Genomic DNA, 55,054 nt, shown 5'->3' with positions numbered 1-55,054 from the left:
TCATAAGTCATTAATTATAAAAATAGTAATAAAGTGAACTAGAAAAACATCAATTAAAAGTTCAGAGCAGCAATAACAACAGAGCAGAAGCAGTAACAGTGCTGATAAACCAGAGAGGTAAGAATCGCCTGAGAAGAGGGCGTCATATTCTTCATTCATTGTTTATAAGATATATTAAATCTATGTGCAATAAAAACATATTTATAGGCGTATATGTAGTCACATACTTTTTTTAAAAGTGTTTCCTTCAAATTGCATAGGTGATCATTGCCCGATGACCCCACCATGGGTTCCTGAGCCCCCCATTTCTTCTCACTCTATGACAGCATGAGGAGGAGTATGACAGGAGCAGTAGTCCTTCCACTTCCTCTCCACTCACTGCCTATGGGACTGATGGAAACAGCTTGATGCTGTACCCGGCTGTCTCCAGAGCGACAGCGCGCATGCTGCATTCAAACGCAACTGCAGTGATGAGGGGCTGGGGCTCCATTCCAGTGATGGGTGCGGTCCCAGCGGTGGGGCCCCCATCCTGTGGATAAGTAAACATCATCATTGTGATTATTTTGCACACATCGATAGGAAGGCAATGACTTGCAGTTTAGATGGATTGAGACAACTTTGGCGCCATATCCAATAGTCGTGCTCCAATAGAAGTGAAAGCGGCTCCATGAAGTTGTGTAACTTTCTGCATTTACTTCTATTAGGGTCCATTTTGGTACAGATTCCACAACAAAGCGGCCACCGGGAATCCGACTCCCATTGGTTTCAATCAGAGACCGCGCTTCCGTTGAGGGTTGAGGGTCTCAGGTCCAGTCTGCCCACTTGCCTCTGGTGTAGCTGATGCCTAGAGGCATATGTCGCACCACAGAGCCGTGCAGTGGCGCATTGATCCTGCAGGGAAATTTCCCAGTGGGCTGATACCCAGGGGCCCGCCCGAACCTTTCTCACAGCAACAAATTGAACAAATTGATCTGAAGCTCAACCGCCTCAGGTGCCCTCCTGAACTCAACTGTATCACCATCCTCAGAAGGGAGGCAGTATATTGTGCTGTACGGTGGTATCTGGTTCTGCTGGGGCAGTATATTGTTCTGCACTGTGGTATCTGGTTCTGCGGGGGCAGTATATTGTGCTGCACTGTGGTATCTGGTTCTGCTGGGGCAGTATATTGTGCTGCACTGTGGTATTTGGTTCTGCTGGGGCGGTATATTGTGCTGCACTGTGGTATTTGGTTCTGCTGGGGCAGTATATTGTGCTGCACTGCGGTATCTGGTTCTGCGGGGGCAGTATATTGTGCTGCACTGTGGTATCTGTTTCTGCGGGGGCAGTATATTGTGCTGCACTGCGGTATCTGGTTCTGCTGGGGCAGTATATTGTGCTGCACTGCGGTATCTGGTTCTGCTGGGGCAGTATATTGTGCTGCACTGTGGTATCTGTTTCTGCGGGGGCAGTATATTGTGCTGCACTGCGGTATCTGGTTCTGCGGGGGCAGTATATTGTGCTGCACTGCGGTATCTGGTTCTGCTGGGGCAGTATATTGTGCTGCACTGTGGTATCTGGTTCTGCGGGGGCAGTATATTGTGCTGCACTGTGGTATTTGGTTCTGCTGGGGCAGTATATTGTGCTGCACTGCGGTATCTGGTTCTGCTGGGGCAGTATATTGTGCTGCACTGCGGTATCTGGTTCTGCGGGGGCAGTATATTGTGCTGCACTGTGGTATTTGGTTCTGCTGGGGCAGTATATTGTACTGCACTGTGGTATCTGGTTCTGCGGGGGCAGTATATTGTGCTGCACTGTGGTATTTGGTTCTGCTGGGGCAGTATATTGTGCTGCACTGCGGTATCTGGTTCTGCAGGGGCAGTATATTGTGCTGCACTGCGGTATCTGGTTCTGCTGGGGCAGTATATTGTGCTGCACTGTGGTATCTGGTTCTGCTGGGGCAGTATATTGTTCTGCACTGCGGTATTTAGTTCTGCTGGGGCAGTATATTGTGCTGCACTGCGGTATCTGGTTCTGCTGGGGCAGTATATTGTGCTGCACTGCGGTATCTGGTTCTGCTGGGGCAGTATATTGTGCCGCACTGTGGTATCTGGTTCTGCTGGGGCAGTATATTGTGCTGCACTGCGGTATCTGGTTCTGCGGGGGCAGTATATTGTGCTGCACTGCGGTATTTGGTTCTGCTGGGGCAGTATATTGTGCTGCACTGCGGTATCTGGTTCTGCGGGGGCAGTATATTGTGCTGCACTGCGGTATTTGGTTCTGCTGGGGCAGTATATTGTGCTGCACTGTGGTATCTGGTTCTGCGGGGGCAGTATATTGTGCTGCACTGCGGTATCTGGTTCTGCTGGGGCAGTATATTGTGCTGCACTGCGGCATTGCAGCTGTTGTCTCCGCCTACTTGTGTCTTCTGTCATTTTGGTCCCGCCTACAACATGGGGCAGTCTGTCAGTATTCACTTTCTAAGGGCTCGTGCACATGAATGTATTTATTTTCCGTGTCCGTTCCGGGTTTTTCATGTGCAGAACCATTCACTTTGATGGGGCCACAAAAAAAACAAAACAGAAATGACTCTGCATTCCGTGTATTCTGTTTCCGTATTTCCGTTTCCCCAAAAAACAGAACATCCTATTATTGTCTGCATTACAGACGAGGATAGGACTGTCCTATTAAGGGCCGGCCCTTCCGTTCTGCAAAATACGGAATGCACACGGCCGGTATCCGTGTTTTGCGAATCAGCAATTTATGGACCGCAAAACATCCAACGTGTGCGTGAGTCCTCAGCTGCATGCATTAGATTCAGTAACCCTGCACTCCATGGTGATGATTGGTGAGCCTTGCCAGCGGATAAGTGGCTGTACTTTTGCGCTATTTTCTTAGGGTTCAATGCTTAGCAAATATGACTTACAAAACTGATGCCATTGCATTGATTACCATGCCTCATGGTCCAGCCCTGGCCTTTTCTTAGTACATGTGTTGCTCTCCATGACATAATATCTTTATATCCCATTTATTATAAGCTGCATCCTCTCCCCTGGAGCAGCAGCTGCAGCACAGGCCTGTGGTGTGTGAGGGGTTAAGCCAGGGCTCTGCAGCTGGAGACCTGGCAGTAAGCCCCGCCCCTCGCAGTGAGAACTAGCTCCGCCCGTCCGTGACGTCACAGCAGTCTGAAAGAAGATACAATAACAATCAGCGGTGATCGCAGAGATACATTGTAGCGCTGATCTGGAGGGATCCCAGGGAAGAAGGGATCGACTAGGAGGGGATCCAGCACCGCAGCCATGGTGTCACCGGTTACTGTGGTGAGTGTGCTGGCAGAGCAGGAGATGCCATGTCCTCCTCCTTCTGCCGGGTGGACATGTCTGCACAGTCTTTAGGATTAGTGTGGTGATGATGCCGCCTGCGGGGTCGTGTTGTCACCAGGGTCCCTGTCACCCTGCGGGGCCACATCTGCTGTGTTTACAGGAGGAGCAGGTTGTGGTGAAATCCTCCCACTGTTGTGTATTGTGTCACAAGATGAAAACACAGGACACGTGACTCCGGGTCATGTGTGGTGCTGCTGCATCTGTAGTGGGGGGGGGAGGGGAAGGGGGGGTCGTCTGACACCCCAAAACCATAGCCACTGCCACCAGTGTATACTGTAATGTAATGCTGCTCCATCTGTAGTGGGGGGAGGGGGGTCTGACACCCCCAAAACCATAGCCACTGCCACCTGTGTATACTGCTATACTAATGTAATGCTGCTCCATCTGTAGAGGGGGGTCTGACACCCCCAAAACCATAGCCACCGGCACCAGTGTATACTGCAATGGTAATGTAATGCTGCTCCATCTGTAGAGGGGGGTCTGACACCCCCAAAACCATAGCCACCGGCACCAGTGTATACTGTAATGTAATGCTGCTCCATCTGTAGTGGGGGGAGGGGGGTCTGACACCCCAAAACCATAGCCACTGCCACCTGTGTATACTGCTATACTAATGTAATGCTGCTCCATCTGTAGTGGGGGGAGGGGAAGGGGGGGTCGTCTGACACCCCAAAACCATAGCCACTGACACCAGTGTATACTGTAATGTAATGCTGCTCCATCTGTAGTGGGGGGAGGGGGAGGGGGGGTCGTCTGACACCCCAAAACCATAGCCACTGACACCAGTGTATACTGTAATGTAATGCTGCTCCATCTGTAGTGGGGGGAGGGGGGTCTGACACCCCCAAAACCATAGCCACTGCCACCTGTGTATACTGTAATGTAATGCTGCTCCATCTGTAGTGGGGGGAGGGGAAGGGGGGGGTCGTCTGACACCCCAAAACCATAGCCACTGCCACCTGTGTATACTGTAATGTAATGCTGCTCCATCTGTAGTGGGGGGAGGGGAAGGGGGGGGGGGGTCTGACACCCCCAAAACCATAGCCACTGCCACCAGTGTATACTGTAATGTAATGCTGCTCCATCTGTAGTGGGGGAGGGGGGTCTGACACCCCCAAAACCATAGCCACTGCCACCTGTGTATACTGCTATACTAATGTAATGCTGCTCCATCTGTAGAGGGGGGTCTGACACCCCCAAAACCATAGCCACTGCCACCTGTGTATACTGTAATGTAATGCTGCTCCATCTGTAGCGGGGGGTCTGACACCCCCAAAATCATATCCACTGCCACCAGTGTATACTGCTATACTAATGTAATGCTGCTCCATCTGTAGTGGGGGGTCTGACACCCCCAAAACCATAGCCACCGCCACCAGTGTATACTGTAATGTAATGCTGCTCCATCTTTAGTGGGGGGAGGGGGGGGGGGGTCTGACACCCCCCAAATCATAGCCACTGCCACCAGTGTATACTGTAATGTAATGCTGCTCCATCTGTAGAGGGGGGTCTGACACCCCCAAATCATAGCCACTGCCACCTGTGTATACTGCAATGTAATGCTGCTCCATCTGTAGAGGGGGGTCTGACACCCCCAAAATCATAGCCACTGCCACCAGTGTATACTGTAATGGTAATGTAATGCTGCTCCATCTGTAGAGGGGGGTCTGACACCCCCAAAACCATAGCCACTGCCACCAGTGTATACTGTAATGGTAATGTATTCTTCCCCATCTGTAGTGGGGGGAGGGGGTCTGACACCCCCAAAATCATCTGACACCCCCAAAATCATAGCCACTGCCACCTGTGTATACTGCAATGGTAATGTAATGCTGCTCCATCTGTAGAGGGGGGTCTGACACCCCCAAAACCATAGCCACTGCCACCAGTGTATACTGTAATGGTAATGTATTCTTCCCCATCTGTAGTGGGGGGAGGGGGTCTGACACCCCCAAAATCATAGCCACTGCCACCTGTGTATACTGCAATGGTAATGTAATGCTGCTTCATCTGTAGAGGGGGGTCTGACACCCCCAAAACCATAGCCACTGCCACCAGTGTATACTGTAATGGTAATGTAATGCTGCTTCATCTGTAGAGGGGGGTCTGACACCCCCAAAACCATAGCCACTGCCACCAGTGTATACTGTAATGGTAATGTAATGCTTCCCCATCTGTAGAGGGGGGTCTGACACCCCCAAAACCACTGCCACCTGTGTATACTGCAATGGTAATGTAATGCTGCTCCATCTGTGCTGGGGGCTCTGGCACCCCATAAGATATACTCTAATGATAATGCAATGCTCCGACACCCTCTAAAATGATGTGGTGTTGCTATAATGGCGGTGTGGTCCTTCCTGTGTGACTTGGCGCAGTAGTAACCATTAAAATCATGATCAGAGTGTCTCTCTACATTGCTGATGCCGCCCCCCCATCCCCCAAACCCCCAGCGATTCCCATTCGGTGGGGCGGCTCCGGTACATGACAATCACTAGCATTACTTACTATGATCCTCACTAGTTATCTGTGCAGTGGGTGCTGCTCCCTATCTGGGCGGCCGTGGTGCCCACCACTATATACTTCAGTGATAATATGGTGTTTACCCTCAGAACCTACCTCCATGCAGATCAGCTACCTACCCTCTGCTGTCACCCACTGCCAAACGGCCCGCACATGGAGAGCACAACAACGCTCTGCCCCCCGGGGCACGACACATGTATATTATTGGTTGATATAGTTATATTGAGAGCCTGGCACCCAAACTCGATGATCAGCACCCATAGATTGCGTAATGTTTCTGAGCGAGGCTTGTTTGCTGCCTGTCACCTGATATACCGGGACACGTTCAGAGGCGTAGCTACACGCTCAGGGGCCCGGTGTTAGCTTGGGTCACCTCCCTACGTGTATATATACAACTGTGTGTTAATCATAAGTACTCAGGCACATGGGCGAGTCAGCCATAACTAATACGGCCACAGAGTAAATAATGGTGCCATATGACATGCAAATAATCCCACGATACCAGGACCAGATATTACCTCCATACTGTTAATGGGCACTACACAGTACACAAAGACCAGTATTAAAGGGCTATTCCTTTAATAAAGGATGGATAGGGGATAACTATCAGATCGGTGTGAGTCCTACCACTGGGACCCCCAGCGAGTTAATTTGCGCCTTTTTTTTCTTGACGTGTTTCTTGCGACCCTGTTGACCATTTGCAACAAATGGTTTGATGGCTCTGTAATCGCGCCCCAATATCTTAGCAATTTCAAGAGTGCTGCATCCCCCTAATAATAATAATAATGTGCCTAATAATTATGCACACCTTGATATAGGCTCTTGATCTCCTCAATACACAAACACACCTGCTTAAATCCAATAAGTATTCAACGTTATAAAGCTTAGATTTGGAACATATGCACAAAAATGATGATACGGTCAAAATGCTGACTTGGCTAATAATGGTGCACACAGTGTGTAGTCGTAGATACCGTTTCTACCCAGGCTATATAGGTGATTACAGTACGGTCAAATCCACTGACTCACAGGTCGGGCCTTCTCTGACCGGGGTCATTTACATTTCCTATGTTTTCCTCCCGGCCCAGACCACCATGGTGATTTCTTCCAGCATCGTCTCGTGTCTGAAAGGTTTGCTGAAAAGTTTGCTGCCCTGACTTTTCCAGCACATTTTCTACCGACCCACAATTCTTTGCAAGTTCTTGCCCCACCTTCCTCTATTACCGTACACGTTGTGTTGCATAATGCCCCCAAATAGTATACTACAGAAATAAGGGTAACTATAATTACCCCTAAAAACAGTGCCAGACAGATGGTGGCCCTGAACACAATAGTGCCGCATAGGTAGTGTCCTTAAATAATAGTGCCAAACAGTGCTCTTAATATGCCCCAGACAGTAATAGTGAATTACACAGTAAAAGTTTCCCCCTTTTTTGCGCTCTACAAAGAAATTGTGAAGTCTTTTGTACCTGGCACAGTGCCTCCAAATAATAGTAATGGCCTTTAGGCCCCTGTGCTCCTACATGCGCCTTCCAGAAAGTAATAATGCTCCCTTCTGCCCCATAGCAGTAATAAATAACCCCTGTGTGACCCAAACGTGGTGCCACTCAATAGGTAACAGTGCCCCCAGAAAATAAAAAGACTGATCCCCAAATCACTATGAGTGGAGCAGCTGAGACTCTTCTGGCCTGTGCAGGCGGTGCAGTGTGGTGACATGCCGCCTGCGCTGGGATGCTGATGTTCCTTGTGTGGTCCTGGAAGGCTGAAAGGTGCCTGTGGGGTACAGGAAAGGGGTGTCAGGTCCAAGAGGCTATGGCCACTGCAGATGTGGTGTTGGGGCCCCTAGGCGCACTGTTCGACCCCTTTATCTTCACCACTGGACATGGTAGTGAATGCTATAATATAGGGCTGCAGCTATCGATTATTTTAGTAATCAAGTAATCTATTGATTAATCCAATGATTATTCGAGTACTCTAATAAGAAAACAACTAATAAAAAACGTTTTTCTTTATAAAATGTCATCAGACCCCCCTCAGTGTCATCAGTCTTCTGTGCCATCAGCCCCCCCGTGCCATCAATCCTCTATGCCATCAGCTCCCCCCAGTGCCATCAGCTCCCCCAATGCCATCAGTCCTCTGTGCCATCAGACCCCCTGTGCCATCATCAGACCCCCGTGCCATCAGCTCCCCCCAGTGCCATCAGTCCTTTGTGCCATAAGCTCGCCCCATGCCATCAGCTCAATTCCCCCCCCCCCCCCCCGGTTGCCATCAGCTCCCTCCATGCCATCAGTCCCCCAGTGCCATCAGTCCTCTGTGCCATCAGTCCCTTAGTGCCATCAGCTCCCTCCATGCCATCACTCCTCCAGTGCCATCAGCTCTATGTGCCATCAGTCCTCTGTGTCATTCATTTGTCCCCAATGCCATGAGTTCTCTGTGCCATCAGTCCCCCAGTGCCATCAGCCCCCCCTCAGTGCCATCAGCCCCCCCTCTGTGCCATCAGTCCCTTAGTGCCATCAGCTCCCTCCATGCCATCACTCCTCCAGTGCCATCAGCTCTATGTGCCATCAGTCCTCTGTGTCATTCATTTGTCCCCAATGCCATGAGTTCTCTGTGCCATCAGTCCCCCAGTGCCATCAGCCCCCCCTCAGTGCCATCAGTCCCCCAATGCCATGAGTCCTCTGTGCCATCATCCCCTCCGAGGCCATCTTCCCCTTTAGCTCCCCCAGTGCCACTATCTCCGCTCCTAGTCTCCAGCAGCCCTCTAATACTTACCTCTCCTGTAGGGGCAGCGCTCCAGAATCCTCTGTCTTCTTCTCCGCTCACTGGACTGTCGTCCTGACGTCATGCAGCATCAGGTCATAGTGCGCGTATACGTGCACTGTGTCCTGACGATGTGTCAGTAGGACAGTGCAGCGCGCGGGCCGGCGGGTGACCACAGAGCGGTGAGTAATAGCAAGCGCTTCACTCCCGCTCCGTGGTCACATGACACAAACAAATCCATCAAGGATTTTTTTTGTGTCTAATTATTCGATTCAATCGAGTAATCGTTTCGGCCGTAGTATAATATCATTTAGCATTGTGCCTAGGGGAGAAAACCAATGACCCTTAATGGCTGTCTGCCAACAACAGTTTCTACCAGCTCCCACAGGCACACTGGGCTTGGCTGAGCATGCATGTACTCCATGGAGAGAGGAGAATAAGCTGCTGCAAGCCGCCTCTAGCGGAGGTTTACCTCCTGAGAACAAGGATCTGATCTGCCCGACCCTTCTTCTGCCATCGTGGGGTCATGAGATTATTGGCTCTCCACGTCCATAAGCTGCTTTGGTGGCTGAGAGAATGGATTACAGGTGATAAAAATGGAAGAAATATGGATATTATTACAATTTATGGTCTTTGTATTATTCCTTCTTTTTAAATAATAAGGCAAGTTTCAGACGAGCGTATTGGAAGTGCATAGATCCTTCTCAGGTCAGTGGACAGCATCCAGGCCGGGATCTGTGGCTGTAGCACATGAAATGAGATCTAGGGGGGTTTTGCCGTGACTGGCTGATCTAAAATGCTTTGTGATATTATCGATCTGGCGGAGCGGAGCAGATCCATATGTAGGTTTGTGGAGAAAGCGTGTCATTTTTTTAAAATTGAAAATCTGGCTTACGCTATTCTTAGGAGTCCAGAAGGCGGAGTAACTAATTGAATTACTCCGCCCACTGGACTCCTAAATTCAGAAGGATCTGGATTTTCAATGAATAACTTGCCGCACTTTTCCCACAAACCTGTATGTCAATCCGCTCTGCTCTTCCCGCTCTGTACAATGATGATAACGTAATGTGCTGTGGAAAACTAGATTCTTATGGAAACTATGAGAAAGAATCCTGTGTGTTCTATAGGCACCTTACGGATCTCTACCACCAGTATACATAGTGCGCATAGTGCAAAGTGGGTGTGGCTTCTGTAAACCCACCCAGAAGTTGGAGATCCGGGCAGGTTTGGGGCTTAACCCTGGGTTCACACCTGAGCGTTCTGAAAGGAGCGCTCTGTATGCGCGATTGTACGGGCGTTTACAAGCGTGCATACAGAGACAAGCGAACGTCCATTGTCGCGCGTTCCCGAAAGTCTATGAACGGGAACGCGCGACAAAATGCCCCAAAGAAGCTCGAATACTTGTTTGAGCGTCGGGCGTTTTACAGCGCGATCGTACGCGCTGTAAAACGCCCAGGTGAGAACCATTCCCATAGGGAAGCATTGGTTTCTCCTTGTTGTGCGTTTTACAGCGCGTAGGAACGCGCTGTAAAATGCTCAGCTGTGCACTTAGGGTAAATGTTTCAAATTGGGTACAGTTGTGCATGAGGCCGGACCAAGGTCCTATGCACATGGCCATGTTGCACCAGCAGTAATATGCACCCATAGAGGCGTATGGCGCCATATTGTGCTTCTATATGCTTTACTAATAAAAAGATTGCCATAGTCTGTTAGGGCTCATGCACATGAACGTATTTTCTATCCCTGTCCGTTCCATTTTTATTTTTGGACCGTATGCGGAACCATTTATTTCAATGGGTCTGCAAAAAAAACGGAAGTTACTCCGTGTGCATTCCTTTTCCGTATGTCCGTTCCGCAAAAGGATAGACCATGTCCTATTATTGTCCGCATTACGGACAAGGATAGGACTGTTCTATTAGGGGGTCAGCTGTTCCGTTCTGTAAAATACGGAATGCACATGGACATCATCCGTATTTTTTGCAGATCATTTTTTTGCAGACCGCAAAATACATACGGTCGTGTGCATGATGCATTTAGATTATGGAACGTATTCTCCACGAGAAGCACTGCTCCTTACGGCACATGTAGTGTGTACATGAGGGCCACGAGGCTCACACCTTGAAAAACAGCCCCAGACCCTCATCCGTCTTGCACCAAACATGGGCAGTAAAACTGGACCGTGGACTGATCTTTTTGCCCCCCCCTTCCCCCCACAAGAGCTTACAAGATGGTCAAGTTCCGACCAAAGACATCCTGTGGACAGTCTTTGATTTTATGGCTTGTCTACGGCTGCTGTCAGTCGCGGGGGGCGCGTGCGTCAGCTCAGCGCTCGCCTGTGACACAAAGACAAGGACAAAAATTCCGACCATGTTAGAATTCATGTTATTTTTTTTATTTATTTTTTAGCAACTTTTCTTTTTTAATTACCCCCCTTGGGGGACATTGAGGTCGTAAGTGAAGCTGAACGTCGCCGCGGAGCTCCAGACCTACGCTTTCAATTAAGAAAAGTCTCTCCACAAACAAGTGGCCCATTTTCCCGGCCATTTTAAATAGATCCTCGCAACGGGACGCATTAACTTAATGACAGTAAAGCGCTCGGAGCTGGCTCCTGACACAGATCCTGCAGAGCTGCGCTCGCCCCTCATCCCTACCTATCGCCCTGAAGCTTTTTCCGTGCTGCGCTGAAGACTGGAGACAAGGACAGAGAGCGACTTCGTCATGTGCCGTGCGCTCAGTCCGTGACAGTGTGCCAAACCGAGCATGCGGCAAAGCTGCGGCGAGCAATAATAGCCAGAGGAGCTTATCCTGCCCCTCCGCCGCTAATCTCCCCCAGTGCAGATGGGGCAATCTGAGGAGCGGCCTGGATCATCGTGCCAATATTAATTTCCCCGGATCAATCCTGCTCTACATTAGCGTGAATTAATATCTGTGTCTGATGTGGGGTCGGGGCGCTCATTAAATTCCTGCCTGTCATTAGTTAGAGAACATTCACAGGAAGAAAGAAAAGCTCTTACATTTATGGATCGCGTCATGTGCTTGCGGTTTATGCCACGGAGGAAGCTCCTGCATTATTCATCTCGTCCTTGTTATTTATAGCGCCAACATATTCCGCAGCACTGCACATCGCAGCAGGAGCTCGCAATCTAATCCCATTATCTCAGGGGGTACTCCAGACGAGAAGCGTTTATCCCCTGTCCACTAGATTGGTGGGGATCCAGGGATCCCTACTGATCGCCACATTTACCCCAAAAGACCGCGCCTAAAACGACGCAGAGTTCGTCCGTTTCTGTCAGCGCCATCAACATTGAAGATGTTTGACCCATGCTCTGTTCAACTGTGATCTTGCACTGGGGGGGGGGGGACCCTATTCTGGTCCTCACTGATCAGACCCCCACAGGTCAAGTAACACTTATCCAGTGGATGCTTCTGGGTAGAGTACCCCTTTAAGGCGAGTTTACCAGGAAGCCAATTAAAGGGGTTCTCTGAGACCATTTTGATATGTGCAGGCTGGGTGCAAAAGAAAAAGACTCCCAGTGGTCCGGGTCCAGTGATGAGCTCCACTTCTGGTCCCTGGTGGTCCAGAAGGGAGGAGTGCGGTCTGCAGGCCCGTCAGTGGCCCCAGTGGCGATGTGTGCAGTGTCCAAGAGAAGGGGGCTCAGTGCTGGAACTGGAGCACCGGTGACAGGTGGGTCTTTGTTTTTTTTTTTTGTTTTTTAACCCTTGCACCCAGTCCCAGAGAACCCCTTTAAACCACTGACTGGTATGTTTTTGGACCATGGGGCAAAGCCGGGAAACTGTGTGTACATTAGGAGGGCGTACAAGCTACAGGGAGATATCTTCCACAGCAGCGCGGTGCACGGGATGCGGACGGTCATCGGATTTAATACAGATTTTTGGCACAGAATCCGCGCTAAAATTCATGCAGATCAGACTGGTGTGACTGGACACCAAGTAAGGCACAATGCAGGGGTGCACAACCTTTCCTGGTTGGGGGCCACATTGTCGGCCTGAACCAATTCCAGGGGTTGAAAATAAAACATAAAGGGGTATTACCAACTGAAATACTGTATTTCTGGCATAATAAACACACAGTATATATCATAAATGTCTACACTTCCAGGACTCCCATCTAATGGGAGAATACATGAAAGATACATGTGAGCAGCCACAAGACATAGACATACATGTCTGTTACCAGATGGTTGGGGGCCGCACAGAATGGTATCGAGGGCCGCAGGTTGTGCGGCATAATGGTTGTATAATGGAAAGTTCTGCAACTTCGCATTTCAGTTCCTCACCATTGCTTGCTGTTAGTGAACGGAAACACTCTTGTTTAAATCCGCCCTCCAGGCTCCCCCTTACTAAGGCCTCCAGCACACGACCGTTTTTTCCCCCCGTTTACTGGCCATTTTTTGCGTTCCGTATACGGAACCATTCATTTCAATGGTTCCGCCAAAAAAAACGGAATGTAGTCCGTATGCATTCCGTTTCCGTATTTCCGTTTTTCCGTTCCGTTTAAAGATAGAACATGTCCTATTATTGCCCGCAGATCACGTTCCGTGGCTCCGTTCAAGTCAATGGGTCCGCAAAAAAACGGAACACATGCGGGTTTTAACCTCCTGACTGGCCGACGCCTTTATTAAACCCTAATAAATTGGGTCACGTGTCTCGGTCTTAGGCTTTGGGCACGTTATAACTTGATAATCATTCATTGAACCTGCTGATGCAGAGAAGACAGAAGAAAAAAGCCGCCGCTTTATATCATTTAGGTGGAAATTCCTCTCTGACTCGTGACGGCGTCCATTCTCCCCGGATTAACATTCACATGAAAATTAAATTCTTAGTTTTTCCCCTCTTCTGTGAAGTTATTAAAAATTCTTCCCTGCGACTTCATAGTTGGGAAAGTTGCATACATAGGGGCGGGCGCTCTTCGCAGTTCTGACCGCTTTTCGAAACGGGCACTGTGTAGGCGTGTACTGACATGTTATGTGCGCCGATGCACAACATGTCCCGGACGCGGTGTCTGGCGCACATTACATGTCAGTACACTGCGCATGTAATTCAGTGCAAGCGCAAGAGGTCCGGGAAGCTCAGACCAGTGGCTCATGCACACGGCCGTAGCTGTTTTTGCGGTTTCACAAAACACGGATTGTGTGTTTTGCATTTTTTGCGGAACGGAACATCCCGCCCTCCGTAGAATCTCCTATCCTTGTCCGTAGGACATGTTCTGTTTTTTTTTGCAGGGCCGCAGAACGGACGTACAGATACGGACAGCACACGTGTTGCAGCATCTTTTGCAGCCCTATTGATCTTAATGGTTCCGCATCCGATCTGCATGGTGCGGTTGTCAAAAACCACAGTTGTGTGCATGAGGCCTAAGAGCGGGGACTCTGGTGAGCAAAAGCCGTGTTCGCTGCTCACTCCCTGGCCTGGGCCTCATTACATGGCGTGGGGCCCTAAGAAGACCTTACTATAATGTATGGGGGCTACAAGGGGACTTTATACTGTATTTTGAGTATTTATCGCAAAAAAATTTCTTAATATTGTTATCTTGGGATATTTTCTATATTTCCAGCCCGCTAGGGTCACCCAGCAAGACGACAAGTGTGTCTAGTCACTCCACTATACTTAGGTTCGGGATGCATCCCCGGATGTGCCTGGCAGCCCCTTATCTCCTTCTGCTGTACTGAAAGAACTTGCATGTTCGGCTCAGTGCATGGGAGTCCGATATTTCCGCCTGCCACAAAACTCTAATCTAACACGGCACACAATGAGCCGCCCGGGGAACGCCGATTGTGGAGTTGATTTCAGGGTTAAAATTTTCCAGTCTTTTTGACCCTCTTTTTTTTTTTTGTTTCAACTAAAATAAAAATAGGATTTTTTTTTTTAGAGGTCTGTCGCCATTTTTAGAACAAAAATCCATTATTCTTTTTAAAGGGACACAACCCGGAAATAAGCCAAAAATGAAATCAGGGTCCCAAGCCTCTCCATTTTGATTTAGGAGGTCTGTGTGCAGACCGCAAAATACATACGGTCGTGTGCATGAGCCCTTAGCTTTGGGGGGAAAAAGTAAAGCATTAAAAAACTATACCTAATGGCGCAAACTAGAACATCATGATATGTAACCCACACAGTGAATGCTGTAAGAAAGAATTTTAGTAATTGCCGGTATTGCTGTTTTTTTTTTTTTATCATCCTGCCAACCACAAAAGCGAAATAAAAAGGGATTACAAAGTAATATATACCGGGAAACAGTGGTGGAGAAATTGTCAACTCATGATGTAAAAAAATAAAAAGTTATGGCAGCACAGAAACATTTTTTTTTATTGTGCAAAAGTAATAAAACAAACAATGATGCATTTTTCAGTACATGTTCTAATGCAGGGATGCCCAACCCGGTGCTCTTCAGCTGTTGCAAAACTACAACTCCCAGCATGCCCAGACAGCCTACGGCTACCAGGGTAGTAGTTTTGCAACAGCTGGAAGGACGCAGGTTGGGCATCCCTCTTCTAATGTGAGTGCACCTAGACGTTGTTATACATTTAGCTCAAATTGACACATTTTTGGCACATTTACTTAGGGATTTGTGACTATTTTAGGCCTCTTTCACACTTGCGTTGTCCGGATCCGGCGTGCACTCCATTTTCCGGAAGTGCCCGCCGGATCCGTAACAACGCAAGTGATCTGAAAGCATTTGAAGACGGATCCGTCTTCAAAATGCATTCAGTGTTACTATGGCAGCCAGGACGCTATTAAAGTCCTGGTTGCCATAGTAGTAGTGGGGAGCGGGGGAGCAGTATACTTACAGTCCGTGCGGCTCCCGGGGCGCTCCAGAATGACGTCAGAGCGCCCCATGCGCATGGATGACGTGTCCATGCAATCACGTCATCCATGCGCGTGGGGCGCCCAGACGTCACTCTGAAGCGCCCGGGGAGCCGCACGGACGGTAAGTATACTGCTCCCCCGCTCCCCGCTACACTTTACCATGGCTGCCAGGACTTTAGTGTCCTGGAAGCCATGGTAACCATTCAGAAAAAGCTAAACGTAATGCGCCGAAACGACGTTTAGCGTAAGGCCGGATCCGGATCAATGCCTTCCAATGGGCATTAATTCCGGATCCGGCCTTGCGGCAAGTGTTCAGGATTTTTGACCGGAGCAAAAAGCGCAGCATGCTGCGGTATTTTCTCCGGCCAAAAAACGTTCCGTTCCGGAACTGAAGACATCCTGAACGGATTTCTCTCCATTCAGAATGCATTAGGATAAAACTGATCAGGATTCTTCCTGCATAGAGCCCCGACGACGGAACTCTATGCCGGAACAGAACAACGCAAGTGTGAAAGGGCCCTTAAGCGTAAAAAATTCGCAAGTCCCCTTTTCTAACCAGCCACACGACAATATTTAGTCACACAGCCGGTTTTATGGTGTGTCGGGGGCCGCGTCGGGACTCCAGCCCCAGTAAATTTACTAACAGTTGTAAATGTTAGCGAAAAACTTCGCCAGCCGCTGGCGACTAAATCCGGCGTAGTAAATGTGCCCGATGGTATAGAATTAGAGAAAGGTGTCTGCACCCGCTTCATCATCCAGCCTCAGCCTCTGTGAAAAATCTGGTGCAGGTCTAGACACCCTGGGGGTCATTTACTAATACAGGCTTTTTACATTACCATTAGGCCTCTTTCACACGGGCGTGTCCGGATTAGGTCCGGATGCGTCCCGGTGCATTGCGGCAAAACCCGTGCGAGTAGGAACGCAATTGCAGTCAGTTTTGACTGCGATTGCGTTCCGATGTTCAGTTTTTATCGCGCGGGTGCAATGTGTTTTGCACGCGCGTGATAAAAAACCGACTGTGGTACCCAGACCCGAACTTCTTCACAGAAGTTCAGGTTTGGGTTAGGTGTTCTGTAGATTGTATTATTTTCCCTTATAACATGGTTATAAGGGAAAATAATAGCATTCTGAATACAGAGCATAGTACAATAGCGCTGGAGGGGTTAAAAAAATAATAATAATAATTTAACTCACCTTAATCCACTTGTTCGCGCAGCCGGTATCTCTTCTGTCTTCATCTGTGAGGAAAAGGACCTGTGATGACGTCACTGCGTTTATCACATGGTCCATCACATGATCTTTTACCATGGTGATGGATCATGTGATGAGCGTAGTGACGTCATCAAAGGTCCTATTGCTCACAGATGAAGACAGAAGAGATGCCGTCTGCGCGAACAAGTGGATTAAGGTGAGTTAAATTATTATTTATTTATTTTTTAACCCCTCCAGCGCTATTGTACTATGCAGTCTGTATTCAGAATGCTATTATTTTCCCTTATAACCATGTTATAAGAGGAAATAATGATGATCGGGTCCCCATCCCGATAGTCTCCTAGCAACCGTGCGTGAAAATCGCACCGCAACCCCATTCATTTCTATGGGGCCTGCGTTACGTGAAAAACGCACAAAGAGGAGCTTGCTGCGATTTTCACGCAAACGCACAAGTGATGCGTGAAAATCACCGCTCATGTGCACAGCCCCATAGAAATGAATGGGTCGGTATTCAGTGCGGGTGCAATGCGTTCAACTCACGCATCGCATCCGCGCGGAATACTCGCCCGTGTGAACTCAGCCTTAGACCTCATTCACAAGAACGTTGTTTGTTTCCGTGTCCGTTCCGGTTTTTTTTTGCGGATAGGATGCGGACCCATTCATTTCAATGGGTCCGCAAAAAATGCGGACAGCACACCGTGTGCTGTCCGCATCAGTATGTCCGTTCCGTAGCCCCGCAAAAAAAATAGAACATCTCCTATTCTTGTCCGTTTTAGGCATTGTTACAATGGATCTGCAAAAAAAATAAAAAAAACGGATGGCATACATGAACACATATGGTCGTGTGCATGTAGCCTTATTCAGTTTTTTTTTTCCTTTTCCCGCACTAATCTCTATTTGCCTCTCATTGGTGTGACCCCTTCAAGGCTCCATCCACACATCCGTAATAATGGGTCCGCATCCGTTCCGCAAATTGCAAATGGGTGCGGACCCATTCATTCTCTATGGGGACAGAACGGATGCGGAGAGCACACTATGTGATCGGTGGGGGTCCCAGTGGTAGGACCCCCACCAATCTGATAGTTTTCCTCTATCCTTTAACCAACAGGGATACCCCTTAACGGGGTTGTCTAGTCCTTTTATATTGATGTCCTGACATAAGGAGAGTCCATCAGTATTAGGGTCTATTCACACATCCGTATGTGTTTTGCAGATTTGCAAAACACGGACACCTGCAATGTGCGTTCAGCATTTTGCGGACCGCACATCACCGGCACTATCATAGAAAATGCCTTTTCTTGTCCACAATTGCGGACAAGAATAGGACATGTTCTATTTTTTGCGGAGCGGAAGTGCAAATCCGCAAATGCGGACGCGGGCAGCACATTCCGGCCCCATTGAAAATGAGTGGGTCCGCACCTGTTCCGCAAAATTGCGGAAAGGATGCGGACCCATTTTGCGGACGTGTGAATGGACCCTTAGATAGGCAGCGGTCCAACACCCCACCACCAATCAGCTGTCTGTAATAGCGCCAGAGCTGCAGCTACATCCACTCTCACTTCACTACTCCATTGTTTCCACTGCGTCTCATGACATGGATGCACTTTACTCCTCCGCATTGCAGCCGCTTTATAACGGATGTGCCTCTTACAGTAATGGCGGACTGTAAGGTGCCATCACATTTCGTACATTACTTTCTATTTACCGGACATTTTTGTATCACGAGGCTCCTAATTATTGTGCTCAGACAATTACGTGCTTCAGCTTCTGCATGAAGAGGATGTAGACCACGGGATGTTGTGCAACAGCGATTTCCTGCACTTTTCTATTAATTGACACTGAAAGGCTGATAATCGCAGTTTGGGCCAAAAGTTCTGCTGGGCACGAGCGTCTGGTCCGTCTGACTCTCTGAATACCGTAGATATTTGGGACACTGGGTAAAGTGCCTGATGGTTTCATAATGCAACTTGTTTGCCCTGTGCGGGAGATGCACCGGATTGATAGAAAGTAGTGTTGATCGAGCACCAAAGTGTTCGGGGGCTTGGGTCGAACACCTCGGGATGGTCGGGTTCTCTACCGAGCACAATAAAATTCAATGGGAGAACCCGAGCATTAAACCAGGCACCGTCTGCTCTGAAGAGGGGAGGGTGTCTGGTTCACAGGAAAAGGTCAGAAATTGATGGAAACACCACCAAAATGGTTCGGGAACAGCAGGGGGAGGATGTCTGGATGCATCTTGGACTCCCAGGTCGCTGCTGGGAACCATGTTGTCCGAGTAGTACGCGACTTTTACAGACTGACACTAATGCACACAAAACCGAAGATAAAATCGGTTTTAGAGGAAAAATTGTTCTGAAACATTCTTTCCTGTATATTTACTTGTATATAAAGTGCAAGTGCTGCCAAAAATTACAAGGAAGAGGCACTCCAATACAACCTGTATATCACATAAAGGAGGGCATCATACACATTGTGGTACAATTGTTCAGGTAGTGGGACTCCTACACTCATAAAGCCTATGCACTAAGGGAAAGGGCAGCCAAAAATTACAAGGAACCAGCACTCCAATACACCCTTTATTACACATAACACCCTTGAAAAATTATGATTGATGGCCTGCTGGTGACCCTCAAAAACATTAGGAGCACGGGCCTGCTGATCTGACCATCTAAAACATTACGGACGAGGGCCTGCTGCTGAGCTGACCATCTAAAACATTAGGGGTGAGGGTCTGCTGCAGAGCTGACCATTGAAAACATTATGGGCGAGTGCCTGCTGCTTAGCTAACCATTGAAAAACTTATGGGCGAGGGCCTGCTGGTGAGCTGACCCTCAAAAACATTATATGCAAGGGCCTGCAGGTGAGTTGACCCTCAAAAACATTATATGCAAGGGCCTGCAGGTGAGCTGACCCTCTAAAAGATTGTAGGTTAGGGCCTGCTGGTGAGCTGACCCTCTAAAAGATTGTAGGTGAGGGCCTGCTACTGAGCTGACCCTCTAAAAAATTATATGTGAGGTCCTGCAGGTGAGCTGACCCTCTACAACATGTAAAGTGCCTTTATGTTCAGCCGCTTTCCTCTGGTGGAGTAGAGAAGTCAGGGGCAATCCAGGCCTTGTTCATTTTTATAAGAGTCAAGCTGTCAGCATTTTCAGTTGAAAGGCGGATACGCTTATCAGTCATTATGCCCCCAGCAGCACTAAATACCCGCTCTGACAAAACACTGGCGGCAGGGCAGACCAGCACCTCCAAGGCGTAGAGCGCCAGTTCGTGCCACGTGTCCAGCTTGGACACCCAGTAGTTGTTAGGCACAGAGGGATCATTGAGGACGCTGACATGGTCTGCTACGTACTCCTTCACCATCTTCCAAAATGTTTCACACTAGGCCGCGCATCAGGGTGAGGGTGCTGGCGGGGTGTCATGAAACTGTCCCAGGCCTTGGAGAGTGTTCCCTGCCTCTGCTGGAACTTCTGTGTGTTCCCCTCGTCTCCCCTCCTCGGTTGGCCAAGGAATTACGTACTCTGCTGCCAGCGTTGTCAGCTGGACATTTTTGGAGCAATTTTTCCACAAGGACCTTCTGGTATTGCATAATTTTGCTCGTCCTCTCCACTAGAGGAATGAGAGAAGTTCTCTTTGTAGCGGGGGTCGAGAAGGGTGAACAACCAGTAATCTGTGTTGTCCAAAATGCGTACAACGCGTGGGTCACGGAAAAGGCAGCATAACATAAAGTCAGCCATGTGTGCCAGAGTCCCAACAGACAAGACTTCGCTGTCCTCATCAGGAGGATGACTCTCAATCTCCTCATCCTCTTCCTCCTCTTCGGCCCATCCACGCTGAACAGATGGAATTAATCTTCCATGGGTACTACCCTCTGTAGCGGAGGCAACCGTCTCCTGCTCCTCCTCCTCCTCATCATCCAATTTGCGCTGAGAAGATGAACGGAGGGTGGTCTGGCTATCACCCTGTGTACTGTCTTCCCCCATTTCCTCCTCTTCCATATGCAAAACGTCGGCCTTAATTGTGAGCAGCGAGCGTTTCAGTAGACACAGAAGTGGGATGGTTACGCTGATAATAGCGTTTATCGCCGCTCACCATCTGTGTTGATTCCTCAAAGTTGCGTAAAACCTCAGAGGTCAGACATCCATGCCCACTCCTCGCTTGTGAAGAGCGGAAGCTGACTGGAAAGGCGACGACCATGTTGCAGCTGGTATTCCACTACTGCCCTCACAAAGCCTGGCCAACATGTGGAACGTCGAGTTCCAGCGCGTGCTCACGTCGCACAACAGTCGGTGAGCTGGCAATTGTAATCGTTGCTGCAGTGTAGTCATTGACAGCGAAACTGTCAATGACTTGCGGAAATGGGAACACACGCGGCGCACCTTCACCAGTAGCTCAGGCAAATTGGGGTAGGTTTTGAGAAACCGCTGAACCACTAAGTTGAAGACGTGGGCTAGGCATGGTATGTGTGTGAGCTTGCCGAGCTCCAAAGCCGCCACCAAGTTACGTGCCATTATCAGACACAACCATGCCTGGTTCTAGGTTGAGTAGTGAGAGCCACAGCTCCGTCTGGTCCCTTATCCCCTGCCACAGCTCTGTTTGTCACCTAAGCAGATCAGTTTAGGCAGGCCAATTGGCGCTTCCCCACTTCAGTGCTACACTGCTTCCAGCTACCGGCTGACTGGTGCTGCAAGAGGATAATTGTGAGGTAGAAGTGGAGGAGGAGAATTGGGGGGTTAGAGCCACTAACGTAGGTGGTGGCGGAAACCCTGATGCAATTAGGGCCCACAATCCTTGGCGTCGGTAGCACCTGTGCTCCCGGCCTCCACAACGTTCACCCAGTGTGCCATCAGGGAAATGTAGCATCCCTGGCCGAAAGCACTTGTCCATGTGTCAGTGGCTAAGTGGACCTTCTCAGTAACTGCGTTGGTCAGGGCACGGGTGATGATACGGGACACATGCTGGTTTAAGGCAGGCACGACATACCGTGGAAAATAGTGGCGGCTGGGGACTGCGTAATAGGGGACGGCTGCCGACATCAGGCTGCGGAAGGCCTCAGTGACCTAAGCCTAAATGGCAACATTTCCAGGGCCAGCAATTTGGAAAGTTGCGCATATAGTGCTAGGGCCTGTGGGTGGGTGGCTGGGTATTTGCACTTGCGTTCAAATGCCTGGGGTAAGGACATCTGTACGCTGCGCTGGGACATGGAAGTGGATGTGGTCTCTGATTTTGCTTGCGAAGGTCCAGGTGCAGGGTAGGAGGCATCCGGGCCTGCGCCTTAAACATGGGATTGGCCAGCACGTAACACAGGGGAAGAGGAGGCAGTGGTGTGACCCGCAGACACAGATTCGGCCCCCCTATTACGGTGCTTTGATGCCATGTGGCGGATCATGCTGGTGGTCGTGAGGGTGCTAGTGTTCACGCCCCGGCTCTTTTTGGTACGGCACAGGTTGCAAATTACAATTCTTTTGTCGTCCTCACTTTAATCAAAAAAGAGCCCGACTGCGGAACACCTACCCCTTGGCAAGGGAGATTTCCGCAAGGGGGTGCTCCGGGGAACAGTTGCGGGCCTGTTTGGTGTGGTCCGCCTTCTCCCTTTTGCCTCTTCCAGCCTGTTGCGGTGCTGCGGATCCCTCCCCCTCTGTACTGCTGTCCTCGCTCAGCTTGCCACCTTCTCATGTTGGGTCAGTGACTTCATCATCCACCACCTCCTCTTTAACTTCCTCACTCTGGTCATCCTCCTGACTTGACCTTACAACAACCTCAGTTATTGACAACTGTATCTCATCCTCTTCATCAACCTCTTAAAACACTAATTGTGGTTGACTTATTGGCAACTGTGTCTCATCATCATCATCCACCTCCATGAAACACTAATTGCCGTTCCCCACCGTCATCTTCTTGTGACTGTGGATGCTCAAGAGTTTGGGAATCAGGGCACAAGATCTCCTCATGTCTCTCTTCAAGCGGGCTTGTTGAGAGGCCCAAATCAAGGAATGGCGCTGAAAAGAGCTCCTCGGAATATCCAAGTGTGGGATCACTTGTTTGTCAAGACTCTCCATGGTGGGAGGAAGGAGGATCAGGGTGAGGATTCTGTTGACCAGACTCTTGGCTACTGAGACTGGACTTTGTGGAAGACAGGGTGGTGCTTAACCGACTGGAAGCATTATCTGCTGCAATCCAACCAACCACCTGGTCGCACTGGTCTGACTTCGAGAGCGGTGTCCTGCGCCACCCTGCAAACTGGGACATGAAGCTAGGTATCGTGGATGAGTGTGTTTCTTGTGCTCTGGCAGCAGGCACAGTTTCACCGTGCCCAGGGCCACGGCCTCTGCGTGCACCCTGTCACTTACTGCTCGCCTTCTTCATATAAAATTTTATATATGCTTGAAAGTATGTCACACGTACAGTAGTGTAGGATTTGTAAGTGTATGCGCAAAAAAATAAAAAAGGTATTTGGGATGTGGAAACGTTACACAGGAGATATCCCGCAGATAATGTTATTGATGTCAGCAGCGGCTAATAAAAAATTACAGGGAATGTCACAGGTATTTGGGATGTGGAAACGTTACACAGGAGATGTACCCCAGGTAATTTTGCTGTCCGCAGCGGACACCGTCTACGGAGAAAGTACACTGGATGTCACTGATATTTTTTGGATGTGCACACATTACACAGGAGATGTAGTGCAGCTAATGTCACTGTCTGCAGCAGACACTGTCTACGGAAAAAGTATACTGGATGTCCCTGATATTTTTGGGATGTGCACACGTTACACAGGAGAAATACCGCAGATAATGTCGCTGATGTCACCAGCGGCTAATAAAAAATTACAGGGAATGTCACAGGTATTTGGGATGTGGAAACATTACACAGGAGATGCAGCGAAGCTAATGTAACTGTCCGCAGCGGACACCGTCTACGGAAAAAGTACACTGGGTGTCACTGATTTTCTTGGGATGCGCACACGTTACACAGATGTAGCGCAGATAATGTCGCTGTCTGCAGCGGCCTAACTATTGCATGCTATTTAGCGCAGGATGCGCTAAAAATAGATATTGCTGCCACACACAATAGTCCTTAAAAGGACTTTTGGGTCTCTGACAAGTTTTCCAACTTACAAAAAAAAAAATTCACTCCCTACACTATCTTTCCCTTCTTCAGCACAGCTCTCTCTGACTAACACTGAGCCAAACACGTGTCATCGGGTGCTATTTAGCACCCTATGACGTGTTCCGGCCAGTCAATCGCTGTAATGCCAGTAACCAACATGGCTACGGCATTACAGTGATGGCAGTACTTACCTGCACGTTTATTGGCTGTGTAGCAGCTAACAAACGTGCGGGGAGGAGACTCGAGCATTGCGTTCGAGCACATGCGGTATTCGGCCGAATACCGCCATGTGCCGAGCAGCGAGATGCTCGAGCCGAAATAGTGTTTGGCCGAGCATGCTCGATCAACACTATTAGAAAGGCAGCGGTGGCGTGTGTTCCCTGCACTGTCATCAAAGCTGATTTTACAAAAGTAAAAACTCATTAAAGTGATTCTTCAGTAGATGAGGTTCTGCTTGGGTATTTATTATGTGATGTAGCATCACACTGAGTATGTATTATGGTTCTATGTATAGTGTGGGTGTAAGCAGCAGCTGAGGTGTGTATAATTAGGTTCTGCAGCAGCTGAGGTGTGTATAATTAGGTTCTGCAGCAGCTGAGTTGTGTATTTTGAGGTTCTGCAGCAGCTGAGTCGTGTAGTATGAGGTTCTGCAGCAGCTTAGGTGTCTATTATGAGGTTCTGCAGCAGCTGAGTTGTGTATTTTGAGGTTCTGCAGCAGCTGAGTCGTGTATTATGAGGTTCTGCAGCAGCTGAGCTCTGTATTATGAGGTTCTGCAGCAGCTGAGGTGTGTATTAGGTGGTTTTGCAGTAGCTGAGCTCTGAATTATTAGGTTCTGCAGCAGCTGAGGTGTGTAATAGGTGGTTTTGCAGTAGGTGAGCTCTGTATTATGAGGTTCTGCAGCAGCTGAGGTGTGTATTATGAGGTTCTGCAGTAGCTGAGCTCTGTATTATGAGGTTCTGCAACAGCTGAGATGTGTATTATGAGGTTCTGCAGTAGCTGAGCTCTGTATTATGAGGTTCTGCAGCAGCTGAGGTGTGTATTAGGTGGTTTTGCAGTAGGTGAGCTCTGTATTATGAGGTTCTGCAGCAGCTGAGGTTTGTATTATGAGGTTCTGCAGCAGCTGAGGTGTGTATTATGAGGTTCTGCAGTAGCTGAGCTCTGTATTATGAGGTTCTGAAGCAGCTGAGGTGTGTATTATGAGGTTCTGCAGTAGCTGAGCTCTGTATTATGAGGTTCTGCAGCAGCTGAGGTGTGTATTAGGTGGTTTTGCAGTAGGTGAGCTCTGTATTATGAGGTTCTGCAGCAGCTGAGGTTTGTATTATGAGGTTCTGCAGTAGCTGAGCTCTGTATTATGAGGTTCTGCAGCAGCTGAGGTGTGTATTAGGTGGTTTTGCAGTAGGTGAGCTCTGTATTATGAGGTTCTGCAGCAGCTGGGGTGTGTATTATGAGGTTCTGCAGCAGCTGAGGTGTGTATTATGAGGTTCTGCAGTAGCTGAGCTCTGTATTATGAGGTTCTGCAGCAGCTGAGGTGTGTATTATGAGGTTCTGCAGTAGCTGAGCTCTGTATTATGAGGTTCTGCAGCAGCTGAGGTGTGTATTATTAGGTTCTGCAGTAGCTGAGCTCTGTATTATTAGGTTCTGCAGTAGCTTAGCTCTGTATTATGAGGTTCTGCAGAAGCTGAGGTGTGTAATAGGTGGTTTTGCAGTAGGTGAGCTCTGTATTATGAGGTTCTGCAGCAGCTGAGGTTTGTATTATGAGGTTCTGCAGCAGCTGAGGTGTGTATTATGAGGTTCTGCAGTAGCTGAGCTCTGTATTATGAGGTTCTGCAGTAGCTGAGCTCTGTATTATGAGGTTCTGCAGCAGCTGAGGTGTGTATTATGAGGTTCTGCAGTAGCTGAGCTCTGTATTATGAGGTTCGGCAGCAATTAACAGGCTCAGCTGATGCAGAACCTCTGTCCGAAGAATAGGTGAGGTCTTCGTCAATATATTACATACCACATTGGCCCAGCTGCTGCAGAATGTCCTTTTTGAACCCAATCTGGAAGCTTCATATGGTCCTTGACATGAAGAAGGATGGTGAAGGAGATGGGAGGCTGCTGTACAGGAAGTAAGGGCTGGAGGGCAGGGGGCGCTTTGCCGTCAGGCCCTGCAGAAGGTCCGTTTTTTCCACAAATTCTCCATTGACGTGTATTCTATTCTGTTTGTCAGAGCTGGAATAATAGAAATCATTATACTTATCCCGTCCTGTGGTGATAAAGCCTCCCGACCGGTGACGTGATTATGACTAAGGCCATTATATAGATAACCGCGCTCCGCAGAGCAGGATTATAACATAAAGGGCCATCGCGGCCTCGCCCGCTGCCGTTGTAGGTTATGAGCCGGCGTGACGAGTCTACTCCTTCAAGAAGCCTTATACAACCTTATAAATCCATCAGTCATCCTATGACGGGACGAGATTATGGGTATCAGGCGGGGGATGATGTCTGCGACCTGTGGCCCCTTAATACGCTCTCCAGTGATGTAAGTGATGCTAATGACTCATCCCATCCTCGGGGGGGATCATGGTGGAACCAGATGTGGAAGCGTCTTCAAATCACAGGGATGTCTGGTGCACGGGCAGAGCTGGCGCGTGCCACGTCGTGGAGCGCCCGCCGTGAGATGTTCAGAGAGTTGGATCAACCGGGATACAATGTAACAAACCTTCAGCGGTGAGAATTATCCGGTACTTTGGGACTCCTGGGAGGTCTCTGGCTTGGAAATCTATGGCGATCCTCCATATTGTATTGAGATCTCCAGTAAGTATCTGAGCTGTGCTTCAGGGGGTCTCAGCTCACATACCCCACCAAACTCTCCAGAGCGGATATGGGGCAAGACTACCACAAGGAAAGGGGTGTCGTGACCCCCTGCCCTCCCAGAATTACAAATTAGCCTTGCAGCTGCACCGGCTCTGACGCAGGCTCTGTGCCCATCAGGGGCCTGGATTGTGTCCAGATACTGCTGGGTTCAACTGTTCAGATTAGTAAAGCATTAGACAATTAGCCATTGATGTCGGGCGTCTGCCCCTTTATTAGCTCCCCTTGCCCCCCCCCCCCCCTTTTTGGCGATTTAGCTTTTTTCGTGCAGCTAAAGGGAAGTCTCACAGCAGCACAGAGTATGTACATAAAGTGTAATCAATGTACAATAAGAAGTTCTAAAACTTTCTAATATTCTTTGTCCAATTTCTCGCCATTTTCCAAATCTCTGCTTGCTGCCAGTGAATGGGAACGTCGTTGTTTACATTCACACGGCTAATTAGAGTTGTTGCGATACCAAATCTTTGATTCGGTTTCGATACCATAAAAAGTATTGCGATACTCGATACCATTCAATACCACTCGGAAAAAATAAACCAAAAAAGCCACGTGCATTCCGCATTTTAAAAAATGGCTAATCGCACAGTTTTTATTTATTTTTTCTGTTCCGGCGTTCACCGCATATTTCTTTTTTATATTTTAATAGTTTGGACTTTTCTGACGTGGCGATATGTAATATGTTTATTTATTGTTTATACATTTAATATGTGAAAATGGGAAAGGGGGTGATTCATACTTAACATTTTGGTGGTTTTTTTTTTTTACGTTTAATTTTTTTTACACTTTTTATTTAATAACTATTTCCCCCCTTAAGGGCCAGAACCTGGGATTTTTTTTGATCCCTTGTCCTATTCACCCTGATAGATCTCCATCAGGGTGAATAGGACCTCGCACTGTCCCTGTGCTCTGTACACACAGCATCAGGGATCTTACCATGGCAGCAAGGGCTTCAGTAGCATCCTGGCTGCCATGGTAACCGATCGGAGCCCCAGGCTTACACTGCTGGGGCTCCGAACAGAAGCTGCCACTGCCACCAATGAGGGGGAGGGGAGAGGACCCTGTGGCCACTGCCACCAATGAGGGGGAGGGGAGAGGACCCTGTGGCCACTACCACCAATGATTTTAACACTGAGAGGGGCCGGCGCACTGTGCCATGATTTTAATGGGGTGGGGGGGGGTGCACCGCGCCACCAATGATTATTACCCCTTAATACAGGAGGTGGGTACTGGCAGATCAGCGGCAGTTAACCCCTCAGGTGCCGCACCTGAGGGGTTAACTGCCGCTGATCGCAGCTCCCTGTCAGGGGCAGGGTGCCGGCAATGCGATTCTGCTGCCGGCACCCGCCTCCTGTATTATGTGTTAAATATTTCTTTATATGAGTCCAGACTAAGTATTAGACTACACAGAGCGGCGCCCAGAGATGTCCCAGCACTTACCATTATTCCTGGGCGCCGCTCCGTGCCCCATTACTGTCTCCTGCTCCATATGCCAATTACTATCGGAGCAATGGGGAGGAGACATCAGCTTCTCTAGTGGGCGTTCCTTCTCCCTGGCTGTAGCGCTGTCCAATCTCAGCGCAGAGAGAAGGAACGCCCACTAGAGAAACTGATGTCTCCTCCCCATTGCTCCAATAGTAATTAGCATATGGAGCTGGAGAGGAAACAGTAATGGGGGCACAGCGGGCGAACGGAGCGGCGCCCAGGAATAATGGTGAGTGCTGGGACATCTCTGGGCGCCGCTCTGTGTAGGAAAAGTCCTATCATTGGTGGCGCAGTGTGCCCGCCCCTCCTCCGCCCCTCTCCCCGTTCATTGGTGGCAGCGGCAGCACAGGGGGGAGGGAGACACTGCTTCCCTCTCCCCTGTGCTGCTGAGGGAACATGAGCGCGCTGACAGCAGCGCTCTCATGTTCAGAGATACTAGACTGTGCAGCAGCTCTCTCATGTTTAGAGATACTACAAGAGAATTATTAGGCAAATTAATATTTTGACCACATCATCCTCTTTATGCATGTTGTCTTACTCCAAGCTGTATAGGCTCGAAAGCCTACTACCAATTAAGCATATTAGGTGATGTGCATCTCTGTAATGAGAAGGGGTGTGGTCTAATGACATCAACACCCTATATCAGGTGTGCATAATTATTAGGCAACTTCCTTTCCTTTGGCAAAATGGGTCAAAAGAAGGACTTGACAGGCTCAGAAAAGTCAAAAATAGTGAGATATCTTGCAGAGGGATGCAGCACTCTTAAAATTGCAAAGCTTCTGAAGCGTGATCATCGAACAATCAAGCATTTCATTCAAAATAGTCAACAGGGTTGCAAGAAGCGTGTGGAAAAACCAAGGCGCAAAATAACTGCCCATGAACTGAGAAAAGTCAAGCGTGCAGCTGCCAAGATGCCACTTGCCACCAGTTTGGCCATATTTCCGAGCTTCAACATCACTGGAGTGCCCAAAAGCACAAGGTGTGCAATACTCAGAGACATGGCCAAGGTAAGAAAGGCTGAAAGACGACCACCACTGAACAAGACACACAAGCTGAAACGTCAAGACTGGGCCAAGAAATATCTCAAGACTGATTTTTCTAAGGTTTTATGGACTGATGAAATGAGAGTGAGTCTTGATGGGCCAGATGGATGGGCCCGTGGCTGGATTGGTAAAGGGCAGAGAGCTCCAGTCCGACTCAGACGCCAGCAAGGTGGAGGTGGAGTACTGGTTTGGGCTGGTATCATCAAAGATGAGCTTGTGGGGCCTTTTCGGGTTGAGGATGGAGTCAAGCTCAACTCCCAGTCCTACTGCCAGTTTCTGGAAGACACCTTCTTCAAGCAGTGGTACAGGAAGAAGTCTGCATCCTTCAAGAAAAACATGATTTTCATGCAGGACAATGCTCCATCACACGCGTCCAAGTACTCCACAGCGTGGCTGGCAAGAAAGGGTATAAAAGAAGAAAATCTAATGACATGGCCTCCTTGTTCACCTGATCTGAACCCCATTGAGAAGCTGTGGTCCATCGTCAAATGTGAGATTTACAAGGAGGGAAAACAGTACACCTCTCTGAACAGTGTCTGGGAGGCTGTGGTTGCTGCTGCACGCAATGTTGATGGGGAACAGATCAAAACACTGACAGAATCCATGGATGGCAGGCTTTTGAGTGTCCTTGCAAAGAAAGGTGGCTATATTGGTTACTGATTTGTTTTTGTTTTGTTTTTGAATGTCAGAAATGTATATTTGTGAATATTGAGATGTTATATTGGTTTCACTGGTAAAAATAAATAATTGAAATGGGTATATATTTGTTTTTTGTTAAGTTGCCTAATAATTATGCACAGTAATAGTCACCTGCACACACAGATATCCCCCTAAAATAGCTAAAACTAAAAACTACTTCCAAAAATATTCAGCTTTGATATTAATGAGTTTTTTGGGTTCATTGAGAACATGGTTGTTGTTCAATAATAAAATTAATCCTCAAAAATACAACTTGCCTAATAATTCTGCACTCCCTGTAGACTGTGCAGCAGCGCTCTCATGTTCAGAGATACTAGACTGTGCAGCAGCGCTCTCATGTTCAGAGATACTAGACTGTGCAGCAGCGCTCTCATGTTCAGAGATACTAGACTGTGCAGCAGCGCTCTCATGTTCAGAGATACTAGACTGTGCAGCAGCGCTCTCATGTTCAAAGATACTAGACTGTGCAGCAGCGCTCTCATGTTCAGAGATACTAGACTGTGCAGCAGCGCTCATGTTCAGAGATACTAGACTGTGCAGCAGCGCTCTCATGTTCAGAGATACTAGACTGTGCAGCAGCGCTCTCAAGTTCAGAGATACTAGACTGTGCAGCAGCGCTCTCATGTTCAGAGATACTAGACTGTGCAGCAGCGCTCTCATGTTCACAGATACTAGACTGTGCAGCAGCGCTCTCATGTTCACAGATACTAGACTGTGCAGCAGCGCTCTCATGTTCAGAGATACTAGACTGTGCAGCAGCACTCTCATGTTCACAGATACTAGACTGTGCAGCAGCGCTCTCATGTTCAGAGATACTAGACTGTGCAGCAGCGCTCTCATGTTCAGAGATACTAGACTGTGCAGCAGCGCTCTCATGTTTAGAGATACTAGACTGTGCAGCAGCGCTCTCATGTTCAGAGATACTAGACTGTGCAGCAGCGCTCTCATGTTCAGAGATACTAGACTGTGCAGCAGCGCTCTCAAGTTCAGAGATACTAGACTGTGCAGCAGCGCTCTCATGTTCACAGATACTAGACTGTGCAGCAGCGCTCTCATGTTCACAGATACTAGACTGTGCAGCAGCGCTCTCATGTTCACAGATACTAGACTGTGCAGCAGCGCTCTCATGTTCACAGATACTAGACTGTGCAGCAGCGCTCTCATGTTCACAGATACTAGACTGTGCAGCAGCGCAGCCCAAGCCCAGTATCGAAAAAATGGAAATCGGGGGTATCGTATCGGTACCGGGACAAAAGTATCGATTGGGTATCGAAATTTCGAAACCCGCAACAACCCTACGACTAAGCACTTGCTACGGTTGCAGACGGATACATTTTACCTGCACTGATACATTGTAACGATGAGTGCTGCGCATGTGTTTAACTCGCAGACTGTTGTCTAGACTGGCTGCAGTTGTAACGAACCCTCCATACAGAGGCTTTTGTCCGCAGAATTCGGGATGGATTCTGCGCCAAAAACCATGGGGCGGCCGCATGAAGACCGTCTCCATTGTTTTCAATGGGAGGCCACGCCGTCGGTTATCTTCCATGACTGGAACGTGGCCTTTCTTGACTCCACGTCTGCACAGATGCAGCTGGAAGATGCAACCTGCAGTTAGGGGTCATTCAGTGAGGCTCGCCCAAAACTAGGTCCGCATCAAAATCCAGCATGTGAACTAGCCCTTAGGTCTGTACAGATTTTCAGTTACCAGAGGGAAGAAAGAATATTTCCATTTGCTGAAAGCTAGCAGAGATCTCAAGACTGGCGAGTCATTGAAACACAATGGGGGTCATTCACAAGTCAGTCTTAGAAGAAAAGCTCTTAATAAGGCCTCATGCACACGGCCTTGTGCAAACAGCAGGTCCGCAATATGCGTGCTCACCGCACCACAATTGAATGGGTCCGCAATCCGGAGCTGCGGTGCGGAACAGAGGCACTCTGTAGTGCGGATCACGGACCCATTCAAGTTAAATGAGGTCTGGATCCGTTGCGGCAGCCGCCTGGTTGGTGCCCGTGCATTGGGGAAATTTGAGACATGACCCTGCCCCTTCTGATAAGCTCCACCCACTTTTCAAGGAATACTGAAACCGATGTAAAAACTCAAAGATGTCGCAAATGTTTAGGTGGTCACATTTAGTAAATGACCCCCCAAAGCCTATTAAAAAGTAAAAAAAAAAACTTTTCATTGCATGATAACTTGCAGCACGTTGCCTTGTCATGATTTGTGAACCAGTACTATACCAGGTCTCTCCAAACCCCTCCCCTGCGCTCATAAGCCCCTCCCTTTCCACGGTCTGAGAATATCGCTGGGGCGGCTTATTGAGGCAGAAATGTCTTGTGGGAGCCGCTAGTTGACTCTGAAGATGAGCGTCGGGGATTAGAGCGAATGGAATATTAAGTCTCAGCGTCCAGGAGCGAAGAACGCAAAAAAAAAAATAAGCGCTTCATTAAACCGGATGCCGAGGGTCTAAGAATAGAAAGAGGCAGAGGGGACAGTCATTACCACAGCAGAGGGTGACGTGACCCCAAATAGCAAAGGTGTCTGCAGTCTCAGGCTCTGCCAGGTGCAGGAGGTGGTATGGCGGCACATGAAGTCCCTGCGGCGCCCTGCTGACATATGTGCTGCCATATGGCGATGCTTCTAGGGAGGAATATCCGCAGTAAGGCTGGAATCACACATGCAGTTTTTGGTGCAGGAGCTCAAGTTAATGCATTTTAAAGTCGCTGCACCTGTTTTTCTAGGCACAGTATGACTGTAGTTAAAGGGCATGTAGACTTTTGAAGCCCATTTTTATTGCCCCAGTGCTCCTAAAATAAAATGAAGCAGCATTACAAATAGTCTTGTTTAACCACTTCATTGCCGGAGTCTTTCCTTACTAGGCCAATTTTTCAGTTTTACTGCAAATAACTACCATTTTTCAGAGTAAAGTGGCAGTGCGTCTTATAGTCCAAATGCTAATGACCACTTTCATTATGGAAGCGGTCATTAACGTGCAGGAGGCGTGGGGAGCTCCGCTGTATTCACTGTCCCTGGTCTTCTTCTGGGCCCAACTCTGCTCTGTGTCCTGATGGCATACAGAGTCAGAACTTAATGCACGTAGGCACACACAATGACCTGACGCTGTGTAACGTCAGGTCAAAGTGCAGCGCAGGCCAGAATAAGAGCGGGGAGTCCTGGATCTGCAGAGTTGGCAGCGCTGCCTGGAGCAAGCAAGGCAAGTTTTCTTTACATTTCTGATCTGAGATCTGATGGGGGTTTTGATCTGAGGCTGACGGAGCTTAGGGGTTTTGATCTGAGGCTGATGGGGGTCTGATCTGAAGTCTGATGAAAAAAAAAATTTCATTATTTTTCTCCTCTAAATCCAGGGTGCGTCTTATAGTCCGGTGCATTTTATAATCTGAAAAATACGGTAATTCATTTCTGAGCCAGAGAACATGTATTTGACATTATTTTTCACAGGAGATAGACTTTTCTTTTGTGCCGTTAGATGAGAGATCTATTTGAAAACAAATAAAGAAAATGTATATTTTTCCTTTGTTATCTTTTTTTTTGTAACTGTTACAAAAGATTTCAAGACAAAATATTAGTATTTTTTAAATTCTTTAAGAAAGCAAAAAGGAAAAAAAAATGTGTGTACATTTGTATATTTTACACATAGAAAGTCCACTATACAATTGATAAAACGAATATATTTTTTATTTCATATGTTCAGGAACAAAAAAAAGGGGGGGGGATGTGTTTACATAGTCCGCTATACTTTTGGTAAAGCTAGTAACTATAGCTATAACTTTTTCATTTTTTTTACTTTATGTTTTTAACTTTTTTTGTTATTAATTTAGAATTAATTTATTTTAAATTTTCCCCCCTTTTTTTTAAAAAAAAAAGGAAAAAAAGTGAATTAACCCCTTCCTGGGCAGGAAGGGATAATTCACACCCTGCAGGCTCACAGTTAATTTTACAGCCAGCAGGGGGCACTGTCACATCAAAAAGAGCGCTCCCCTGACAGCTCGTTTGCATTACAGTGCCGCGGATCGCTTTCCACAGCAATGCCACTTTGCCTGGTCTCAGGGATCCTAGATGTGACCGCAGCTTTCTATTGAGAGTCGGGTTACAGTTAAGAGCCTACAGCCACGATGTACTCTATATAGTCATGTGGCAGTAAGCAAAAGGTTACAAATTGCCTACTGTTATTATTTATTGAATGCACTTATATATCACTACTATATTCTGCGGCGCTTTGCAAACATTAGCATCCAACTGTCCCCAGTGGGGCTCACAATCTAAGGTCCCGATCAGTAGGTCTTTGGAATGTGGGAGGAAACCCGAGAACCCGGAGGAAACCCCCGCAAACACGGGGAGAACATACAAACTCCATGCAGATGTTGTCCTTGGTCGTATTCAAACCCGAGACCCCAGCGCTGCAAGGCACCAGTGCTAACCACTGAGCCACCGTGCTGCAACTGTTCTTTGTTTACTGTTTATAGACTGTGTCACCATGGTTACAGACTACAAACAAACCCTGAGTAGTCTGACCCTGCAGTCACGTGCCTCCTCTTTGATAATCTGCAGACAGTAGAAGGGAATGAAGATGGAAGAGAGGGACACATGCCAGCAGGATCAGACTACACACAGTCTGTTTGTGGCTTGTTCTGTATAGCAGGCGTATACACAAAATTGTAGGAGGTTTTTTTAATCAAACTATTTGTAATGTTGCTTAGTTTTTTATTTTAGAAGCATTGGAGCAATAAAATGATGGTTTGCAAAGGTCTACACCCCCCTAATTATACCTGGAGATTAATATTTTTCTGGTTTACAGTAAAATTGCTGTTAAAGTATGAGATGGATTATTTAGTTTGATCTTAATCTCGGGATTAATGGTATTGATGAGAGTCACTATGATTGGATGCGGCTCTCGGGTAGACAGCAGCCATTGATTTCAGTAAGTGCGAGTGAGATGCATCATGACATCTGTGCCTATAATCAATTATTATTCGTGTCACAGGAATCACCCGAGTGCACAGGGCGTCCACATCCCGCCAGCAAAGAAGCCGCTCGTAGGGGAACGCGCCGCTTTGTCTGACTCCTCTAGCTGAACTTTATTGATGTGGTTTGCAGCATGGGCAGACTAGGGGCTTTTTCGATTTTTTTTTTTTTTTTTTGTGCTCCCTTGTGCCAGCAATGGAAAAAGAAGCAACTTTGTAAATTTCATTAAAAATATCTTATTTTCTTGTGTCTAAAGCTGCTGTTCGCCTGTGCATCTCCATGGTAACAGACTACAAACAAGCCCTGTGCAGTCCTGCTGGCATACTCCCTTCTCTCTGTCCCCTACGTCCTCCAAATATAATTAAAAGGGGTATTCTAGTTAGATTCAGTTATAAGGATAGGGGATAACTACTAGAATGCTGGGAACCCTACCGATCATGAGAACGGGGCCCTGTACCCCCTGCAGCCTCCCTGAAATGAAAGTAGCGGAAGGTCCGGCATGCGTGCAGTTGGTAACTGCTGTCTGTTACCATAGACATGCAAAAGTCTGCAGAGCAGCTGTAGACACAAAACGGAAGGAAGACTGTTTGCAAAGTTGATTTGATTGATGTATGTTGGATGCAGCATATGCAGAGCACACTGGACATAAAAAAAAAAAATAGGGCTCATGTACTAACATTTTTAGTCAGTTTTTGGCATAAAAAAGTTTCAAGACCCGGTCTTTGTAAATGACTCGAATGTGTGGCCCTCAAAATAAAGTGCCGCTGAGGCCTCCATAATGACCAGAAGTTGCATAGAGGAAGGAGCAGCACAGAGTGTTTCAGGAAAGGTGTTTGGTTGTGGGGGTATTCATGTGATGATGTCAGAGACTTCGCAGAGGCAGTGTCATCATGTGAAGAATAGAGTAGAGGCAAGGGGGGAGGTCACAGGACTACACAGCGGAAGGAGCATTGTCTTACAGTAACACACAGCCTGAAAGATACGTGGTGGAAGGAGCAGAGCCCCAGCAGCACAGAGTATTTCAGAAGAGGAGGAGTGCGCTGATCTTCTGGGAGGGTGGACGGAGCAGGTCTGGGGAAGTGTGGTCCTTTCATGTATGTCCTATCTTATACTATTCTGTAGAATCACAGGAGCTTTTCTTCTCCCACAGGTCAAGTGTGAAGGCCCGAAGCTGGTCCCGTTCTTCAAGGCCACTTGCGTCTACTTTGTCCTGTGGTTGCCGACCTCCAGCCCGTCCTGGTTCAGTGCCCTCATCAAGTGTCTGCCTATATTCTGCCTGTGGGTTTTCCTTCTGGCCCACGGGGTGAACTTCCTCGTCAGCCATGGCAGTGCCAAGAGGATCTTTGCAGGACTAATCTTCTCGGCAGTGGGCGATGCCTTCCTGATTTGGCAGGAACAGGGATACTTTGTTCATGGTGAGTGAAGCACATCAAACGCCTATTGTACATGGGGCGTGCTCCTCCGCCAGTGGGAACTCAACCCGGCGTTGGCTTTCAGCTCTGGCGACCTGTGGCTCTCAGGCTGCAGCATCTGACTCCATGCAGAATGTAAAGTTCACATCCCTCCACACATCAGTGTTTTACATTTCCCGGATAGATTTGTTGCCGCCATAACTTTCTGTTATCAGCCAGTAAAGGGCGACAGGACGGAGGTTGTCGCTTCATTTCCAGATGACTTTTAGGCCTCATGCGCACGACCGTTTTTTTCTGGTCCGCATCCGAGCCGCAGTTTTTGCGGCTCGGGTGCGGACCCATTCACTTCCATGGGGCCGCAAAAGATGCGGACAGCACTCCGTGTGCTGTCCGCGTCCGTTGCTCCGTTCCGAGGCCCCCGCAAAAAAAAAAATAGCATGTCCTATTCTTGTCCGTTTGGCGGACAAGAATAGGCATGTCTACAATGGGCCGCCCGTTCCGTTCCGCAAATTGCGGAAGGCACACAGGCGGCTTCTGTTTTTTGCAGACCGCAAAAAACGGAACGGTCGTGTGCACGAGGCTTTAGTCTCAGCTCAATCTGTGGCAGTTCTGGTGCAATCACTTCCAGCCACTGCAGCAAATTCAAATGTCCTATGGTTGCTCCTCCTGGCATTATAGATGAATATAGTTATTTTTTAACGTGTCCCCCCCAATATGAAGGGCTGATGCTCTCCAGAACTTTGCCTCAGCCCCTTTTTGATTTTGCCATTAACAGGATACAGGCTCTGTGCATTGCGTCTGTATTCTGCTGACAGTGCCAGGAGGAGTAGCCTGAGGGTCTTGAATTCCCAACAGCTGCACTGGAATTATCTCAATCCCTCCTGCTGTTAGGATTTAATTACACATCCATGTCAATCTTGAATCATTTGTTTCGGTATTTTTTCATGCAGTTAACTTTTTTTTTGCGTCCGTGACATAACGCCCATCTGACATCTACATACTGCTGCGTCCGCCTTGATTGGCTACTCTGGTCACATGACATCATATAGATATCATGTCACTATGACCATGCACACACAGACACATTCTTCTGATGGGACATGTACCTACCTTCCCTATTCTTCTGCAGTGTCAGCCCTCATACTGTCATATGGCGGTAGTATATAGGCAAGGACAAGGCGGCATTGACTTTTAAAGGGGTTTTAAAGTATTAAAAAACACGGCTGCTTTCTTTAGGAAAGAGCGCCACATCTGTTCACAGGCTTTGCATGGTATTGCAGCTGAGCGCCATTCACTTTTATGGAGCTGCATTATGGGTACGTGTGCTGTCCGCGGAGAACACCTAAAGCAGACGTACGTGGAACACTGACGTGTGAATGAGGCTTTACTCTAGAAAGTATCTATGAAATATTGGGGATTTAAAGGGATCATCCAACCCCTATAATGACCCCCCCCTAATACCTGGGCACCTCATATAGGTTATACTTACTCCAGTCCCCGTCACCCGCGTCGCTCCTAGGGAGGCTCGCCGTCGCGGACTGCTATTGGCAACACCCCCTCCCCCTTTGCCGGATGATTTGCGCGACGGGGAGATGCAGTGGAGCAGGAGCGACACGGGGAGCGGGGTAAGTATAATCTATATGAGGGGCCTGGGCATTGGTGGATCATTATAGGGATTGGATAGCCCCTTTAATTCTGCATGCCAACCTCCTCCTGGCGAGCTCGCCATCACTCTGCGCGGTGCTGGGAGATTTGCATTGCACACAGCTCTATAGTCTGGGAGCCACAAAGGCCTCATTCACTGGCCTCAGACAGTAAATCCCTTTCTCACGTTTTTTCCCCCCTGCAGCCATTTATCGCTGTGAATGGACGATGGGAAATATAATTGCTGGCAGAGTGATGGCTGCTCGCCCTGTATGTAGACCCCCCCCATTTGACATTTTATCATTGTATCTCAGATAATGGTTTCTCTCTGTATAATTAGTATCAGATAACTGGATACAAAAAATGTACATTCCAGGTGAGAATGTATATAAAGAATCATCATTTAATCATCCGCTTCATGGGCGAGAGCCCCAAGCCCGTGCAAGATGAAATACGTGGTTACTAATTGTGGCCACGTGGGTCAGTAAATAGTTAATTTGCAGACTTGGGGCTTTTGGTCGCCCCATGCAGCAGACACCACGCGGAGTGCAACCCTTAGTGAAGATACAGATTAGAGAGATTATCCAGGTTTATGTAAATGAAGCATAATATTAGTATAACGAACAGTTCTGCAACTTTCTATTGTACTGTTTTTAAGATCTCTGCTTGCTGTCTGTGAATGGAAACATACTGAGACAAGAACAGGGCTCATGACAAGAGAGATCTGTACCTGTCCCTATTTCTTTTAGTGCTGGGATCGGCATCCTTGGCCCCCCAGCTGTGGTGTCTACGACTCCCAGTATGCACACTTGTTTAGCTGTTCCTGGAACTCCCATAGAAGTGACTGGAGCATGCTGGGAGTTGTAGCTTCACCACAGCTGGAGTGCCAGACGTTGCATATAGACCACCCTCCATTAGGACTGAGTGCACATGTTGAGTTGCCAAATTAGTTCGATTGGGGTTTATCATCGTTCACGTGACCACTGCTGCCAATCACTGGCCTCAGTGGCCCCATCTGGAAGGTTTAGCAGAACTGTGTATTACATGGTCACCAGTTCATTTGAATAAGCGGCATGTAGTACCACGTTTCTCCTGCAGTGGCCGCTGAACCGTGCAGCCCACCTTTTTAGCTGCCTGATCGGCGGCAATCACCAGGATTACCAGCTGGTTCTCATTTAGAGGAGTTATATTCTGTAAAGTCACATTTTACTGATGTGTGCTTCGGGCTTTATGTGTAATTTTAACCCTTTCTTCCCTTCCCTAGGTTTGCTGATGTTTGCCATCACGCACATCCTGTATTCTTCTGCATTCGGGATGAAACCATTGGACCTCCGGACCGGTGCCGTGATGGGCTTTATATCCAGCATTTTATACTCTTTCTTGTACTCTTATCTCTCAGGTCCATTCACCTACTTGGTGGCCGTCTACACCGCTCTCATTGCCTTCATGGGCTGGCGCGCCGTTGCCGGGGTGCAGCTGTGCAATGACCTATGGACATGGACAAAACTGTCAGCATGCATCGGTGCTGTGCTCTTCATAGTGTCTGACCTGACTATCGCGGTCAATAAATTCTGCTTCCCCGTCCCATGCTCCAGAACCATCATAATGGCCACCTATTACACGGCCCAGATGTTGATCTCCTTGTCAGCCGTGGAGTGCAGGGACGAAGATGATTATAGGAAGAAGAAGTGAATTCTTGACTAGTTTGGAAACTTGGGAACATTTCTCCTGGTGAGATATTTATCTCCAGTGCATTGATCGTGATTTTGCTTCTTTGAAGCAGTGACGTCTGCTTCGCCGGTGCCCTTTAAATATGGTTTTATGGTCAGTGTGGCTGCAATGACAGATGCCAGCAATGGTCATCGAGAAGGTCCCCGCTCTTCCTTTGCATTGCTTGAGGCTGGGTCTATGTGAAGCTTCTCAACACTATGTCCTGTATTTCATGCACATCCTATAACTTATGTATTCCAGAGGGCTCTGTTCAGCATCATGGTCCACATCCAGGACACCCTCTCAATGTGCAGGACTTAACCGCTGTATATCTATAGTCCTCAGGCAACGGCATGGACTGAACTTCTGAGACATCCTGGATAAGTATTGATCAGAGCCCTACGGTCAGTCCTAGCCTGGGACTTCTCTGTAATATGACCACTACATACAACAATCTGGTGCTGCTTTTGGCCAGTTCAGGAGGCTGTGAGATGTAGCTCATACTGTATGCCCATGAGTCTGACTCTCCTGTTATGGGGGTTGTCCTACAACGTTCATTAGAAGATGCAGATTTGACCCGGAAGTGGTGATGACGTGACTACAATGTACATGAATATGTTATATGGCTCCTCAGGGGCGGTGCCAGCTAGAGAAGTTGCTCAGTCCAGAAACCATGCAATGATGATGTCCCTCACACTCTGCTGACACTTTAATGGCAGCAATTTGGCCTTGACTTTCTAGCATGTCTTGATTCTGCCTCCCAAAATCTATGAAGACAATGCGTGGGGTATTAGGCAGTGCAGGTGTAGAAGAGCCCATCCTGAGAGCCTCATACACTCTCCTGCACCTGGGATGACGCCTCCTGGATGAGACTTCTACCAACCCCATCACTCCCTTTTAAAAGCAATTTCAGTCAAAGGAAATGTGCCTGTCTTCAGGTCTATATTTTTGGCATAAGAAGACATAATTCCAGCTAGATTCTTGTCCGTAGGGGGCAGTTATGGCACTAACACTGGTTTCGTAATGACGTTCAGGTAGTCAGGACAGTGACTCCCACACTACTGTTGTCACCATATGGATCAGTCAGCAGGGGGCGACAATGGACACACGAAAAAGCTCTACCCGTAGTATTGAGAATGTGAATCTGAGCTCCCTCGTTAAGCTGGGGAGACCATGTACAATAAAATGACGGTATTTATAGAACCATTTCATTTAAGAATATTTATTGCATCATTGATGTTAATATCTGGTAAAGGGTTTCTACGGAATTAGAATAACATGGCAGCTTTCTTTTGGAAACAGTGCCGCACCTGTCAGCAGGTGGTGTGTGGTATTGCAGCTCTGATCCTTTGATGTGAATGGGGCTGTGTTACAATACTACGCACAGCCTGTTGACATGTGTTGCACTGTCTGTGGAAGAGAGCAGCCATGTTTTTCCATTCTTGGACTGGAGATGCTCTTTACAGGAACGCTCCCATCTCAAGGATATGCCATAAATGTCCGTGTCCCACCTGCCACTTGCTCTTGTCTTACACAGACTTCAGTGGAGAGGGTGAAACTGCTCTTCTCCCAATAAGTGAGGGTCCCAAAGGTCCCTTCACCTATCAGGCATGTATGTCAGATCCTTAAAGGGGACTTGTCAAATTGAACACGCTGTCTCATCTGCCAGGCCCATTTCATAGAACAGGAGGAGCTGAACAGATTGATATATAGTTTTATAGGAAAAGATTCAGTAGAACTTGTCATATATTCATTGTAACCTTTGCTCTTTCTATGCAGTGGGCGGTCCTGGCTGGGCGGTCCTAGTTGTCACTGAATAGGACCGCCCACTGCACAGAAAGAGCAAAGGTTACAATGAATATATGACAAGTTCTACTTAAGATTTTCCCATAAAACTATATATCAGTCTGCTCAGCTCCTCCTGCTCTATAACAAGATGCTGGCAGATCAGACTCCATATTCATACTGTCAGGTTCCCTTTAAGATAGGAATACCCCTTAATTACTTAAATTACTAGAGTTTAATGCTTCTTTTGACTTCTCCACCCATGTGTTGAGCTTACAAACGGTTGGACCAGATGGACTTTTCAACCTCATTATTTTTCTTTTTTTTTTATCCATAATTTACATTGTTTAAAAAAAAAAAAAAACATAAAAAAATTCAGGATAGACCTGACTTTTTTTTTTTTTTTTATATATATTATATTATGTTTACCCAGTATATCAGTTCTAGATTATAGTGTTGATTCTAGAACTTAGGTGCAATCATCTATTTTGTTTTTCTGTGTTCGGAGAATTTTTTCTTTTATGTTTTTAGTAGATCATTTTTTAGGTGTGCCTCTGTAGATCTGTGAAAAGGCAAACACTTTAATGTCTGGCCTATTGATAGGACTGGAGACTTCTGACATAGGTGTATGAAGCAAGAGGTCTACAGCGTTAACCCATATTCAGCTCTTATTTTATTATAAACTTGTGTTTGGTGATTTTTTTTAATTTTTTCTATGTGCAGGGTAATTAATAGCGCAATTCCACTTCAAAAAATGTTTTCAAGGTATAAATCTGCATAAAAAGTTGTGTAACTTTGCAAATACATTGCTTTATTGTTTTTGCATCATTTTTCAATTATTTCAGGTCGTTTTATCCATTCCTGCATAGAGCTGTCTTCAAAATTCTGCTGGTTGCCCTTGGATACAGACATTGGTTTAGCTCCACCCCACTGTCAGACATGTGACCTGCTTAGAGCTCCCACAATGCACTGCTCTCTGGTCACAGGACACCAGCAGATTTGAATTTTGCTTTAGAAGTGACTGGAGAATGCAGAATTTTGCGTTAGTATTGAATGGAGAAGAAGAAAAAAAACACAGTGTAACGCAAGATTGGGACAAGATTAGTAAAGCAAAGAGTTTACAACCTCTATGAACATTTTATGTCACTTGTATCTCTTGTCCACTTTGTTTCTAAATAAAGTTTATTGAAACAAGCTCTCCATGTGGACTTACTATGTATTTTATTATGCTCTGTGTGCCGATTCCGTCCTGAAGAAGATAACACCGCTGAACGGACTGTCCGCTAGAAGGACTGATACATGGGCGACTGTTTGGACTCCTGTCTGCTTGTTTCAATAAACTTTATTAACAAGGAAATTGACAATGATGTCTTTTTGATTCCCTGGGGTGACAGGTATTTACTGATAAGCCAAAAATAATGTATGTGTTGGTGTTAGACAACCGGCATTGTACCACCGCCATCTTATAATTTACGTCTTGCATCTGGGCTGTTTTTGGTTTGTGGTGAAAACCTGCCAAAATTCAGCTGGATTTATGTACGAATCCTCAAATTCTATTCATGGCCCCGTGACAAGTGCCCATAGGAATGCAGGAGCGACCGTTCGTCACGCCAGCGTTGGACTTAAAGGGGTTTTCCAGAATTAGTCAAGCATAGGCGCTTTCTTCCCCAGAACAGCACCACACCTGTCTTCAATATGTGAGATGCAGTACCAGGCACAACCCGTGGTCAGGGGTGGCGCTGTTTATGGAGAAAGCAGCCATATTTTCCCAATACAAATACTTAAAAAATAGTTATTTTTATGTTTCTTTGTATGTTTCTAGCTAAGCAAATATAAGGGGTTTTCAATTCACTTCCTTCATTTCCAGTGCCCCGTTTTCCTAGTTCGCTGAGCGTCACGTGACCCGCTCTGATGGAGCAGGTCTGCCTCTGTGCACGAAACGTGACTGTGGGCTGTGCGGGTTGGAGTGATAAGCCACGCCCCTGCACTGCTGGTCACGCCCCTGCACTGCCGATCTGCTGGCTGAGTGGTCTGCCCTGTGTTTCCCTCCCACTGGATTCTTCAGCACAGTTTAACCCCTTCTACCATCAGCAGCACAGACGCAGGTACAGGGTTTCCTCTTCTCCAGGCAGTGAGGAGACAAATGCTGTGCACAGGATCCTACCTCACTCCTCACTCTGAAACACGGAGCTGACAAAATCCTCTGTACTCCTATGCTGGCTGTGAGGAAGTGTCTGCAACAAGAACAGGTAGGGGGAGATCCTGTGTGTATCAGCAATGTTATTGTACTGTACAGCTGGGACTTGTAGTCCCACACATACAACATGAGTTTCCCAGCAGACAAGGCAGCAATTTTATTCACTCCCTTTGCAGAGCAGGGCGAGGGGAAAGGCAGTCTTTGTTGACACCTTCAGAGATTGTTGTTACACGCCCCCACAGCTCTGCAACTGCATGTAAACAAAAGGGCCAGAACAGAACTAGGTACAAATGAGTTAATTATTATTTTTTTTGCCTAAAACTTGCTGACCATCAGATTACAGTGCTTTTATTTTTTTCACATAACTTGTACAACCCCTTTAAGGGCAACGCAATGATGAGCTATACAGAAGGGCATTGATGCAGAGATCACTTATTCATTTATTTTTTTGGCCTCTCACCCATATCTGGGTTCTCACATGATGATGATCTCCACAACCACACCGTGAACCATCACCCATTCCACACCTATAGGTGCTCTTTCAGCTCACGGTGCAAACCAGTCATGTAGTCTACCGATCTGTGGCCGTACTGCCAAAAATGGCGGAGTCTTTTCCCGACTGCTCTTCCAATATCTGTGCGTTATTTATTGATGGAAACAACATGGTGGTGCATATGCCGTGATCATGTGACTAGCTAGCCCCGTCCTCCTTTTAGTTTACAGCTTTTTTTTATGGTAAATTTTATAAATAACCAACATTCTTGTAGGTAAATTAGGGTCATTTAAGCCAGGAATGGTCCAAAACCTGCATGGGAATGCAATTTCTGGGTGGGGCTTACAAAAACGCCTCCCATTGTCAGTTCAGGACAGCCCAAATTTGTCAAAATTGTCTCAGAAAATTAGGCACAGACACTTCAAATTCAGGACTGTTGGCAACTATGGTGTTTCTCTGTAGAATTGGTAACCATATTATCCTGGACATGGTCCTCCTGTTGTTGTTCCTGTCACTGGTGAGCTGTCATAGATCAGTGTGATGTCATCAGGTGGAATTGGTGATGTCACTTCATGATGGGACAGGATCAGTTAGCTGTATACTGGTAGATGTGAGCTCTCCAGTATAGACATCTGGGAGTTTCCCAGTGAGGACTGGTTCCCATTGGCTGCTCGGTGGTCTGTCTCGGTGGGAGACGTTCTGGATGCTAAGGTTTCAGCGAGGAGCAGATATAAACTATATAAAGCCGCTATAAATCCCCTGACTTAGGGAAAGAGCGCCGCGTCCTCTCGCCTCTGATTAGATTACCCCCGGAGTTCTTGGTTTCACTAGCAGCTGGTGTCACGGAATTCTGCATCATAGGCTACAACTGCCCCATTCTCCTCATTTACCCTCATCATCCTCTCTGCAGCATCCTTATTACACCCCAGGTCATCTCCCTCTAATCCGTTGGGGGTAGCTCCTGGCTGGGCCCTAAAGCACACTCTGTAATAGGGCCCCCAACTATCCTATGTAACTAACAGTACTGGACTCTTCCTAAGGAGTACATTGCGGCTTTGAGTTGAACATCATCCCTGACAGTTTGGTTGCTATGGCTATACTGCCTGACAACCAAAGCCTTTATGTTGAGATTGTCAGGCTTCTCATCCCTAGGGGCCAGTCTGTTCTAGATCAGCCAGTATTAGAGCAAAACCGGAGATATAGTAGGGCCTGGTGGTACTCCCTTCACTTCTTCCTGTCTCTATTTGCCTTAATAATCAGATTTTCTTATAGAAATCACATTAGAAAGCCTGGTTTTTGGGCGTGGTGTCTTTTCTACATGGCGCAGTGTGCCGAGGTGTTCAGTCCGTGATGCATTCTTCTGATTCATACTATAGACCTTCTCAGGTGTACTGTGCTCGGGCCCCTAGGTCCGTCCAGCCATCAGCCTGCTGGGACCAAAAGATTTTGAGTTTAGCTCTGTCCATTTATATCTATGCGACTCTTTGAAGAGTAAACTTTCAAGCCCTCACTCCATTGCATACATGTGTCAGAGTGTTATCTGTGCCCCCCCCCCCCTCTCCAGCAACTTCAGGTTTCCTAGCAACCACTTGACTTCCTGTCTCAGTGACCACCGTTCCAGTACATGCAAGTGGAGACAGGAAGTTCTATAGAACCGACTGCCTTGATTGCTGTGCAGACTTGTTTTAGGCTTCTCCTATTCAGGCAACAGGATGACGGAAAAAGAATGACACAAGAAATCATATGTGTACCTACTTGGGGTGGGGGTGGGGCGCTAAACTGAGGGGCACAGTGCACTATATGACCCCTCAGAGTGAGTGAAACAAGACTAGGGTTGCCACCCGGCCAGTATTTTTTTTGTACCGGCAATTGGTATTTTCCTATTCCATTGTGGAGCGCTCATTAGTGCAGCCTTTACCTCCCCCCCGGCACTGAAGCACTCACCTCCTCCATTTGCTTGCGCTGCTCACTGGAAGCTCAGGACAGGATCTACGAGACGTCATCACGCTGGAGCGCAGGTGCTGTCCTGAGCTTCCAGTCAGCAGTGAGCGTTCACAGCGGTGCGAGCAAATGGAGGTGGTGGTTTTTTTTTGCAGAGAAGGGGGCACTAATGGGGGGCATTCTTCTAACTGGGGGCACTAATGGGGGCATTCTTCTAACTGGGGGCACTAATGGGTGCATTATTCTAACTGGGGGCACTAATGGGGGTATTATTCTAACTGGGGGCACTAATGGGGGTATTATTCTTACTAGGGGCACTAATGGGGGTATTATTCTTCCTGGGGGCACAAATGGGGGGCATTATTCTTACTGGGGCGCACTAATGGGGGGCATTAATTCTGGGGTGCACTAATGGGGCCATTACCCTTACTGGGGGTCACTAATGAGGGACATTACTTCTAGGGTGCACTAATGGCGGCATTACTATTACTGGGGGCACTAATGTGGACAGTATTAATTCTGGGGGGCGCTAATGCGGCATTACTATTACAGGGGGCATTATTAATTCTGTGCGGCACTAATGGGGGCATAAATATTATTGGGAGCCAGTCTGATAGCTACTTAACACCCTGTGTTAAGCGGCCATGCCCCCCCCCCCCCCCCCTTCAGGCTGGTATTTTTTGTTGGGAAAGGTGGCAACCGGCCGGCTCCCCCATAGAAATGCCTATTCTTGTCCGCAATTGCGGATCCGGACAGCACACTGTGTGTTGTCCGCATCCATGCCGTCCTCATAGAGAATGAATGGGTCCGCACCCGTTCCGCAAAATTGCAGACCCATTTGCGGACATGTAAATGGAGCCTAAACAAGACCATTCTAGTATTTACTGAGTCAGGGCTGCAAGTAAGGCTACTTTCACACTAGCGTTTTTGTTTTCCGGTATTGAGTTCCGTCACAGAGGCTCAATACCAGAAAAAAACTGATCAGTTTTATCCTAATGCATTCTGAATGGAGAGCAATCTGTTCAGGATGCATCAGTTCAGCCCCTTTTACGTTTTTTTCGCATGCTGCAGTTTTCTCTCCGGCCAAAAATCCTGGATCTGGCATTAATTTCCATTGAAATGCATTAATGCGGATCCGGACCCAAGTGTTCCGGCAAAACGGACCCGGTTTTGCAGTCTGCGCATGCGCAGACCTTTAAAAATGAGATAAAAATAAATACCGGATCCGTTTTTCAGGATGACAACCGAAAAGACGGATCCAGTATTGCAATACATTTGTTAGACGGATCCGCCAGGCAGATCCGTCATCCTCTGCCGCAAGTGTGAAAGTACCCTAACCCTAAGTTCACACCTGAGCGTTTTACAGCGCGTTCCTACGCGCTGTAAAACGCTCAACAGGGAGAAACCAATGCTTCCCTATGGGAATGGTTCTCATCTGGGCGTTTTACAGCGCGTACGATCGCGCTGTAAAACGCCCGACGCTCAAACAAGTACTTGAGCTTCTTTGGGGCGTTTTGTCGCGCGTTCCCGTACATAGACTTTCGGGAACGCGCGACAATGGGCGTTCGCTTGTCTCTGTAAGCGCGCTTGTAAACGCCCGTACAATCGCGCATACAGAGCGCTCCTTTCAGAACACTCAGGTGTGAACCCAGGGTAAGTGTCATGTGACCCATTCGGCACTGCTGAATGGCTGAGAGGACTCCCGCAGCGGGAAAGGGGGGGGGGGGCGGCCTATAGGGGAAGACTGTTTTGGGCAATGATAGATGTTTTTCCTGCTGTACTATATATATGCCAGTGACCAGCAACTGAAAAATGTAAAATGAGTTCAAAATTCTAATATAAAAATAAGTTGGTACTTTTTATTAGAAATGATGTGCAGGTTATGAATTTTAATTCTGCATAATACACGTGGCAGCCACCTTGTCAGCCATCTTGAGTAAACATACACTGAGGGAGATGAATGAGACTGTGGAAAAGACAATCTAGCTTTGTTGCCCATAGCAACCAATCACATTGCAGCTTTCATTTTATATTCTGCTCTGAAAGATTTAAGCTGCGCTGTAATTGGTTGCTAAGAACAGAAAACAGAGTTTTTTTTTAAATCTCCTCACTGTCCTCTTCAGACGTATCACTGTGGAGGGGGCGGCCATTTTGGGATCTGCTAACCACTGTTCAGCCTATAAAAGCCCCAAAGACCAGTGATACTGCTGAGGCTTGAGCTACATTATACCTCACTGATGTCCCCATGCTGCACCCTCATGATTATTGTCGCCACCCACAAAATGGCCACCTCCACTGTGTCAAGGGGTTGTACCAGATTATAAAATATTTCTGCTGTCTCTAGAAGCAGTGCCACCCTTGTACATAGGCTGAGTGTGGTATTGCAGTTTTCAAATGAATAGTATTGAGCTGGCAAGTTTTCAGTAGGGACATCAGGGGAGGGCACCCATGTATTAAGCTTTGTGAGGTACGGTGTGCCGTATGTCCCATGTATTCATAAAGGACATGGCCCCAACTGTGAAACACAAGCATTAGGATGACAGGTCGTGCATGTGACCCCATTTATCACACCCCAACATGAATACAGGCTGAGACCATACCCCCTAAAACCAATACAGACCCCAGACCAGACCTCCTAAACCAATGCAGACCCCCTAAACCAATACAGACCCCAGACCAGACCTCCTAAACCAATACAGACCCCAGACCAGACCTCCTAAACCAATACAGACCCCAGACCAGACCTCCTAAACCAATACAGACCAAAGACCAAACCCCCTAAATAAATACAAACCACAGACCAAACCCCCTAAATAAATACAGACTCCTAAACCAATAAAGAGCGCAGACAAGAACTAAACAAACATGGACCCCATACCACACACCCTAAGCCAATACAGACCCCAGATAAAACCATTAAATCCAATACTGACCCCAGTTCAGATCACCTAAACCAATAAAGACCCCAGACCAGACCTTCTATACAAATACAGATTACATATCAGACCCCCTAAACAAATACAGACCCCAGACCAGACCCCCTAAACCAATACAGACTCTAGACCAGACCTCCTAAACTAATACAGATCCCAGATTTGAGCCTCTAAACTAATACAGACCACAGACTAAACCCCATAAACTTATGCAGACCCCATACCAGACCCTTTAAACTAATACAGACTCCTTAAATAAATACAGACCCCAGATCGTATACCCTAAATGCATTGAGACCCTAGACCAGACTCCCTAATTCGGACTCCTAAATGAATTCAGACCCCAGACCAGACCTCACAAATAAATACAGGCCCCAGACCAGGAGCCCAGATGGGGCGCCCCAGAGACTCAGCAGCTCTTCTTCTTTTTTTTTTTTTCAGAAGTGCCCTGGTATTTGCTGGAGTGCTGGCATCCATGGCATGCAATACCACACACAGCCTATGGACAAGAGTGGCGCTGTTTCTGTTAGAGAACAGCCATCTTATACACCCCCTTTAGTGACTGAGTCTTGACATTCCAGGCTGTATGATTACACCATAATTTTGGGGTGCAGAGGGACTGGGTGTATAATAGGAATCACCTGGGGGCAGCGCAGGTATCAGGGATATCCAGGGCAATACTGTATATATGGAATATAACGCAATTACAATGCAATGTTACTGTCGTGTCACTCATGAATGTGATTTATCAACGCAAAATATCTAATAAAGATTCTGCTTTCTGATCCGCAAGTGGTTTCTAATGTTTTCAGGCATCTGTTCTGCGCAGTCACCCAGCTTTCCTAGGAGCCTGAGCGGCAAATCTGCCTAGTGATTCCTCCTGTCATCCCACATGGCTACATAATCAGGCCGATGTGACCTTCAGGAGAAGGCTGGGTGATGACCTCATTGGAATCTTCAGTGGTTTTCACCCAGCTTTCCCAGAACCAGATAATGACTGCAGGATCATTCCCGCTCATTTATCCCATCGATATGATCTGCTTCTCGCCTAGCTTTCCCAGAACCCTGAATGTCACCTGTTCCTGTATCCCTGCAGAACTGGGAAGACTGGGCTGGGCAACAACCCCTTTGAAAATTTTGATGGAGGCCATATTGATTGCCACCCAACTTTCCCTGAAACAGAAGAAAACGGCTGAAGAAGAATCCGATAGCAATGACACGATGGGACATTCGGGATTGTAGAATTTCGGTATCTGCCAAGACCGTATAACCCACTTCCGGCCTGTATACGCCACTCCCACGGTGACCCTGAAATATAGTCTGTGTTGTTGCCAGCGGTCAGCATGTCCTTCTGTCCCGCAGATAAGGATAGGATTGTGCAATCCAATATGGGTTCTGATAGTAATTAAAGGAACACACACTAAGCGCCTGTCTGAAGACACACAGCATATTTTTAAAGATGTGTTTACTTTTGCAAACTTTTTTTTATTCGTTCAGTGCATCTAAAATGAAACAAAAGAGCAAATAGATTAAACATCTATTGTTTTGTGCCTACAGCTCCTATACAGAGCTATGTGTCTCCATGGTAACAGACTACAAATAAACCCTGTAGTCATCTGTTACACTCCTTTTTATCAGCTGTCTGTAGGTTAGAAAGTAGAGGAAATGACACTGCAGGATCAGACTACATGGTGTTTATTTGTAGTCTGTTACCATGGAGACACAGAAGTCTACATACACTGCGTGCAGAATTATTAGGCAAATGAGTATTTTGACCACATCATCCTCTTTATGCATGTTGTCTTACTCCAAGCTGTATAGGCTCGAAAGCCTACTACCAATTAAGCATATTAGGTGATGTGCATCTCTGTAATGAGAAGGGGTGTGGTCTAATGACATCAACACCCTATATCAGGTGTGCATAATTATTAGGCAACTTCCTTTCCTTTGGCAAAATGGGTCAAAAGAAGGACTTGACAGGCTCAGAAAAGTCAAAAATAGTGAGATATCTTGCAGAGGGATGCAGCACTCTTAAAATTGCAAAGCTTATAAAGCGTGATCTTCGAACAATCAAGCGTTTCATTCAAAATAGTCAACAGGGTCGCAAGAAGCGTGTGGAAAAACCAAGGCGCAAAATAACTGCCCATGAACTGAGAAAAGTCAAGCGTGCAGCTGCCAAGATGCCACTTGCCACCAGTTTGGCCATATTTCAGAGCTGCAACATCACTGGAGTGCCCAAAAGCACAAGGTGTGCAATACTCAGAGACATGGCCAAGGTAAGAAAGGCTGAAAGACGACCACCACTGAACAAGACACACAAGCTGAAACGTCAAGACTGGGCCAAGAAATATCTCAAGACTGATTTTTCTAAGGTTTTATGGACTGATGAAATGAGAGTGAGTCTTGATGGGCCAGATGGATGGGCCCGTGGCTGGATTGGTAAAGGGCAGAGAGCTCCAGTCCGACTCAGACGCCAGCAAGGTGGAGTACTGGTTTGGGCTGGTATCATCAAAGATGAGCTTGTGGGCCCTTTTTGGGTTGAGGATGGAGTCAAGCTCAACTCCCAGTCCTACTGCCAGTTTCTGGAAGACACCTTCTTCAAGCAGTGGTACAGAAAGAAGTCTGCATCCTTCAAGAAAAACATGATTTTCATGCAGGACAATGCTCCATCACACGCGTCCAAGTACTCCACAGCGTGGCTGGCAAGCAAGGGTATAAAAGAAGAAAATCTAATGACATGGCCTCCTTGTTCACCTGATCTGAACCCCATTGAGAACCTGTGGTCCATCATCAAATGTGAGATTTACAAGGAGGGAGAACAGTACACCTCTCTGAACAGTGTCTGGGAGGCTGTGGTTGCTGCTGCACGCAATTTTGATGGTGAACAGATCAAAACACTGACAGAATCCATGGATGGCAGGCTTTTGAGTGTCCTTGCAAAGAAAGGTGGCTATATTGGTCACTGATTTGTTTTTGTTTTGTTTTTGAATGTCAGAAATGTATATTTGTGAATGTTGAGGTGTTATATTGGTTTCACTGGTAAAAATAAATAATTGAAATGGGTATATATTTGTTTTTTGTTAAGTTGCCTAATAATTATGCACAGTAATAGTCACCTGCACACACAGATATCCCCCTAAAATAGCTAAAACTAAAAACAAACTAAAAACTACTTCCAAAAATATTCAGCTTTGATATTAATGAGTTTTTTGGGTTCATTGAGAACATGGTTGTTGTTCAATAATAAAATTAATCCTCAAAAATACAACTTGCCTAATAATTCTGCACTCCCTGTAGAAGCTGTGGACAGAAAACGGCAGAGTGCTTAAAAATGCCTCTATGTTTCTGATATAGATGCACATAACTGTCACTATTCACACCAGGCAGGATGTAGATATTGATGTGGAGGGTGATTTGGATCCCACGACCTGCACGTGACAGATCAGGGACATGCTGCCATCAGACTCTCATAAAGTAACCGTTAACTGTCCGCCGCTGATCGCCTGCACGGTGCCCATGAGGATCCACATTCCGATCGACGTAGAGTCAATAATTAAATCGGTATAAATTCACCAGTCTGATGAGGGAGCAGCGCATTCTCCACGCAGCTGGCGCGTCGGTACACGTGGGTGTCACGCAGATGGTGTGTGAATTGTGACTCGTTTTTTTTCGGGATCTGTTCTTCGCTGTCTGTTTGGAAGCAGAATGTGAACCCTGCTCAATGAAGTCTGTCCTGTCTTTATATGAACACTATATTATTAAAGGGGGGTCTGGAAGTCATAATCAGTGATTTCAGCTTAGCTACATCGTCGATTGGAGTCTGGGGTAGTCTAAAAGCCACCTAGTGCTGCTCTATCCACCATGCTTTACACTGCAGCTCTGATTGCCCATAGCGAATGCTGTGCAGGGCTGATTCTCATTATAAGGGCTTGTTCACACGACCGTGCTGTGTTTGGCGGGCCGCAAATTGCGGATCCGCAAAACACGGATGCCGCCCGTGTGCCTTCCGCAATTTTACGGAAAGGAACGGACGGCCCTTTATAGAAATGCCTATTCTTGTCCGCAAAATGGACATGGAATCCACGGGTCCACGGAACGGAGCTCTGTGTGCTGTCCGCATCTTTTGCGGCCCCATTGAAATTAATGACTCCGTCCAAGAGGAGCAAAAAATGCGGCTCGGATGATGAACCAAGCCACGGCCGCGTGAGCGAGCCCTAAAAAGAACAGAATGAATATAAACTGCAAGAAACTAAACCCCCAGTGAGGAAATGCTGCGCTAATGGGAGGAGCCTCATTAAGGGGAAGAGCTTCAATAAAGGGAAGGACCTTCAGTTTAGCGCTATATAGTTTCTATAAGCGATACTCAAAATGCTATCAGTTATTGCACTGAGGGCGTGGTTTATGGTCGCAGCTAGAGATGAGCGAATCGAAGTTGACGAAGTGGAATTCGATCCGAATTTCAGGAAAAATTAAATTCGCACCAAATACAAATTTCCTCATGCTTCGTGATAATGAATCACATTTTTTGCTAAAATGGCTGCTGCAAGTATGAGGACATGGAGCAAGGAACTCTGGGTACGGGGGATCACCCACAATGCCATGCATGCAGCCAATCAGCAGCCAGCCAGCCCTGTGATGTCACAGCCCTATAAATAGCCTCAGCCATCTTGGATTCAGCCATTTTCCAGTCTACTTAGTGCAGGGAGAGACATCAGCAGGCGCTAGGGACAGTGCGAGGAAATACGTAAAAACTTTTGCTGTATAGACGTTCAGGATAGGGAGGAATCATTCCACAGCATTTCTGTAGAACAGGGTTCAGACGGGGAGGTTACAGCCTGGGTAATGGGAATAATCCTATTACACCTTGCTGCACTGACTGCGGATCCAAATCGCCATTATACAGCTCTGTAATTCCAGCAAACCGGTCTTGTTATCGGTTATTACAGGGGTTATTACAAGGAAATATTTCTACGTCTTATTTCCCCTTGTGCGGTGCAGTTATATGTTCTAAAGCATCTTTTGGCTTCCATTTGTGGGGAAAAAAGGTCCGTTGTGTAGTGAAGTAAGAAAATTACAGACTTTTTTTGGGGTGTTTTAATTTCCTTTTTACTTATTTATTTGATCTAAAAGTATGTCAGAGAACATAACAGTCATTCCAAAACCCAAAAAAGACCCTCTATCTCCTTCCAACTATAGACCAATATCCCTATTGAATTTGGACACAAAAATCCTAACATCTATACTGGCACGTCGGCTTAATAATTTACTCCCCAATCTCATTGGCAAGGACCAGGTAGGGTTCATCCCGGGTAGAGAAGCTCCTGATAATATACGCAAAATACTTAATCTGATTCAAGTAGCAAACAAAAAAAACACACCACTTGCTGTCCTGGCCCTCGATATAGAAAAGGCCTTTGATTCTGTCACATGGGACTACTTACACCTGGTTCTCCATTCTATGGGTATTGAGGGCCCATTTGTACAAACTATTAAGGCACTCTATTCATCACCAGTCGCATACCTTAAACTCCCGTCCATGAATCCTACCCCCATTCAAATACTTAGAGGCACGCGCCAAGGGTGTCCCCTATCCCCGGCTCTTTTTGCCCTGGCGATGGAACCTCTCGCCATCTCTATCAGAAATGATCAAAATGTATCAGGGGTTAAAATAGAAGACATGGAATACAAGTTGAGTCTGTTTGCAGATGACCTCCTCCTGTCCCTTACTAATCCTCTTATTTCTCTGCCAAATCTCTTAAAGATTCTGAGAAACTTTTCAGAGATATCTGGCCTTCAAGTTAATCATCAGAAATCTGAGCTTATGTTATGTAATACTTCCCCTTCTATGAAGTCGCTCCTTTTAAGTAATTTCCAGTTCCATTACCTACCCAATCATATACCATATCTAGGCACAGTAGTGCCCACTCAACCGCACATGATGTATAAACTGAACTACACCCCTCTATATAGAGCTATCAGAGAAGATCTTAAAATCTGGAATGCACTACCGATATCTTGGATAGGTAGAATACATGTAATCAGGATGGTTGTATTGCCCAGGCTTCTTTATTTATTTAGGACTGTCCCATTGCCA

At 47.2% G+C, this 55,054-nt stretch overlaps 1 protein-coding gene across 1 annotated transcript; it reads left to right on the top strand.

Annotated features, from left to right (window-relative positions):
- Positions 1 to 3,147: 3,147 nt before the first annotated feature.
- Positions 3,148 to 43,874, top strand: TMEM86A (transmembrane protein 86A). Its single transcript, XM_040409768.1, has 3 exons — positions 3,148 to 3,296; positions 35,996 to 36,260; positions 39,166 to 43,874. Exons 1-3 carry the CDS (start codon positions 3,276 to 3,278, stop codon positions 39,591 to 39,593), a joined length of 714 nt encoding a protein of 237 aa, XP_040265702.1. The 5' UTR covers positions 3,148 to 3,275; the 3' UTR covers positions 39,594 to 43,874.
- The last annotated feature ends 11,180 nt before the right edge of the window (positions 43,875 to 55,054 follow it).

The sequence above is a fragment of the Bufo bufo genome, chromosome 10 (genome assembly GCF_905171765.1).
Source record: "Bufo bufo chromosome 10, aBufBuf1.1, whole genome shotgun sequence".
Classification (NCBI taxonomy): domain Eukaryota; kingdom Metazoa; phylum Chordata; class Amphibia; order Anura; family Bufonidae; genus Bufo; species Bufo bufo.
The sequence above is the reverse complement of the archived record's forward strand: the minus strand, read 5'-3'. Positions and strand labels throughout refer to the sequence as shown.

Coding starts and splice junctions, on each gene's coding strand:
- TMEM86A (XM_040409768.1), top strand. CDS start 3,276: ATGGTGTCACCGGTTACTGTG. Junction 3,297..35,995: donor TGGTGTCACCGGTTACTGTG/GTGAGTGTGCTG, acceptor CTTCTCCCACAG/GTCAAGTGTGAAGGCCCGAA. Junction 36,261..39,165: donor ACAGGGATACTTTGTTCATG/GTGAGTGAAGCA, acceptor TCCCTTCCCTAG/GTTTGCTGATGTTTGCCATC.